Source organism: Camellia sinensis, chromosome 7, assembly GCF_055761805.1.
Source record: "Camellia sinensis isolate YWXY chromosome 7, ASM5576180v1, whole genome shotgun sequence".
In the NCBI taxonomy this organism is placed as follows: domain Eukaryota; kingdom Viridiplantae; phylum Streptophyta; class Magnoliopsida; order Ericales; family Theaceae; genus Camellia; species Camellia sinensis.
The window spans coordinates 154789745-154861833 of record NC_138967.1 but is presented as its reverse complement, the minus strand read 5'-3'; the positions used below and the strand labels follow the sequence as shown (position 1 = coordinate 154861833).

General features: G+C 39.0%; 1 long non-coding RNA gene across 1 annotated transcript; it reads left to right on the top strand.

Annotated features, from left to right (window-relative positions):
- Positions 1 to 56380: 56380 nt before the first annotated feature.
- LOC114322982 (uncharacterized) lies at positions 56381 to 63391 on the top strand. Its single transcript, XR_014336255.1, has 3 exons — positions 56381 to 57249; positions 57452 to 57656; positions 62016 to 63391. It is a non-coding gene; the product is annotated as an uncharacterized LOC114322982 (long non-coding RNA).
- Positions 63392 to 72089: the final 8698 nt, after the last annotated feature.

The window sequence follows — 72089 nt, the reverse complement described above, 5'->3', positions numbered from 1 at the left end:
TTAGTGGTGATAGAATGCCCTTTGTTATGCCTTAGCTTTGGCCCCCCTTTTGGCTTGCATGTTTGTAGTGCATTTTGTCCATCACTTGAGGCACTTTTAGCCACTGTTTTTGGGGGTGTTTGAGGCCCCCCATTTCAGTCTAAGTCCCTTCTTGGACATGGTTGTATGTTTGACTTGTTGCCTCTAATTGCATGCGTGCATTGTACCATATTAGCATTACGTGATGAGTTGCATTGTAGCATTGCATATTAGGAACATTGTATGCTTGCCATGATATGTTACATTACATTTGGCATGCCTTGCTTTTTTTTTGTGATATGTTGCATTTTCGAGCCATGTTTGCATAACATGCATTGCATTGCTTGGTTTGGGGTGTCAAACCAAGTGTGAGGGTTAAGAAGTGTTCATACTACGAGTGATGTAACACGCCTTAACTCTCAGTCACCGAGACCCTTGACCTTGACATGATAGGGTCTTGGTCTTCATTCGTGTGTTGCAAGCATTTTCATTGAATCGCAACCTTGGCTCCTTAGGCCATCACGCATCAAAATGCATAATTGATGGCCCGAGGGTCGAGGGTCATGCTCCCTTGAGTCCCTTGCATGATAGGGAGTGTGCCCGCACATACATTTGCTTGAAATTCCATGCCATACACTGTCTGTCCTTGTTGCTGTCAAAAACCAGTTTCTGCAGGGAGTTCTTGCCGACCAGCACTGTAGAGTGCCGACCGGCCATGGATTGGTGGCCGATAATATGAAACCCCAGCCGATGGATAAGTTCCATGGCCGGTGTGTATTCCCTTCAGCCGATGGTGCCCTACAGGGTTCAAGGAACCTGTCCCAGGATTTTGGCAGTTTTCAGAGAAGCAGGGCAATGTAAACAGAGGCAGCAGTGGTATGGTACGGGCTTTCGGGGCAAGATAAATTCGAGCATGCATCATTCACACATCCCGAGGCGGGAGCTGCGGCCATCTTCTCTTTGCATTTAATTTGTTAATTAGATTAGAAATTTTGTAACAATTAATTTAGTATTATTTATTCGGACTGTAATATTTATTTGGACCCTCCGAGTGAGGGCAATTGTGTAATAAGTGTGGGTGTGTGTGTGCATGTCTTCCAACCCCCATTTCTTTCTCCCTTTTATTTACCCGCTTATGATAGTAGACTAGGACATATTTAAATTAGCATACCTTATGCTATGCATGCGTGCATCCACACATTTGTCTTACATGCATCGGGCTCAGCGCATCACTCTAACTGCATTTGTATTTTAATTTCAAATTGAATACGTATTAGTTGTAGCATTTCACATGTCATTGTAGATTAGCCGAGCCTATCTTAGTTGCATTTTGCATGTGTTGTATTAGTCATCTTAACATGAACTAGGATCATGCATATGATTACTAACTAGTTTCTGTTTTGGCTTGGAGTACTCTGTAAGTTCTTTTGCTTTAGCATCCTTGCATGCGTGTGAGTATTGCCATAATTGCATGATTACCATGAGATTAGCTTTTTATGTGATATAACTGCTTGAATGCCTGTGGATAGAGGTTGAATTACCTAAATTGGAATAATACATTAAAACTGCGAGTTTTAAGCCCACTAGATAGCGGCAAAACCATCTTTTCTAAAGCCCACTTGAGGGTGGCAAAACCTGCATTTTAGCCTACTTGCGGGTAGCAAACCATTTTCAAAACAAACAGGCTATGTTTTGTTCCAATTTAGGCGAGTTGGTCTATACTTGTTTGCTGTGCGCATAACATAGTAATTCTAGGCTAATAACTGGAATAAGAACACATAACGTTTTCAAAATTGGATATCATGGTTAGTAGAGTCCGATCTTCGGATCGGGCGAGAGGGGGTGCTCATAGCTGACCTTCCCCAATCGTACCCGAGTTCCTGAGCCGAGACAACTTTGGTGATGACGGACACGTGGCCTTTGGCACAGAGTCAGGGTTTCCTAAATTCCCCCAAAATAAAATATTTAGGTGGCGACTCTGTATCTGGCAAAGCAGTCCATGTTTGGCACTTCTTTCAAAAATCTGTTTTCTCAAAACGATTTGCCAGATTTGGACTCTTTGGTTCAGATTAAGAACCGTGACACAAATCGAGTCCGAACAGTAGCGGGGTCCCTCGCGGACGTGTTACAGGGTCCACCCAACTTAGGCCTTATTTTCCACTCGTCAGAGAACAACTTCTTAAAGTGTGTAAACACTTCAGATTTTAGCCTTTGAGGATCTACATGCATAATACCATCCACTGAGATAGAGTTAAGGAGATTTCTAGTTTGTTGTAACAACCCTCACTTTACTCTGGTCATGCTTGCATGTATTTACATGATCTTGTCTTGTTAAGTTGCATTTACAAACCTTGATTTGTTTCGCACAAGCGTTGCTTGTATGCCTTGTTCCTTGCTTGGTGTGAGTTTAGCCGAGGTCATCTTAAGCCTAGGTTACACCTTTGAACTTCTTACACCTAGGACCATCTTGGAACCACTTTGGTTGACCTCCACCCCCACCCTGACATGTTGGTCGAGATGTCATTATCTAGACCGAGGTGTTCATCACCAAGGCTGAGATGTGTATTATCTAGGCCGAGATGTTATACCAAAGTGATCTTGTCCCTGGACTGGTACGACCTAGACCGAGGTGTGGCACATCTAGGCCAAGGTGTAGCACAGCTAGGCCAAGTGTTGTCCTTCCTAGCCGAGATCATTGAGACCCTACTTGCCGAAGCTTTGTCCTAGCCGAGATCATTACCCGCCGAAGTGTCCATGTCACCTTACTTGTTGCTTACACTTTGTCATGCTCTTGTCTTATCAATCTATCACCTTTTTTAGGAGATCCAACCAGCCGATGCCACATGGCCCAGCAGAGGGTTAAGTCAGCCGGCAAAGTTAGAATTATATCATTTTGTGTCATATCTCTTGCATGGTAGAGAGAGAAGCTTTAGGAAGAGGAGAGGAAGTTGGAGTCAGAGAGCTAGATCCCAAGCTTGATCCTTAGGGTTTGAGCCGTTTAATCCGTGTTTTGAGGTTAGAATCTTGATTTACCCTTGTTATTCTTTATGTTGATCCGATTGCACTGCATGATCTAGCATGATTCATGAGCCATGCATTGATTTAAAGCTTGCTTTAGAAAGAGAAAATGATGTTCTTATGTTCTTGAGATAAAACCATGTTTTGATCCGAAAGTTTGGAACAAGTTCCATGTTTTTGTGTTTGTTTCCATGAAATCTTCAAGTATGGGTACCCAAGTCAATGTTTTCAAACTCATCTCATGAAAACTCAGATTTTGAATAAAGAATTTATGAATTTAGCATTTCATGCTCTTCATGTTCTTCAAAAGGGAAACCCAGATTTTCCCAGACTTCATTTCCTTGAATGTGGTCGTCGGGAACACACCTCGGCCAAGACGTGTGGGACCTCGGCCTAGACCTGATTAGTACCCAGCATGTTTTCCCTAAATGAAAAGGCAGTGTTGTAACTCCCAGCATGTTTTGCTTTGTTTTGACTTGATTTTATAAGAAATGCCGAGATCCTTTCCTGTTATGTAAAGCTTGTTTTAAGGATGCATTTCATATCCATCTTTGAGCATCTCACCTTGTCTTATTGAAACGCATTCAATGGGATTTATTATGTGCTTGTAGGCTTTGGATCCTTGCTTGTAGTTCCTACACCCGAAGAACTATGTGAGTGGTATTTTTAATAAAGCTATGTTATAATGTTTTGATAAAATTTTTGCTTTGTTTGTTTTGGAAAAGTATTTGATCAAGCATGAATGATTGTCCCTAGTTTTGTATCTAGTATTATCTTTGTTTTGATGACATTCTGGGAAAGTCCTTAGTGCCACCACCTTTGTTTTGCCATTGACGGTCTTCCACGTGGATTTGTTTGTCCGGAATGTCATCCTTTGGTATTATGTAGATGTTATTAACATCCAAGAAGCTTTGAAAGATTTGATAGATGAACTTGGTTCATCCCTTTGATTTGTAAAGTTATGATATGTATTGTTTTTGAAAAGATCTCGGATATCATTCATTCAAACCTTTATTATTTATACCATTCACTGAGTATCCAAACTCACCCTTTCTACATATATGTAGGTGACGAGCAGGAAGGCGGCGACGTCTAGATGATTATTTGCAACTTGTTTTGAATTCGCATTTTTGTAGCATCTTGAAGATTATGCTTCTTGGCTTGTAGTTATCTTTTTTGTATATGTCAGCTTGAGAAGACTTTTGATCAAGATGTAATATGTACTTTATTTTATTTGTATCCAAGTTGTAAAACCATGTTAAGGTGTATGTCATTTCATTTGATCTATGCACTGCTCTTATGGACTACTTAGATTTAAATATATTGCTTCTGCACATGTAGGCCCCATATGTATACTCTGATTGTGTGTGAATCTTTGTAAGTTGGCCTTTGGTAGATCTCGGATTACTGGCCATCACGACACCATTCTACTAGGGGCGAAATGGGGTCGTGACATTTGTCTACTTGGGCCATAAGATGAATAAACTTGGTGTTATGGTCCCCCTTCAATGCCCATGTGAGTCTAGATTTTTGCAACCATAACCACTCATTTCTTCTAGTTAACTTCCATAGCTCATCTCTTACATCCCTTCTTCTTTTAATTTCAAAATCATCCAAAATTCTGGTTTCAGCTGCAAGATCTAACGCATGCAATTCGTCTTTAGCCTTCTTGATGTTCAGAGTTAAGTTTCCATAACTTCAGCATTCCATTTCCTTATGACCTCCTTTAAGATTTTCAATTTTTTCCACAGAACAAAACCAACCCACCCATGCGCGTCTGCTTCTAACCATGTTTTCTTGACAAGTGGAAGGAACAGGGGACGCAAAAGCCATGCATTAATAAACTTAAAAGGACGTGGTCCCCAATCAATTTCATCATCCAATAAAAGCACTAGACAGTGGTCTGAGATGACTCATGGTAACCCCCAAAGTTTGACCTTAAACTTTACCAGCCACTCTGGATTAAACATGAATCTGTCTAGCCTATCCATCTTGCTCCATCCTGGGAATTGCTCCATGTGAATTGCCTACCTAACATGGGTAAATCAGACACTTCCAATTTACTCATAAAATTATTAAAATCTCTCATTCCTTTATCCCTTCTAGAGCACCCTTTACGCTCCTCAACATTCTTGATCTCATTGAAATCCCTACCCAAACACCAAGGTTTAGGAAATTCAGATTTTAAATTACAAAGAGAATCCCAAAAAGTAGCCCTACAAGATACATCATTAGGAGCATAAACGTTAAGAATAACACACTCAAAGTTATGAGAGAGTGAACTTGATAATAGTATAAAACTTTTGTTACTACAACAAGTAGATAGAGAGAAAACAGTAGGGTCCCATATACACAGTATGCCCCCAGCTGAACCAGATGCGTCCACTTCCATGAATTCCACCTAATCTCTATACCATAGTGATCTCACCATATCTAATGAGATTGCTGCTAATTTTGTTTCTTGCAAGAGAACCATATCCACTTCCTTTTCTTTAATGAGACTCTTTATTCTTCTCCACTTCTCACCTCTTCGGAGCCCATAAACATTCCAGGGTAACATCTTCATAGGGAAACTAATTCAAACTCCTGCAAACACCTAAGGGAATCCACTCAAATCTGAGCATCCCCCATTCTCTGGGTAGCTCTCTCGGCAGCACCTATCTCCATAGCCTTGATTTTGCCCACAATTTCCTTATCCTTTTCATCACAAAGTATTCCCAACGCCTTGCCAATCTGCAAAGTTGCATGTGCCTCCTCTGTGATCACTTTTTCCTTACTGAAATTATGATTGCTTGCCGTCGGTAGTGGAAAAGGTGGATGGGGCAAAGGGAGCAATGAAGGTGTTGAAGGTGCTAAAGGTGGATGAAATTCAGTATTATATGGGAAGGGAAGATCGGCACAGCGAATCGTAAATGGTGCAGAGGTGTTTTCATTATTCATGGATAACATACCAATGTCTATGGCTCCATAAGATCTCTACTTTCTCTTTATGAAGTTTGGTGTGGTTAAAGATGTCTACATATTACAAATCTTAAATCTACTTTAAATATTTTAGGCAAATTACATTAAATTTTTTTAAACTATAACTTATTTGCATTTTGTTCTCCCTTATTGCAAAACTCAATGATTTAAAGTATTATCTTGTTACACTCAACACTTTCCATTAAGATTTTGTTAGAAATTTAAACAAAATCATATCATAACTGAAGTACATGTAGGGCTGCAAATGAACCAAGCTATGAACAAGCTCGGCCCGGCTCGTTAAAGGCTCGGCTTGGCTTGGTTTGTTTAATAAACGAGCCGAGCTTGAGCTCGAATATTAGGCTCGTTTAGTAAAAGAGTCGGGCTCGAGCTCGCATAAGTTCGGCTCGTTTATCTTTATTTAAATTATATAATAAATATATTATTTATATATTAAATAATATATAAATATTAAATAATATAGAAATATATATAAATAATAGTATAAATATATTATTTATATATTAAATGAGCCGAGACAAGCCGAGCTCGAGTTCTATTAAGGTTAACGAGCCGAGCTCGAGCTCAGCAAAGCTCGACTTGGCTCGGTTCAGTTTGTTTGCAGCCCTAAATACATGACATACTTATTAATTTCTGCTCTTATTTGGTGACCTCATTTGCACTTCACCTTTTTTATTTTCATGGCAAAGTACAAATGGACTCACCAGATAAGAACATTATTGTTCTTAAAATTTAGTAAGTATTTCATATGGTTTACACATTACTTAATTTTATGTAAATCCCTAACAGAACTCTAACAGAAGAGATTAATTGTCATAAGGTAACATTTCAAGATGATTAACTGTTGAGTTTTGAAATTAAGAGAGCAAAGTGCAAATGAATCACAATTTAAGGAGATTTATTGTAATTTATCCAATATTTTTATTTCTGAGATAACTTTCCATACAAAAATTCGTGATAGATAGCACAGTCCCTCAACAAACTAAGCCTAGTCTAGTTGGTTCAATGATATTATTTGTCCAAAATGACACATAGTTGTTTAAAGCTCTTTTTGTCTGATAGCTCAGTGTCAACCGGGAGACCAATCCCACCGTCTTTTAGTGGGAGGCCTAATTAAAGTTTGGGTAAAATCCCGTATGAATTGCGTCAAGAAATTGTTTTCACTTCAGGGGTTTTGATACTAAGACCTAGAATGGAGCACACCTCCAAGCTCCAAGTCTTGACCACCAGGCCTATCTGTTCAAAGTTTATATTTTTGTCTATCTATTCAAATGTCAACTATAGGTACATGTGTTACATATCTGTTCAAATGTCCAATTATTGTTCAAATGTCACATATCCATACACGTGTCATCTATCTATTCAATGTCATAGTTGTCCACTTTATTACCACCCGCTGTTGTTTTCGGTCACCGTCCACCAGTTGCCAACGATGATAACTTTTTCGGTGACTTTTTAACATGTATTTTTATCACTTAAAAAGATTAAATTGTAAATTAAAAAACACATGACTCCATAAAAATAAATTTTTTACCAATTAATCCTAAATAAAATGTGACTATCTAAAAAAACACCCTAAATAAAATGTATTTAGTGTGTTTGTTACGAATACTTTTCATTCACCTAATTCACCAAATTAGGTGAGTTAGGTGAGCCATCTACTCAGTCATAATAACTGAAATGGATGTAAGTCTCTCCAAATTCACTATATTATTCAACCATCGACAGGCAGATTGGGTAGGAAAATTGGTTAAATGATTTTGGGCAAGTAACAAACAAAACTTTGGAGTTTGACTTTCAATTTTGTTAATTTGTTTGGTATAACTGCTGTGTTATAAATTTAAGTTGTTGAGTAGTGTATGGTAAATAAGTTGTGAAATAGTTTTTTAATGTGTAAATGTCATTTTTATCCCTGTTAGATGTAAATTGAATTAACCTTTGTTAATTGTAAATTGAATTAACTTTTATTTTTTATTATTCACTACTAGTCCACATTTCTCATAGAAAAATTATTCGTAGTCCATTTGGGTATCTTTCTATTTTCCAAAAAAAGAATTTAAGGGTATAATGGTAAATTAACATGTCCACAGCAGAAGTTGATAATCAGTAAGGGGTGGATAGCTTCTGAGAATAAGGTTTTTTGTGTTAAAATAAATTATTAGAATCAGAAACTGTTTGAAATAAATTTAACTAAATAGTTCAAAATAACTTTTTCAATACACAAAATTATAAATTGACCAAAATAATCCACACCAAATACCACCAATATCACGTTAAAATGGTTCAATTCAAAATACAAAGTTTGTCAAATACTATTGGCACTGTGAATATCATGTTTCCTTTTTAGTCTAGAAATGAAGTCCAATGTTATGGTTATGAATATTATCATATTTCTCATTTTTAAGTTGTCCTAACATTGTTTAATATTGTTTGTTGTGATTACTCATTGTTGGAAATTATGGTTTTTATAGGCTTATTTTTGGCCAATTTTGAACCTAAATTTGAGTAGGGCCCACACTTCTTTTGGAGTGGGTCCAAAAAGGTGATGTGTTCCTTGCCATATGGCAAGTCACACGGTACAAATGGTTCGTCAAAACCATTTATGAGTGAATGAGAACTTAACGTCGTTTTCAGATTCGTGAAATGGGAAATTAAATAGTCAAATATGGGTTACCTTAAAATGGTTGTCCCACATTGAAACTTTAAGAGAGTTGTGGACAAACTTGGGTTGGGCCCCAAAGAGCACCCCAAGTTTCTGGAAGGGTAGAGTTATGGACAATGTAGGCTTTGGCTCAAACCACCACACACGCACGTCGCCGTCAATGCGTGGGTTGGGTCCTAACACTAATTTTTTTTGATAAAATTTATTTGAATTTTTTCCAAAATTCTTGCAGGAAAACTTGAATTTTGCACCAAACAGTTTGAATTCAAATTTTTTCTCCCAACCAACTATCTCAACAGATTGCACCGGATAGATTCGTTCCAAATTATTCTACACATGTTTAGTTCAAAATCAAACCTGCTTAGTTCAAATTTGAACCTGTTTAGATCTACCAAATAGTCACCAACTTTCCTATAAATAGAAGACCTTTGCAACAGATTTTCTCATTCAATTCTCTTTCTATTTTTGCTCCATTTTTGCATTATTCTTCATACTAATTTTTAGATAAATTTCTGAGAGTATAGAACACAGGTTCTGGTTCGCTGAAATAAATTATTTTTAGTGCTAATACATTCTATGTAAGATCATTGTATCTTAGGAGATAGATGCCATTATTCTGTAAGCATCAGAGCGGGGCAAATCTGTCTTAAGAACAGAGTGTCACACACTTGACTTAATCATTCTTGTTCTTAGGTTATTTCGGTAATAAATTCTATAAGTAATTTATTTTGTTTATTTGATTTGTTCCATGGTTTTTATACATAGAAGATTGTTCCAACAATCATCAGGTCCCACAATGACTCCAACGATGATGTCTTTGAAACCTGGTTCAAACCTGGTTCAGGCTGGCAACCGATTATCCTGGAACTTGAGCCTATGGATGCAATGATGATACCTCGGAGTATTTTTTTATTTCGTTCAAAAAAAAAAAAAACTACTGTCCAAGGAACAGTTCGAATATTCTTAGGGTGAAGATTATCATGTTTCATCAGATTTGAGTGTAGGAACTATAAATTTCAATTATCATTAGTATAAATATTATCATGTTGTTCCAATTTCATTGTCCAGAAGCAATCTAAATATTATTGTCCAAGTAAATGGATGCGAGATTGTAAGAATATTATCATGTTTTCTAGTTTAGTCCAGAAGCTATCCAAATATTATTGATGAGTTCAAAGGATTAAAAAATTGGTATGCATATTATCATGTATTTAAATTTTAATCAATAAATAATCCAAATATTATTGGAACAAATGAAAATTTGACTGAGCCTGGTGATTGACTACGTGTTGGTGCTTCCAATCAGGTAAATCATAGTTCAAGTATGGTTAAGTTAGAAAGTTTTCTCGACTAGTGTCCTAAGAGAAATGGTATGACTTAGGAATAAACCCTATATCAAAACTGGTAATCTCAAAGTTTAGGAAAACATAAATGTTCAAAATTTTAAAACATATGGCATTATTTACAAAATTATTGTTCATATCAAATGAGAAGAGTAAAATTGGAATAAAATGTATTGTTACAGATAAATGAAAAGTTGTGCAACTAATTTAAGAGTGCATGAAGATTGGATTGATCCGATTTTAAAGTAAATTAAGAATCGAATCATAAGAACTAGTTTCAGAAAAATTAAAACTATAATCGAACCGCTAAACTGTGGAATCAGATCAAAACCAAACTATAAAAATCAATTTGATTTAGTTTGATTTTACGGTTCTAGAAATTTGATATAACAATAAATATAATATATTGTTAGTAAACAAATTAACGAAAATTAATTTGGTTAAATTGGTTAGAATTTATCAATATCACAATGAAGGTTTCAAATCATATAAGAGACTTTTTATATTTTAATTTTTACATATAAAAATATTAAAAAAATAATAAACAAATATATCACGGTCTGATTCGGTTCGGAGCCATAACCAAAGCCTTAGAATTAAGAACTGGACCGATTTGAACGATTCCGTTACTTTCAAAACCATAACCATAACCAAAGCTAATAAAACCCAAACTACTCTGACAGTTTAGACCGAATTAAATCAATTGAGCAGTTCCACCGATTTTTTTTTTTTACACCCCTAAGCTAATCTATTGTTTGCTTATTTTTTATTTTCGTGATCATTTGGTAAACAGCTTGAGATTTTACATTGGGGTCTTCCTCGATAATCTAGACACTAGCTAGCTTCTGAGGGTGTCCAAAATATTTTTGTCAAAATTAACTGTATAAAGTTGCGTAACTAATCTACCGTGTGTTCACTCTGATTGTAAAGCTGATTACATTGTACTTTGATCATGAGTCTACCTCTTGTGCTGAGAGTTGGTGTATTCTTTTCTTACCCTGGTGTTGGATTCCTCTTTCACAGGCCCGATCCTGAGATTTCCGGGGCCCAAAGCTGATAATCAACTAATAAATTTCTGGGGCCCTTCACATTTTTTTTTTCATTGAATGAAAAAAACAAAAATTGAAAGTAAAGAACAAAAGATTGTGTCAAAATCACAAAAAATACTTAGCATTATATTATAATAACTAATAAGTATCGCTTGATCCTCACTCTTCTTGTATTTTTAGAAGCAAATAAATCAATCATACTTGCATAATCTAATTTTTTTGCAAAATCATTTTCAATGAATAACAATGCTAATTATTTTAAATGGGCCTTTCAATTTTATAACGGATCAATTTATTTTGAGTTAATTTGGGCATTCCTTAAATTTTTTTCAACTTAAAATATACTTAATATATTAGACTAAACTATAATAAGAGAGGCCCCTTTTTTGGGTCTATTTTCAATGGATAACAATACTAATTTTTTTGAATGGCCTACTAATTTTTTTGAATGGCCTTTCAATTTTTTAATGGGTCAATTTATTTTAAATTAATTTGGACATTTTTTAATTTTTTTAGACTTAAAACATACCTAATATATTACACTAAATTATAATAGGAGGGGGCCCCTTTTTTGAGTCCATTTTGAGGGGCCTTAGGCCATGGCCTTGTGGCCTATGCCCCAGGGCCGGCCATGCTCTTTCAGTTGGGGTAAGTCTGGTCTACACACCAGCACCTAAGAGTTGCAATAATACCACCAATAAACACACTTTTTCTGGATCAAAAAAATAATAATAATCTATTGCCTGCTCACCAATATATTGTCCACTTTTTTAGCAATAAAAGCATGAGTTTTTATATTAAAAAATTATATTTAAATAAAAACAAATCAAAATAATTAAACTTTCATGAAAATTATGCCTCATGCCACATCTTTCACATATGCCAGACACAAAGTCATTTTAATTTAATAGTGAAAAGCTTTGTAGGCCATGTAGTAGTCTAGAATGTTGAGCTGTATTTCATCCTTTTAAAAGCAGCTACCACCTTATGTATTTAGTTTTTACTTTCTACTGAAGTTCATAACGATATATATATATATATATATATATATATATATATATATATATATATATATATATATATATATATATTATGATCGGCCAAAAAAACCCATTTTTATTGATAAATCTAGAAGAAAAACAGAGCAACATACATTTATAAAGGAAAAAAAAAAGAAGTGGAAGAAGTATCATAGCAAAATTGACTTTATTTCAATTAAGTTGGCACAACACGTCGCATCACATGTAAGTACAATCTATACCGAGAAAACACTTTTGATCAAGCATATAGGCTTTTTGTGTCAATTTGATTCTTATAATTTTAATTATATTAATTATTTTATTTTATTTTTTATATTGCATCAATTTAATTTAATTAATAACCTTCTGTGCGGGGAGGAAATATACGACAACCCCCGCACTCCTTCCGTCCAAGTTCCGTGTCTATCCAATCAACCTGAGAATACAACGGCGGTGAGCTACCCGGCGGTGTGTTGCCGGAAAACCCCTCCGAGGGTCAAGTTAGCACACATTTAGAGAGAAAGAGAGAGAAGCTGAATGAATGTAAGTTTCTCTCACCAAAATCATGTTCCATCCCCAGCATGGGGGGCGTAGTCATGCTTATATACTTTCTACGCTCACCTCTGCATCCATTCGCTTATTGACACGTGGAGCTGCTCTCCTATCTGTCAGCACAAATTCAGCTAAACACCACCTAATCAAACCGTTAGTTGGCATTGGTGGGAATGGGCAACTCGGCGAAATTATCTCGGCTTCCTTTGACCGAGCTACTTAATGAGCCCAACAGCGCCACTCGCTGAGCTCCATCAGAACCGAGCTCCGTAGCATTCCATTATGGCCGAGCTCCAGATAAGTTAGGCCGGTCCAAGGGAGACCTTTCCGCCGAGCTATATGCACGACCAATAAGCCCGAGTTGACAGACGATCATCTCGGCCAAATAGGCCCTATACCTCAACCGAGCAAACCAACTCTGGATTAACCCAAGTTAGCTGGCCCAAAACGAGCTCGGACCTCTTCTTAGCCTGGTCATTACCACGACCCAAAGCCAGATTATGAAATCTTCCTCACAATTGCCCCTTAATTCTGTCCGCATTTGCGTGATCGGAATTACATTACAAGGCCGGGCTAGACTTTTTGCTCAGTGGTTCACTTTGCTCGGTCTAGAAACCTCAAAGTTGGCAAACAAAGTTAGCTCGTCAACTCGATTCTTGGCGAGTAAAATCAACTTGGCAAGGACCTTCAAAGTTAGCGAGGAAAGCCAACTCAGCAACTTGATTCTTGGCGAGCAAGATCAGCCCGGCAACGAACTCCATGGTCGACGACCACGGTCCGCTCGGTGACTTGCTTCTTAGCAAGCAAGATCAGCTCGGTAAGTAACTCCAAGGTTGGTGAGCAAGGTCAGCTCGGCGACTTTGTTCTTGGCAAGCAAGATCAGCTCAGCAACGAACTCTACGGTCGACGAGCACGGTCCGCTCGGCGACTTGCTTCTTGGCGAGCAAGATTAGCTCAGCAAGGAACTCCAAGGTCGGCGAGCAAGGTCAGCTCGGCGACTTGCTACTTAGCGAGCAAGATCAGCTCGGCAAGAAACTCCAAGGTCCGTGAGCAAGGCCCGCTCGGCTACTTTCTCCTTGGCGAGCAAGATCAGCTCGGCAAAGAACTCCAAGGTGGGCGAGCAAGGTCAGCTCAGCGACTTTCTTCTTAGCAAGCAAGATCAGCTCGGCAAGGCACTCAAAGGTTGGCGAGCAAGGTCAGCTCAGCGACTTGCTTCTTGGCGAACAAGATCAGCTCAGCAAGGAACTCCAAGGTCCAAGAGCAAGGTCCGCTCGAAGACTTTCTCCTTGGCGAGCAAGATCAGCTCGGCAACGAACTCCCAGGTCACAAGCAAGGTCCGCTCGGCGAATTTCTTCTTGGCGAGCAAGATCAGCTCGGCAAGGAACTCCAAGGTTGGCGAGCAAGGTCAACTCGACGACTTGCTTCTTGGTGAGCAATATCAGCTCAGCAAGGAACTCCAAGGTCCGTGAGCAAGGTCCGCTGGGCAACTTTCTCCTTGGTGAACAAGATCAGCTCGACAAGAAACTCCAAGGTCACGAGCAAGGTCCGCTCGGTGACTTTCTTCTTGGCGAGCAAGATCAACTCAGCAGGGAACTCCAAGCTCGGCGACTTGCTTCTAGGCGAGCAAGATCAGCTCGGCAAGGAACTCCAAGGTCGGCGAGCAAGGTCAGCTCGGCGACTTGCTTCTTGGCGAGCAAGATCCACTCGGCAAGGAACTCCAAGGTTCGCTCGGCGACTTTCTTCTTGGCGAGCAGGATCAACTCGGCAAGGAACTCCAAGGTCGTGAGCAAGGTCCGCTCGGGGACTTTCTTCTTGGCGAGCAAGATCAGCTAGGCAAGGAACTCCAAGGTCGGCTCGGTGACTCGCTTCTTGGCAAGCAAGATCAGCTTGACAAGGAACTCCATGGTCCCCGAGCAAGGTCCGCTCGGCGACTTACTTCTTGGCGAGCAAGATTAGCTTGGCAGGGAGCTCCATGGTCAACGAGCAAGGTCTGCTCGACGACTTTCTTCTGGGTGAGCAAGATCAGCTCGGCAAGGAACTCCAAGGTCCGCGAGCAAGGTCAGCTCAGCGACTTTCTTCTTGGCGAGCAAGATCAGCTCAGCAAGGAACTCCAAAGTCGCGAGAAAGGTCCGCTCGGCGACTTGTTTCTTGGCGAGCAAGATCAGCTTGACAGGGCACTCAAAGGTCGGCGACCAAGGTCAGCTCGGCGACTTGCTTCTTAGCAAGCAAGATCAACTCGGCAAGGAACTTCAAGGTCGCGACCAAGGTTCGCTCGGGGACTCGCTTCTTGGCGAGCAAGATCAGCTCGGCAAGGAACTCCAAAGTCGGCGAGCAAGGTCGGCTCGGCGACTCGCTTCTTGGCAAGCAAGATCAGCTCGGCAAGGAACTCCATGGTCCCCGAGCAAGGTCCGCTCAGCGACTTTCTTCTTGGCGAGAAGATCAGCTCGGCAAGGAACTCCAAGGTCCGCGAGCAAGGTCCGCTCAGCGACTCTCTTCTTGGAGAGCAAGATCAGCTCGGCAAGGAACTCCAAGCCCGCGGGCAAGGTCCGCTCGGTGACTTTTTCTTGGGGAGCAAGATCAGCTCGGCAAGGAACTCCAAGCTCGCGGGCAAGGTCCGCTCAGCGACTTTCTTCTTGGCGAGCAAGGTCAACTCGGCAAGGAACTCCAAGCTCGCGAGCAAGGTCCCCTTGGCGACTTACTTCTTAGGGAGCAAGATCAGCTCGGCAGGGAGCTCCATGGTCAACGAGCAAGGTCCACTCGGTAACTTTCATCTTGGCGAGCATGATCAGCTCGGCATGGAACTCCAAGGTCGCGAGCAAGGCCCGCTCGGCGACTTACTTCTTGGCGAGAAAGATCAGCTCGGCAAGGAGCACCACGGTCAACGAGCAAGGTCCGCTCGGCAACTTGCTTCTTGGCGAGCAAGATCAGCTCGGCAAGGAACTCCAAGGTCGGTGAGCAAGGTCAGCTCGGCGACTTGCTTCTTGGCGAGCAAAATCCGCTCGGCAAGGAACTCCAAGGTCCACGAGCAAGGTCTGCTCGGCGACTTACTTCTTGGCAAGGAAGATCAGCTCGGCAAGGAACTCCAAGGTCACGAGCAAGGTCCACTCGACAACTTGCTTCTTGGCGAGCAAGATCAGCTCGACAAGGCACTCAAAGGTCGGCAAGCAAGGTCAGCTCGGCAACTTGCTTCTTGGCGAGCAAGATCAGCTCGGCAAGGGACTCCAAGGTCGCGAGCAAGGTCCACTCGGCAACTCTCTTCTTGGCGAGCAAGAACAGCTTGGCAAGGAACTCCAAGGTCCGCGAGGAAGGTCCGCTAGATGACTTTCTTCTTGGTGAGCAAGATCAGCTCGGCAAGGAATTCCAAGGTCCACAAGCAAGGTGCACTCAGTGACTCTCTTCTTGGTGAGCAAGATCAGCTCGGCAAGGAGTCCGCAAGCAAGGTCTGCTCGGCGACTTTCTTCTTGGCGACCAAGATTAGCTCGGCAAGGAACTCTAAGGTCGCGAGCAAGGTCCGCTCAGGGACTATTTTCTTAGCGAGCAAGATCAGATCGGCAAGGAACTCCAAGGTCGTGAGCAAGGTCGGCTCGGCGACTTGCTTCTTGGCGAGCAAGATCAGTAAGGCAAGGAACTCCAAGGTCCACGAGCAAGGTCCGCTCGGCAACTCTCTTGTTGGCGAGCATGATCAACTCGGTAAGGAACTCCGAGGTCGCGAGCAAGGTCTGCTCAGGGACTTTTTTCTTGGCGAGCAAGATTAGCTCGGCAAGGAACTCCAAGGTCGCGAGGAAGTTCGGCTCAGGGACTTGCTTCTTGGTGAGCAAGATTAGCACGGCAAGGAACTCCAAGGTCCGCGAGCAAGGTCCGCTCGGCGACTCTCTTCTTGGCGAGCAAGATCAGCTCATCAAGGAACTCCGAGGTCGCGAGCAAGGTCCGCTCGGTGACTTACTTCTTGGCAAGCAAGATCAGCTTGGCAGGGAGCTCCATGGTCAACGGGCAAGGTCCGCTCGGCAACTTTCTTCTTGGCAAGCAAGATCAGCTCGGCAATGAACTCCAAGGTCACAAGCAAGGCCCGCTCGGCGACTTACTTCTTGGTGAGCAAGATCAGCTCGGTAAGAAGCACCATTGTCAATGAGCAAGGTCCGCTTGGCGACTTGCTTCTTGGCGAGCAAGATCAGCTCGGCAAGGAACTCCAAGGTCGGCGACCAAGGTCAGATCGGCGACTTGCTTCTTGGCGAGCAAGTTCAGCTCAGCAAGGAACTCCAAGGTCTGCGAGCAAGGTCCGCTCGGCGACTTGCTTCTGGGCGAGCAAGATCAGCTCAGAAAGGAATTCCAAGGTCACAAGCAAGGTCCGCTCGGCGACTTACTTCTGGTCGAGCAAGATCAGCTTGGCAAAGAACTCCAAGGACGGCGAGCAAAGTCAGCTCGCGACTTGCTTCTTGGCGAGCAAGATCAGCTCGGCAAGGAACTCCAAGGTCAGCGAACAAGATCCGCTCGGTGACTTTCTTCTTGGTGACCAAGATTAGTTCGGAAAGGAATTCCAAGGTCGCGAGCAAGGCCCGCTCGGCAACTTACTTCTTGGCGAGCAAGATCAGCTCGGCAAGAAGCACCATGGTCAACGAGCAAGGTCCGCTTGGCGACTTGCTTCTTGGCGAGCAAGATCAGCTCGGCAAGGAACTCCAAGGTCAGCGAGCAAGGTCAGATCGGCGACTTGCTTCTTGACGAGCAAGATCAGCTCAGCAAGGAACTCTAAGGTCCCCGAGCAAGGTCCGCTCGGCGACTTGCTTCTTGGCGAGCAAGATCAGCTCGACAAGGAATTCCAAGATCACGAGCAAGGTCCGCTCGGCGACTTACTTCTTAGCGAGCAGGATCAGCTTGGCAAGGAACTCCAAGGTCGGCTCGGCGACTTGCTTCTTGGCGAGCAAGATGAGCTCGGCAAGGAACTCCAAGGTCCGTGGGCAAGGTCCGCTCGGCAGCTTTCTTCTTGGCAAGCAAGATTAGCTTGGCAAGGAACTCTAAGGTCCGCTCGGCGACTCTCTTCTTGGCGAGCAAGATCAGCTCAGCAAGGAACTCCAAGGTCGCAAGCAAGGTCCTCTCGGCGACTTTCTTCTTGGCGAGCAAGATCTGCTCGGCAAGGAACTCCAAGGTCGTGAGCAAGGTCCGCTCGGCAACTTACTTCTTGGCGAACAAAATCAGCTCGGCAGGGAGCTCCATGGTCAGCGAGCAAGGTCCGCTCAGTGACTTTCTTCTTGGCGAGCAAGATCAGCTCGGCAAGGAGCACCCCTGTCAACAAGCAAGGTCCGCTCGGCGACTTGCTTCTTGGTGAACAAGATCAGCTCGGCAAGGAGCACCATGGTCAACGAGCAAGGTCCGCTCGGCCACTTGCTGCTTGACGAGCAAGATCAGCTCGGCAAGGAACTCCAAGGTCAGCGAGCAAGGTCAGCTTGGCGACTTGTTTCTTGGCGAGCAAGATCATCTCGACAAGGAACTCCAAGGTCCTCGAGCAAGGTCCGCTCTGTGACTTTCTTCTTGGTGAGCAAGATCAGCTCGGAAATGAACTCCAAGGTCGCGAGCAAGGCCCGCTCGGTGACTTACTTCTTGGCGAGCAAGATCAGCTCGGCATGGGGCTCCATGGTCAACGAGCAAGGTTGGCTCAGCGAGTTGCTTCTTGGCGAGCAAGATCAACTCGGCAAGGAATTCTACGATCGGCGAGCAAGGTCAGCTCGGTAACTTTCTTCTTAGCGAGCGAGATCTACTCGGCAAGGAACTCCATGGTCGACGAGCAAGGTCCGCTCGGCGACTTGCTTCTTGGCGAGCAAGATCAGCTTAGTAAGGAACTCAACGGTCGGCGAGGAAGGTCAACTTGGCAACTTGCTTCATGGCGAGCGAGATCAGCTCGGGAAGGAACTCTAAAGTCGGGGAGCAAGGTCAGCTCGGCGACTTTCTTCATGGTGAGCAAGATCAGCTCGGCAAGGAACTCTAAGGTCAGCGACCAAGGTCCGCTCGGCGACTTACTTCTTGGCGAGCAAAATCAGCTCGGCAAGGAACTCCATGGTCAACGAGCAAGGTCAGCTCGGTGACTTGCTTCTTGGCGAGCAAGATCAGCTCGTTAAGGAATTCTAAAGATTAAAACCATCAACAGACCTCTTGCCGAGTAAAATTCATTCGACAAGGAATTCCATAGTTGATAAAATCATCAACAAACCTCTTGCCGAGCAAAATCCGTCTGGCAAAGAATTCCAAAGTTGATCAAAACCATCAACAAATCTCTTGCCGAGCAAAATCCACCCTGCAAGGAATTTTGATCTTTCCGTCAAAATGATTGTTAGTTGCCCCTTGGACCACACTAAATCCGCTTGGCAAGGCAAAAGTACAACAAAATGGTCTACTTTTTTTATTGTGCCAATGGCAAAAAGGGTTACAAAAATAGAACTAAGAACAAAACTTTAGATTGGTAGAGTTCGATGTTCTGAAAATGGATCGGCCATTTACATTGCGCAAGTTTTATGCCCTTTTTCCTCGGCCTTCTTATAGACGTATTCCAAAAACCGAACTCCCTACATCTCTCCCATGGTTGTTTGCATGGCCATCATCTTGGCCAACTGCGTGAACCTTTCGCACTACTCTCTTATTCTCTACTACCGGACTTGTCGTCACGGTAGCTGCGGCTGCATCGTCTTCGACTCGGATGCGCTCATTAATGTGTTGCATGAGCAATTCCATGGTTGACGGTTGATTCATTGTGAGCGAGTCTCTCAGTCGATGTTGAACTGGAAGACCGCGCTTATACTGAGTGATTGCAAGGTTGGTCGGGCAATTAAGGATCTCGTTGAAAGTCTCCCAATACTTAGCGTTATACGCCTTCAAAGAGTTACCTGGATCCATCTTTACTCTCAAGAGATGGTCAATTTCCTTGGGCATTTTGGCATTTTTCTTAAATCTGGTGACAAATGCCTCTGCCAACTGTTGTCACCCCTCTATGCTCTCCTCCGGCAGCCTCTCAAACCATTTTAGGCCCAACTCGCCTAAACTCGATGGAAAAACAAGGCACATGAGCGCATCGTTTCGCCTGTACCCAACCATAACCTGCCAAAAGTGGCTTACGTGCATATATGGATCACTCTTTCCGTCATAGAGCGTGAACTTTGGTTGATGAAACCCGGGGGGGAGCGGTGTGTTCTCGATCTCTACAAAAAAAGGGGTGGCGATCAGCCTTGCCAACTCTCTGTCTGGTGGCGCGTGTGCTGCTAAGCGTGGTTGTGGCATGGCAACCTTTTCAATAGCTTGCCCTCAGGCACCTTCTGCGCCTCTTACGCCTCCTACCGGCCAGCGCGCTCCTCCAACACATCTCTTAAGTCTTTCGAACGGTCAGAGCGAGAAAATCTCAACGCCGTCATCGGGCGTGAGCGGTGGTAACTGCTGTCCTAAGTGCGAGATATCATCACCGGCGCGACGTTGTTTCCAGCTCTGAAGCTTCTCGTGACGGAGAGTGAAGGGGTGCAACGTCTATTAAGACTGTTGGAACGACAAGAATGGGCGTGCTCACTGTGGTTTCCCACTCCAGCGATGCCCTTTCCCTTCATCTAGCATCTCATGGCCTCCATCTCCGTCGCCATTTTCTTGATGATGGTATCTCGGTCTCTTAGCTTGTCTTCCAAGTATTAAGTGTGTGAATCTTGCCGTCGGCGACGCTCTTTTGGAATGACAGAGCGCCCAAAACTCCTTGCGCGCTTGTATCGCGCATCCCTGGGAAGTCCTTGTGCGGAGGTCTCCAAATTAGCCATCGTCGGAATGGCGGACAAGCCATCTCTGCGTCGAACGGACTCTGGCGTGATGCCGTCGATAGAGAACAACGAAATGTCATCGTGGTTTGCCATAAAAGACAACTGGAGAAGCTTGGAGGACAAGGTTTTGTTTATCAACTTCCCACAGACGACGCCCATTGTGCGGGGAGGAAATATTCGACAACACCCGCACTCCTTTCGTCCAAGCTCCGTGTCTGTCCGATCAACCTGAGAATACAACGGCGGTGAGCTACCCGACGGTGTGTTGCCAGAAAACCCCTCCGAGGGTCAAGTTAGCACACACTCAGAGAGAAAGAGAGAGAAGCTGAATGAATGTCAGTTTCTCTCACCAAAAATCATGTTCCATCCCCAGCATGGGGGGCGCAGTCATGCTTATATACTTTCTACGCTCACCTCTTCATCCATTCGCTTATTGACATGTGCAGCTGCTCTCCTATCTGTCAGCACAAATTCAGCTAAACACCACCTAATCAAACCGCCAGTTGGCATCGGCGGGAATGGGCAGCCCAGCAGAATTATCTCGGCTTCCTTCGACCGAGCTACTTAATGAGCCCAACAGTGCCACTCGCCGAGCTCTATCAGAACCGAGCTCCGTAGCATTCCAGTATGGCCGAGCTCCAGACAGGTTAGGCCGGTCCAAGGGAGACCTTTCCGCCGAGCTACATGCGCAACCAATAAGCCTGGGTTGACAGACGATCATCTTGGCCGAATGGGCCCTGGACCTCAATCGAGCAAACCAACTCTGGATTAGCCCAAGTTAGCTCGGCCCAAATGCGCGCGGACCTCTTCTTCGCCCGGTCATTACCACGACCTAAAGCCAGATTATGAAATCTCCCTCACACCTTCAATAAAAATTTATATAAATTTTATTTTTCCTTTTAACCTATTTTTATTACCAACTTATAAGTTGTAAGTTGTAGTAAAAAAGTGCCGCCTTAATAAATTTATCATATTGAAAAAATCTAAAAATTCCTTAAATATTGATTTGTGATTATGTATCAATTTCAAGTAGTAAATAACAATCTCAATCAAACAATCAAGACAAATCGACACAACGATTTTAACGTCTCCAATTGTGAAAAAAAAAAAAACCACGGGCCAAAGCCACAAAACATTTTACTAAGAAGACAAAATGAATTACACAAGTGTACTCTTAATTACCTAGCGAATCCATGCCCGAATTGAATCGACCCACATATGCCTCTTCCACCATGGTCTTCACCTCGTAATTGTCTTGCCCAACATTAAATCCACTATGTCAATGTCGAATCCACGATGATGAGCCACTCTAGAATCCACCAAAACTTCAGGTTCAAATTCCACGGAATCCATTGAAGAACAACTTTTTCTTTTGTATTGAATAAATAAAACAAACAAACCTTTTGATATAATCCACTCAATTCATGATTAAACTTTCACAACTATCAAATGAAACAAAAAAAGAAGCCCCAGATGAAAACCCTAATATCCAAAAAGAAGATTTGGAAGCCATATCCTAAAATCGGACTGAAACACATATTTATAGAAAACAGATCTGCGATCTCCGTTCGAGCACAGAAATGGTCTTGTGATAACCCAAAATATCTTTTTGTTTAAATAGTTAGTGCATAAATTAAATGAGTAATATTTGGATTGGAGTGTTATGTAAAGGTATGTATGAAAATCGTTCAATTTTGTAATAATTGTTTTTTAAAAATATAATTTTCGATCTCAGAAATTATGAAAATTTTTATTATGTTGTTCTTATTAGAGTTTAGCATGTTGGATAAAAATTTCAGAATTTAATGGTGAGTATTTATTTTATGAGAATTTGCAAACTGATTGGTGTTCAGTTTACTATATAGCAGAATTTGAAATTTGAGTTTTGGGTGTTTGGACCATGATTTGAGATAAATTGTTAGGTCTATTTTGGTATATAATTAGAGCATGTTTGGCTTATGGGTGGGACCCATGACTTATATTTAATTTAAATTGAGTTTGTTTAATGACTCATGTTTAACTGTTTGGCCCCCTTTCAATTAGGTGATTGGTAGTAACCACCTGGAGAGTTGTTATTATTTATTATATAGGATTATAATAAATAGTTGACAGTTGATTTTGTCACGCACCACATTTTATTACTCGGAGTCCATTACCAAATTCTTTAAGTTTATGCAATTACAGAGATAACATGCGGAAACTCTTTACATCATTTGTAAGAATAAATAAAGATTCTCCCATCCGAAAATGCAACATGTACATAACTAAATAAATCGCCCGCAACATTAGCAATTTACTTTTCTCAAAAACATTCTTTTCATTCAACAACATTAGCAATTTAATTTTCTTTCTTCATGTTACTCGTTATGAGAAATAACTAAAACAATAGCATTTGATATATGGTTGACACTTATAAACCAACTTACAACACCTTTCAATTCAACATCAAGTACATCCATTTTTCATTTCAGTTTCCTTCACTTATACAGTTTCGATTCATAACTATGGCTCAGAACCTGGCCAAACAATTCAATGAAACTATAACACATATTAAAACACTTCCATACTTCACAATTCACATGAGAATATAACTCATATTAAAACACTTCCATACTTCAACACTTCCATATTTCAAGTGATACACAAATTTGCTGTATCAGTGGAGTCCATCCCCTATCTCCTCTCAAACCATGGATACATATACAATGTATTAAAGCATATAATCACACGTATAGAGTACATCCCCTATCTCCTCCCAAACAGAGGTACATATACAATGTATTAAGGCAAATATGCACATATGGAGTACATCTCCTATCTCCTCCCAAAAAATATGCATATACAATGTATTAAAGCATATAATCACACGTATGGAGTACATCCCCTATCTCCTCCCAAACAAAGGTACATATACAATGTATTAAGGCAAATATTCACATATGGAGTACATCCCATATCTCCTCCCAAACAATATACATATACAATGTATTAAAGCATATAATCACATGTATGAAGTACATCCCCTATCTCCTCCCAAACAAAGGTACATATACAATGTATTAAGGCAAATATGCACATATGGAGTACATCTCATGTCTCCTCCCAAACAATATACATATACAATGTATTAAAGCATATAATCACACGTATGGAGTACATCCCCTATCTCCTCCCAAACAAAGGTACATATACAATGTATTAAACTCTTTATCTTGTAATATGATCAATAAAGGTACATATACAATGTGTTCTTCCCACTATCATATTCAATGACATATTCCAAATGATTAGTTTCAATTCACCTAATCATCATGCAGTTTCTACAACAATCATGACTATCCTCCACTGATAGCCAAAACATATATTTCTAAACACATATATATATATATATATAAATTAGGCGATCTAGTCTACACTTATGTGTTGTGCGCATCACATAGTAAATTCTAGCTAATTAACCGGAATAAGAACGCATGTGTTTTCAAAAACTAGATATCATGTTTAGTACAGGCCGATCTTTGATCAGGCGAGCGGGGGTGCTCATTGATGACCTTCCCCAATCGTACCCAAGTTCCTGAGCCGATGCAACTTTGGAGATGACGGACACGTGGCCTTAGGCACGAGTCAGGGTTTCCTAAATTCTCCCAAAATAAAATATTTAGGTGGCAACTCTATATCTGGAAAAACAGTCCATATTTGGCACTTCTTTCTTAAAAATCAGTTTTCCAAAACGATTTGCCGGATTTGGACTCTTTGGGGATTTATCAGTCTCGCATTGCACTTTGCGGGATTAGATTCAAAACCGTAACATTTGAGTCCGAACTGTAGCATGAGGCCCTCGGGGCATGACTACAAAACCCAATTCTCACTAGACTTTCAGTCCAATAGTAAAAATAATATGTGAAGAAATTCCAAAATCCAACCTCGAGTTCATTATCGATTTACAAAGGGTGATGATTTCATTTTCCTTCAGAAGACCACTTTCCGTTATTTTTCTAACCGCACAACCTCAACCATTTTCTAAAAATTCATTCTCATCATTTTATAAAACCAAAACCAAATCCATCACCTTTATTTTACAAAATCAATTCCATAGTACCAAAACCATAACTCAACTCAACATCACGTGATTAGTCTGAAACAATACCAACACCGTGGTTACTTCCCTTTTGTTTTCTTTTGATATGAACATAATTAACCAACCCATATTAGCAAGATATAAAGATTTTTCAACTCCCTCCCCTTTTTAAATCCATTATATCAATAATAACAAACTAGGGCTTTCCTCCCTTTCTTCATAAACATAGTAAATTATTTCCAAAATAACTCAACAACAAACAACTTAACAATACCAATCATGAGTTTCAAACCCTAGATCCCCTTTCATGTTTTTCAAGAAAAACCCATAATGAATATGGTTTTTATGCAATAAAACTACCACATGTCTATCTATAAAAGTAGTATTGAAAAAGACCAAAGAAATCCCTACCTCAAGCTTAGGAGAGAAAACCACCCAAAAATCACTGGCGCCAAAACCACGAACCACTCGAACCAAAAGGAAGCCCTTGACGAGATCTACAATCCATCTCAAAGGACCATGGTGAAAAGATCACTCTAGGTGAGTAGATCTAGAGATCCTTAAGCAAAAAGTGATTTTGGAGAGGGAGAGAGAGTGATACGATTTAGAAGCAGAAAAGAGAAGGAGAAAATAAAGAAAAGGGTCAAGTGAAAGCCTATTTATAACACTAGGTAAAATTAGAAATAAGCCCCAAAGTCAACGCAAAATATCAAGTTAAAACCCCTAAAAAGTAGGGCCAAAAGTCGGACTAAAATCTGAAAAAAAATCTGCAGGGGTCGACCCCTGCAACAGTGGTGTCGACACCAAAGAGGAAAATCTGGGAAAACTAAGCTTAACTGCACTGCTGGTGTCGACCCTACCCCAGACTGGTGTCTACCCTATGTTCCAGCAACCAACACACAAACAGAAGAGGGTCGACCCTCTCCCAGTCTGGTGTCTACCCTATTTTCCAGCAACACCTCCAGAACTTCATCAACAGGTAAGGGTCGACCCTAGGAAGGCTGGTGTTGACCCTATAATGAAATTTCTAAGTCTCTAAGGAACTTTTGACAAGAATAAGTGCGAACAACCAAACCCAACAAGTTTAAATCAATTTGTACTCCTCCAAAACTAAAGTACAACAACACCAAAGGTTCCCAAAATAGAATAAAGGGTCCAAATATATTTACCAAAAGCTTTAAAAGGCACAAGTGCTACAACCTCCCCACCTCAGGAAATTTCGTCCCCGAAATTAAGAACACAACGCAACTCGAGGTGAACCAACCACAACATGGTGACATCATCTACAATGCAACTATGTAAAAAAAAAAAAAAATCACGTTTTCTCATTTTTTTTGAAAATTTCCACAATCAAATACGTTCTTAATTTCAAATGGATTCTTAAAATTTTTGCAAACATCCTTCAACAATAAAATAAAGTGTTACTCCGAACACCGAATCATTCACATTTTCATACTTTGTTAAATTCAGCATTTATTAAATCAAATAAACTACGTATCAAAATCCTTTATTAACACTTGGATCAAATCCAAAACATTACAATTCAACATTGCCCTCCGAGGCTATAACACAAGGAAGGAATTCATCTTCCAAGTTCATTTCTCAACATAAGACAATTGGTGAACTTCCACCGTCACCCAACAACTCCCATCACCCTTAAAGTGATTCCTCAACCAATATAAACATAACATTTCTATAATAACAATTAATAGAAATTACAATTGTGTTATCAACACAATAAGGCACAAACACAAAACAAAGGAATCTAAAATTTTGCAATTCCATTCCGACATATTATCATCATAAATTGTCAGTCATATGAGGCATACAACATGCACAAATGAAGAGTTCACAATACGTTACCCCTACCAGGGGATTTCCACAATTTTAGGATAATCTTTTTATAAGCTTCACAGCCACTTACACGAGACATACAACTCGCCAAACCACTCCAATGCACCCACAGCCTTACAACCTCGCACACCAGCCCATGCTATTCCCAAGGTGACTACGTGTTAACCAAACCCTGATATCAACCAACTGACTAACCAGCTCAGTAAAACTTTGCACTCGGTATCAAACACTGACATGGTACCCAACATCACTTGCCCCAAGATGGAGTTCCACACCCAAATTCTCATATTCTTTGAATCTCACCGGATTCTTCAAGATCTGGCCAAACCACCATCGTTTCTAAGGAAAACCACCAGTCATATGCCTACATGGAAAATACTCCTTCGCCTTTCAAACATAAGACCGATATGGTCAATGACAAACACCCAATTTTGGACACGAAAGAATTTTCACCAATGCCAGACTCGTTACCCGAGCACACAACTTTACTTCCTTCCAGGAATACCTCTAGTGTCTAACCACCAAATTTTCCTCACATTTGTAAGTTCCATCCAATATCTAATAACACCACAAACCCATACCAACTCATTACGACCATAACACAAACATTACCCTTAACAAGATCTATAGGATCACAATAAACTCATTGACCAACAAACTAAAACACTAAACCGCAATCACAAGTACCATCCGCATTGCCCAGGAATCCAAATCTCGCATTCCTCTAGACTCAACACTTTCAAGCCTTATATTTCATTCTCACATAACTTTGCCAATACCACACAACTCTCGAAACCATCACACCAATAACATTCACCCACGGATTCCCCTTTCTCAACAAATAACTTTTAAACTGAACAAGGCTCACAGGCCATCACATCACTATCTCATAATTCGATACCAAACACACAACAACACTAGGATCATCGATCCTATTAACAACTTCTCTATATATATAAAAAAAGGGTTCGAGATTCCATGCATGCCCCCAATACATGAGGATTAGACAAACAACAATATACATAATCATGATGTCTCAGCATCTAACAATGCACCGGTCAACAACGAAATGATTCACATAATACATCACCGGCCATCAATACAAAAGTCCCTCTCCAGGGTAGTACTATAGTGTTAGCTAATAAGTCGCCCCTCGTGAGGCTCTCGAAGCCTGGCCTGCCCGTTTCTGGTACCGATAACGCCTCTGACTGGACGGGTACGACTGAGTCTGACTAGGCTTTGAAACACTCGTAGAATTCACACGTAAAAGGCATAAATGTCTAACATGGCCCAGCTGACCCTAACCAAAACAACCAACAGACCCCCTGCTCTGAGCCTGGCCTGAAACCTGAACCTCTCTGGACCTCCCAATAGAAGAGTCCGAAACCCCTGACGGAGAAAAGGATTTAGCCTAGGACTGAGCTTGCGCTCGCCTCTACCTTTTACTGAGCCTAGAGTGCTTATGAACCGAATGAGTCACCGAGATGGCCTCCTCCCTATCCCGACCAACACTCACAACCATGGCCTCTACGTGGGCCGTTGCCTCGACTAGACTATAACAATCCTTCCAAAGGGATCCAGCTACTTTCTCCCGGATATCATCATGCTACCGCCTCTCAATAAACTCATAACAACGATACCAACTTTGGAGCAAACCTCGACAAACTAGTGAACCGCATCTCAAACTGTGCCAAAGGAGTAGCATCCTGGCGTAACTCAACAAACTGTTCCCTCAACCTTTCCCAAGCAGAATGAGGGAAAATACTTGGCACAAAAGGCCTTCATGAAAGCAACCCACTGTAGATGTCTTATAAAATCCCCAAAACAAAACCAAGCTTAGTACTCAACACAACAACCTTTCCTAAGGCACGCACTCGCCACCTCTAGGCTACAAGACACACTTACTTCCCAAAGCATACAATTTCTATTGCGTATAGACATTTAAACACTTCAACACATAATCGAATCAAGTCCTCAAAGATAGACACTCATCCTGGAACTCTCAAGGAATTCTTATCAGAAACCACGTTGATCAGGTGTGTTTCCAAGAGGACCTCAGAGCAAGTTCACCGACTACAAATACTATCCAGGAAACTTAATCCCACGCTCACATAAATGCAACATACGAGTCCTAACATTCATGTTAACTATATGCAACATCCTCACCACACGTAGCAAACCCACTGTGGTAAAAACCACTTCCCACGAGCCCAAAGTATTCAAACTCAGCTTGCTCTAATACCAAGTTGTCACGCCCCACATTTTATTACTCAAAGTCCATTACCAAATTCTTTAAGTTTATGCAATTACAGAGATAACATGCGGAAACTCTTTACATCATTTGTAAGAATAAATAAAGATTCTCTCATCCGAAAATGCAACATGTACATAACTAAATAAATCGCCCGCAGGCTTACATCTTTAACACTAAAAGAAAGGGTTTAACCCTTTTACATCAATGGCATTCCACCTACAAATAAAAGGCCCCGTGGCCAACACATAAAGGAGATCCTCAATCTTGAAACACCTCTTGACATTCACCTGAAAAAGGATTAGCAACGTGGGATGAACATAAAGCCCAGTAGGGATCTCAACATGATCCTAAACAATAGCAACAAACAGATAGCTATGATCATGAATGCATCAAATAATATCATATACATAATGTGACGGTTTATACAAAAATATACTTACATAGGAACTTTTCTCAAAAACATTCTTTTCATTCAACAACATTAGCAATTTACTTTTCTTTCTTCATGTTACTCATTATGAGAAATAACTAAAACAATAGCATTTGATATATGGTTGACACTTATAAACCAACTTACAACACCTTTCAATTCAACATCAAGTACATCCATTTTTCATTTTAGTTTCCTTCACTTATACAGTTTTGATTCATAACTATGGCTCAGAACCTGGCCAAACAATTCAATGAGACTATAACACATATTAAAACACCTCCATACTTCACAATTCACATGAGAATATAACTCATATTAAAACACTTCCATATTTCAAGTGATACACAGATTTGCTGTATCAGTGGAGTCCATTCCCTATCTCCTCCCAAATAGGTTTGAGAGTCCATCCCCTATCTTCTCTTAAACCATGGATACATATACAATGTATTAAAGCATATAATCACACGTATGGAGTACATCCCCTATCTCCTCCCAAACAAAGGTACATATACAATGTATTAAGGCAAATATGCACATATGGAGTACATCACATATCTCCTCCCAAACAATATACATATGCAATGTATTAAAGCATATAATCACACGTATGGAGTACATCCCCTATCTCCTTCCAAACAAAGGTACATATACAATGTATTAAGGCAAATATGCACATATAGAGTACATCCCCTATCTCCTCCCAAAAAATATACATATACAATGTATTAAAGCATATAATCACACGTATGGAGTATATCCCCTATCTCCTCCCAAACAAAGGTACATATACAATGTATTAAACTCTTTATCTTGTACTATGATCAATAAAGGCACATATTCAATGTGTTCTTCCCACTATCATATTCAATGACATATTCTAAATGATTAGTTTCAATTCACCTAATCATAATGCAGTTTCTACAATAATCATGACTATCCTCCACCGATTGCCCAAAACATATATTTCTAAACATATATATATATATAAATTCCCAAATAGATAAACTATCCATACTTTCATAGGTGAGAGATTTCAAATATCCAACCCCACCATTTAAATTCATATCCATCCATATCTACATTTCACACGAAAGGAAAACAAACCTGTAGACACCCCATTTTTGACCGTCCTTAAGACTTGGACGTCATCGTTTGAACACTCGATGATCATCCATGCTCGTGTTTGTTTTGAGTTCTCGAAGGTCTCGGCTACGCGCCTTGCCTCAGGATCTCTCAACTTGTATGTTTTGTGCTTGGTTATGGACCAAACACTTGTCTTTTTGCTTCTAAGGGAAGAGGGTGGCTTGTTTGCTATCCCTCAATCCACCGGCCAAGGCATGATGCCATCGGCCCCTTGTTCTTGCCATCGGCCAAGAGTGTTGGCCGATCGGCACTATATTTGGTCGGCCGGCACTTGTGTTGGTCGATCGGCCATTTTTGGTGGCCGAACCCTGTTCATCTGCTTTATGCAGATATTTTGTGCCAACTGGTGCAGCTGGCATCCATAATTCATCCATACACGTGTATGGAGGGATTTGCCCTTTGCTTAGCTTCTCTTGAAAGCTTTAGAATTTGAACTTCTATAAAGAGAGAGCCCCTCCTCCCTCCTCAGAGGGTCAGAAAAATTGTTCTTGAGAGGATAGATATAGTATTGTATCTATTCTTCTTTGTTTAGCCTTGTTTTGTGTCCAAAAGTGTAGTATTGTCTTACTATTGTACACAAACACACACTAGAACACCATCCTTGGTTGCTGAGGTGCTAGGAGGTTGATTTCAGTGTTCTTCGGTTGGTTTGAACTCAGAAAACTTGCCGGAACTTTGTTCTTGAAGAGATTCTACAAGGGTAAGTTCCTTGCTTTAGATACCCCTTTATTGCTTAAGCTTTTAGCCCTTCTTGCTTATTGTTTTAAGCTTAACTTATAACTAATAAAAGTTCTGATTTTTCTTGCTTTAGAACTTCGTTTAAGGTCATTTTGAGGTTTGGGGTTGTTTCCCCCCTCTTAGGCCTTGTTAGGCCTTGTTTTAGGCCATCCCTTTTGGCCACTGTTCTTGTCTTTGTATGACTTCTTTACCACTGAAATCCAAAGCATTTTCAGTGATGGAGAGGTGGTTTTGAGGTCCTAAATAGGAGAGGGCCATCCCCTCTCCTTATTGTCTTGAATAATAGGATAAATGGCTTATGTTTGCAGCATGTGTGCTTAGCTTGTTTTAGCTTCATTTCAGCAAGTATTTGGTGTTCTTTTACCATGATTTACCTCTGTCCAAAGTTGGTTTAGTGGTCTCTTGCATGCACCATATACTTGTCTTGTAATCCCTTGATTTGCCTTAACATGCATCATGTTGTAACATGTCATTTTAGCATGATTTTGGCTCAACTCCATAAAGCTTCTAGCCTTGTTTTAACATGCTTGAGCTCTGTTTTTCATTGTTTTGGTCATGCTTGCATTGTTTTGTATAGCTACCAAGTAATCTAGTTTGTTAGCTTTGGGTGTTTGAGTCACTAGCATGCTCTATTCGGATCATTTCATTGGTTTGGCATCACTTGTAATATTATTTTAGTCCATATAGTATGCTCATGTACTTGCATTTGTCACTCCTTTAATGCTTTAAAGGGTTTATATTTTATGCCTCATGAATGTATCATTGTGTATGCCATCATGCTTAGGCATTTGGGATGCCATCTAAGTGGGTTTTTAGGCTCATTTTGACATGCAATAACTCTATTTTTGGTTGCTTAAGTCATGCCATGTTTGGCTTTGATAGGTGTAGTGTAACACCTTTTTTGTGGCCTTGTTAGCTTCATGCTTTTGGTCCTTTGTTCTAGCATGTTTTGGCTTCATTCCTTGCATGTTTTAGGATCATCTTAACGTGATTTAGGACTGTTTTGGGTTATGTTTGCCATATGCTCCTTGTTTTGTGTAGCTTTGGGTTCAAGTCCCTTCACAAGCCTTAGGTTTTGAGCCTTATGCATGCTATGCTTGATTTGTTTATGTGATTTGGCATCACCCCCTAGCATCATTTCAGAGCATGTAATGTTGTCACATTTGCATGCTTTTCACCTCTTTTAAGTGGGCTTAAAAGCTACCCTTTTATGCCTTAGTCTTTAGGCCAATTAGCATGCATGTTTGTATGCGTTTTTGTCCTCATTTCCATAGCATTTTGGCCACTGATTTAGGTGTGTTTCAGAGCTGTCCATTTTGGTTTAAGTCCATCCTTTGCATGTTGTTGCATGCTTGCCTTGCATGTTGTTACATACTTGGCCTATTACATGTTGTTGCATGCATAAGTTGTATTGCATTTGGCATGCCCCTTTTGTTAAGTTGCTTTGCATGTTTGCATGCATTGTCCCTTGCATGTTGTTGCATGCTTGCATCGTATGTTGTTACATGCTTTCCTATCTTTAAATATTGTCACATGCCTTACATGTTTGCATGCTTGTCTAGGTTACATTGCATTTGGCACGCTTGTTACCTTTAGCCTTGTATGGCATGATCATTAACATACTCATGTTGCACTAGTTTTTCTTGCATGTTTACATCCCTTACCTCTTGATAAACCATGATAGTTGGGGTCCTTTATGTGTTTTGTGTGCGTTTCATTTGACATTAAAATGCACATTTGGCTTCTTTGACCATCATGCATTGAAATGCGTGATTGGTGGCCCGAGAGTCTAGAACCATACTCCTTTGAGTTTTAAACATGATAAGGAGGATGGTTGTGTAAACATTTTCTTGAAAATGCATTGCCATGCTCTATCTGTCCTCTGTTGTAGCAAAAATAGCATTCTGCAGAAAGATATGGCCGACCGGCCATCTTCAATGCTGATCGGCTAAACATATTTAGTCGAGATCCTTACAAATGGTCGATGACCATTTCCACATGGCCGGTGTTCCCATACCTTGGCCGGTGACATCCCACAGTGCTTAGGGAGTGATTTAGAAACATCCTTGAGACTTGCACAGTTTTCAGAGATGCAGAGCAGTGTAAACAGAGGCAGCATGAGCATGGCGATAGATTTCCGAGCGGAGCCAAGCATGCATGCATTTGCCCCTCTTTCGGAGGCCTCTTTACCGCTTTAGTAGCTTAATTAATTTGCTTAATTAGTTAAGTGTTGTGTAATAATTAATTAGCTTGTTAGTTAGTTAATTATGTAATTTGTATTATTCTTTCGGTCCCTCCGTTGAGAGGGCGCAATTGTGTAATAAGTGTGCGTGTGTGTGATGCATGTCTTCTAACCTCCACTTCTTTCTCCCTTTTACTTAACCGCTTACGATGGTTAGTTCTAGGGCACGTTTCAATTAGCATCCTTATACTATGAATGTTTGCATCATTCATCTGTATTGCATGCATCGGGCTCGGCGCATCATACTAACTGCATTGTATTTCAATTCCAAGTTGAATACGTGTATCGAATCGTCACATCTCATATGCCATTTTAGATTAGCCGAGCCTATTCCAGTCGCATTTTGCCTGCGATGCATTAGCCATCTTAACATGGACTTGGATCATACATTTGATTACTAACATGTTCTTTGTTTTGGCTCGGAGTACACTGTGAGTGTTTATGCTTTAGCATCTTACATGTATGTGAGTGTTAACATGACAGCATGCTTGCCATAAAGCTAATTGCTTATGTGATATAACTGCCTGAATGCCTATAGATGAAGGCTGGATTACTTGAATTGGGACAATTCGTTGAAATCAGTGTTTTAGCCTACTTGCCAGTAGCAAACTTCAAACCATTTCCAAACAAATGGATATACAATGCTTTGTTCCAAATTAGGCGATCTAGTCTATACTTATGTGTTGTGCACATCGCATAGTAAATTCTAGCTAATTAACCGGAATAAGAACGCATGTGTTTTCAAAAACTAGATATCATGTTTAGTACAGGCCGATCTTTGATTAGGCGAGCGGGGATGCTTATAGATGACGTTCCCCAATTGTACCCAAGTTCCTGAGCTAAGGCAACTTTGGTGATGACGGACACGTGGCCTTAGGCATAAGTCTGGGTTTCCTAAATTCTCCCAAAATAAAATATTTAGGTGGCAACTCTGTATCTGGAAAAGCAGTCCATGTTTGGCACTTTTTTCTTAAAAATCAGTTTTCCAAAACAATTTGCCAGATTTGGACTCTTTGGGGATTTATCAGTCTCGCATTGCACTTTGCGGGATTAAATTCAAAACTGTGACATTTGAGTCCGAACTATAGCATGAGGCCCTTGGGGCGTGACTACAAAACCCAATTCTCACTAGACTTTTAGTCCAATAGTAAAAATAATATGTGAAGAAATTCCAAAATCCAACCTCAAGTTCATTATCGATTTACAAAGGGTGATGATTTCATTTTCCTTCAGAAGACCACTTTCCGTTATTTTTCGAACCACACAACCTCAACCATTTTCTAAAAATTCATTCTCATCATTTTATAAAACCAAAACCAAATCCATCACCTTTATTTTACAAAATCAATTCCATAGTACCAAAACCATAACTCAACTCAACATCACGTGATTAGTCTGAAACAATACCAACACCGTGGTTACTTCCCTTTTGTTTTCTTTTGATATGAATACAATTAACCGACCCACATTAGCAAGATATAAAGATTATTCAACTCCCTCCCCTTTTTAAATCCATTATATCAATAATAACAAACTAGGGCTTTCCTCCCTTTCTTCATAAACATAGTAAATTATTTCCAAAATAACTCAACAACAAACAACTTAACAATACCAATCATGAGTATCAAACCCTAGATCCCCTTTCATGTTTTTCAAGAAAAACCCATAGGGTTTCCTAAATTCCCCCAAAATAAAATATTTAGGTGGCGACTCTGTATCTGGAAAAGCAGTCCATGTTTCGCACTTCTTTCTTAAAAATCAGTTTTCCAAAACGATTTTCCGAATTTGGCCTCTTTGGTGATTTATCAGTCTCGCATTGCACTTTACGGGATTAGATTCAAAACCGTGACATTTGAGTCCGAACTGTAGCATGAGGCCCTCGGGGCGTGACTACAAAACCCAATTCTCACTAGACTTTCAGTCCAATAGTAAAAATAACATGTGAAGAAATTCCAAAATCCAACCTCAAGTTCATTATCGATTTACAAAGGGTGATGATTTCATTTTCCTTCAGAAGACCACTTTCCGTTATTTTTCGAACCACACAACCTCAACCATTTTCTAAAAATTCATTCTCATCATTTTATAAAGCCAAAACCAAATCCATCACCTTTATTTTACAAAATCAATTCCATAGTACCAAAACCATAACTCAACTCAACATCACGTGATTAGTCTGAAACAATACCAACACCGTAGTTACTTCTCTTTTGTTTTCTTTTGATATGAACACAATTAACCAACCCATATTAGCAAGATATAAAGATTATTCAACTCCCTCACCTTTTTAAATCCATTATATCAATAATAACAAACTAGGGTTTTCCTCTCTTTCTTCATAAACATAGTAAATTATTTCCAAAATAACTCAACAACAAACAACTTAACAATACCAATCATGAGTATCAAACCCTAGATCCCCTTTCATGTTTTTCAAGAAAAACCCATAATGAATATGGTTTTTATGCAATAAAACTACCACATGTCTATCTATAAAAGTAGTATTGAAAAAGACCAAAGAAATCCCTACCTCAAGCTTAGGAGAGAAAACCACCCAAAAATCACTAGCGCCGAAACCACGAACCACTCGAACCAAAAGGAAGCCCTTGACGAGATCTACAATCCATCTCAAAGGACCATGGTGAAAAGATCACTCTAGGTGAGTAGATCTAGAGATCCTTAAGCAAAAAGTGATTTTGGAGAGGGAGAGAGAGTGATACGGTTTAGAAGGAGAAAAGAGAAGGAGAAAATAAAGAAAAGGGTCAAGTGAAAGCCTATTTATAGCACTAGGTAAAATTAGAAATAAGCCCCAAAGTCAACCCAAAATATCAAGTCAAACCCCCTAAAAAGTAGGGCCAAAAGTTGGACTAAAATCTGGAAAAAAAAAATCTGCAGGGGTCAACCCCTGTAATAGTGGTGTCGACACCAAAGAGGAAAATCTGGGAAAACTAAGCTTGACTGCACTGCTGGTGTCAACCCTACCCCAGACTGGTGTCTACCCTATGTTCCAGCAACCAACACACGGACAGAAGAGGGTCAACCATCTCCCAGTCTAGTGTCTACCCTATTTTCCAGCAACACCTCCAGAACTTCATCAACAGGTAAGGGTCGACCCTAGGAAGGCTGGTGTCGACCCTAGAATGAAATTTCTAAGTCTCCAATGAACTTTTGACAAGAATAAGTGCGAACAACCAAACCCAACAAGTTTAAATCAATTTGTACTTCTCCAAAACTAAAGTACAACAACACCAAAGGTTCCCAAAATAGAATAAAGGGTCCAAATATATTTACCAAAAGCTTTAAAAGGCACAAGTACTGCAGATTTTATGGTGTGGACCATATGGTGAAAAATTATATATTTTTATAGTGAATAAAATGAGTGTATATTTCATAGTGAGCAAAAGATTATATTTTGTGGTGTGCAAAAATGTTATATTTTGTAGTGAGAAAAATTATGTCATTTTATAATTTATATTATAAAATTCTAAGGTATTATTACAAAAATTAAATATTTTTGGAAAACCAAGTTTTGGGGAAGCCAAACCCACCTGGGATTGTCCCCCACGCCTCTCTCTTCCCTTCCTTCTTTATTTTTGTTTTTCTTTTGTTGAGCAAAGAGCTCGGCTCTCTATCTCTCTCTTAGCATCGCTCTCTCTCTCTCTCTCTCTCTCTCTCTCTCTCTCTCTCTCTCTTTGTGTTTTGTTTTCCATTGTTGCTCAATCTTTGTGCTTCAAATGGGAGCCCTTAGAGTGAGATTTTACAAAAGTTTTGTAAATGAAAGTCGGAAAGCTCGTCGTGATCTTCGCAATTAGTGGTCTCGGATCTATGATTGGGCGATGTTTGCATTTTCGAATTTCTTTATATATATATATATATATATATTTGAAATAGAGACTTTCTTCATATTATTACTTTAAAGTTATGTTAGAATTATTTTTGAGAAAATATGCCATTATAGGAGGTGTTACATATATATTTTTTTTTTCAGATTTTGTTTGGTAATTTTTGGAAGAAAAATTATGTTGAAATGTTAAGAATATTGATATTTTGAGATTGATTTGGGAAAATCACCTTGTGTTGATTTTTTTTTTTTTTTGGCTAAAAATCTGAAAATTTAATTTTAATAGTTATATAGATTGTATCTACATCATATTATGATTAAATGATTTATTTTGAGAAATATGAACTTGAAATAATTCTTCATCTTTGATTTTTGGAATTTATTTTTGAGAAAAATAAATTGATAGTGAGGAATATTGTGTAAATTGTTAAGTTGGTGATTATAGAGTTGTTTTGGGATTAAAAATTGTAAAAGTGTTATATTCATGATACTTTATGGAAAGTAATATGTTGATGATTAAGTTGTGTTCATTTTTGTGAAAATGAAAATATGACTTTTGAACTTACAACCTTGAAAATGTTACTCTTGGACATATTTTATAATTTTTGATGCAAATATCATGTTGATTAGGTAATTTTAGAAAAAGTTGTGAAATTGTTATTTTTAGAGATTTTGGGGAAATTAGTTAGGCATGAAATTGTGGGTGTATTTGAGATATAAGACATGTGAAGTTATGTTTGGTGTTATCAATTTGGAAGAGGATGAATATAATGAACCTACAAATTTAACGAATCAAATCAGTTTGGTTAATATCTTAAATCCTTCGTAATTAAAGGGGAGTTATTGGATTTAAATTACTAACTTTTAATATATGAGATTAAAAGTGATGAAGTGACCATGTATGAGATTTGGAGAAATTAGCGAGATTAAGCTGATGAGGTATGATATTTGGTCCCTAGTTTTACTAGTTGAGTTATGTTATCTTAATATTACCTCAAATTCATATATGAGACATTTGAATGGTTTTGGCGGTCTTTGACAAGAAAAGAAAAGAATGTGATTTTAGCTCGTTTGGAGCAAATGGATGAATTGGATTAAAACAAGAATGAGTTATTAAAACTTTTATTTTATTTATTATTTTCCTTGGTTTAATTTAATGGGGTTGATGTCAATAATTGGAAAGTGAACACTCGTGCTATGTTTTATAATTATAGTCAAAAGAAGATTTTGATATAATTGATTAAGTGTTGGAATATTCACTTATATTTATTGAGTATTATGATTTAATTTGAAGATCCTGAGGTTTTACTTGCATGAGAAAAATGAAATTTTAATTCTATTTAATGTTTGGGATGGGGATGAGTTTTGGAAAGATTGTAATTACATTTCATTGATAAAGTATGTGGGTTAGAAATTGATGAAACCTTAAACCCGCTTTGGTGTTATATGTTATTGCTATTGATGGACCTATTGTTTAAAAGTTTTGGTTTTAGTAAACGGTAGATGATTACCACGTTGGTATTTAAATGAAGAGATTCTTGGAAAGGTGAGAAAATGTTTGATTTTGGAAGTTTGTTTTATATAAAGGATAATGTTGAATGGTCTTGAAAAGACTAAGTTGGAAGTTATTGATTTACATGTGGTAAATACATGAACATTGACATTATTATATTATCTCTTGAGATTGTATCATGGTACTACATCGATAGAGATATGGAAATTAATCACAATGGAGTATTGTGTGGTGGAATTGAAATTGGAACTATTCTAATGCATTGTTATATATTGCATTGCTATTCTATTTCATTGTTATCATGGATTTTGAATTGCAATTGAAAACTATTGTTTTGAGAAATGAATTGTTTTTATGAAACAAGATCATTTGGATTTGTTTTGGGTAAATACATTAGTAAGTCCGAATAAGAGGTGTAGTTTGATATTGGTTTAAGTTGGCCTGAGTGTCCATGGTGAAAGACCGAAAACACGCGCGGAGGATGTACCACGTGCCTTCCAGTGAGAGAATGGTAAAGTGGGGATTTGGTAGTGCTTGATATCCCTACTTGCAGACACCAGCTTAGGGATTACCTGAGTCGTACTTACCACCTTGGAATTATATTGAAATTGTTGGATTAATGCGTTTTCAAATTGGTATTGTGCATAAGATTTTCAAAAGATGAGAAAAATATTTTAAACATGACGTGACATATGCATTCATCTCATAAGACTGAAAAAAATGTATATGATGCTTTGTTAAATGTCATTATGAATTGTTTAACTATTTAATTCAATTGACAAATGGGTAATTGAATGAATTGACAAGGATGTCATGTTGCTATTGAAGCATGTTTATTTGTTTAAGTTAATTAGTTGTGGTTAATTAAAATAAATTAGATTTAAGAGGTTATGTAATAAAATCATATGGTTTTGACATGATAAGATTTCATATATATGTATGAGTATTTTGGTATCTGCATATCTTCTAACGTTATAATATGAGATTGTTTGGTGACCTAGTGGTTGCTCAGTCTCTACCTGTACATGTGTACAGGAAATGTTTTCGGATTTGAGGATCAAACACTTGGCATGGTTATAAAGTGGTGATGAGTTGTAGTGCTTTTTGATTATTTCTTTGCTTGAGCTTTATAATTTGTAATGGACAACGCTCTCTTATTTATTGCAAGTCTTAAGGCATTTCTTTTGTTTGTATGTAAAAATGTCATTGTCATATCACGAGAAGGAACATATATATTTAATTATTCATCATTTCATCAAAGAATGAATTAACATTTGTAAATAGACTTAATTAATGAATATTGGTAATGTTATCCAAGTAATAAAATATAGGGCGTGACAAGCCGTTCGAGCGGAAAAAAATAACTCCCAATACTTTTGCAGGCAAGTGAAACTTCTGAAAGGTCGTGATCTCCGCTCGAGCACAGGAATAGCTGCTCAAGTAGAAAAACAACTTCGACTACAATTTAGCTTTTTGCTTTGGGGGCGCTGCCCCTCGATCTTGCCTGGGCACTGCCCCAAACCCACCAAGGTACGCTACCCCTTGGACCCCCGCAAGCTGATCAGGTAGCTCGATCCCTGAGATAGTTAGCAAAGTGGCAAACATAATAGAATAGACATTACAAACTTCTCTACAATACACAATTCGGGTTGGATTCGCACCTAAAATTCATAGCCTCACTGAAATAAAAAAAATGAATTAAATTACAACTGAATGGAATTTTGTCAAATGAAATTGCCAAGAATAAAAACTTAACAATAATTATAGTATGATAATCTTTGTTTACTGCATGTTTAACACGACACTATATTGATTTAATAGATTCTATTATTTATCTTTGCTATATAACACACATAAAATGATAAATAAAGTACAATAAAAATTTAGTAGTATAGGCAGCCCTATACTCTTATTTTCTTTATTAATTCAACTTTTTTTTTTTATTTCTATCAATTAAAAAATGGTTAAAATGATGTCCAATATAAATAACTCGTTCCGTACATAGAAATAAACTATTTCACCTATTATGAAATTTTAAAGACAAAGTAATCGTTGAAAAATGAACTCAGATGATAATTAAAATATAGTAAAATTTGAATTGTTTAAACGTTGACGCTTGTACTCTTATTTTTCTTTATTAAGTAATTATTTCACTTTTATCAATAAAAATTAAAAAATAAAAGTGGACCATAATGTCAACAAAAATAAATAGCACGTTCGGCGTAAAGCAAAAGAAAAAACAAAAATATGTAGATAGGGTACATATAACTATTGTGATTAGTTTTGATAATAGGATTCACTATATTTATATTGAGTGTTTGGAGAATAATAAAAGATATATACATTTGTAATTAGTGAAAAGTAATACTATGTGGTACCTTATTACCATACAAAAATTTCTCGTCAAATTGTCTCTAATGTAAATAACTCGTTCGGCACATAGAAGTAAATGAGTTCACGGATTTTGAAATTTTTTTAACGGTGAATTTATTTCAAATTTAAAGCTGAATTTAATTGTTATGTTTGGTTCATGAAATCCATCACGAATTTTATTTTAATGATTCAAATTATTTATTTTGTAAAGTCATTTGTGTTTATCATTTATAAAAAAAATAATAATTAAATTCGATTAATATGAGACTTCTAACATTTTCATTTTATTAATTTTGTCTCAAAAAAATAAAAAGTCTATATTCAAAACTACATTTGTCATCTATTTTTTTTAAAGACAAATACTATAAAGTGAAAAAGATTATAATTACCATATCGCCTTATTATAGTTCATATCATCGAAATTGTCTGAACATAACAATCAAATGCAAATTCAAACTTTGAGACAAACTCAGCCTTTTTAAAAACATAATATCAAAAGTAGTTGTTGGAATATGAGATTGACATGAGCCCTATATTTTTACCTTTCATTTCTTTTTTTAAAAAAAATTTAAAGCAAAAAAACAAAAAAGTGGTCCCAAATTGTCTATGATATAAAAATAGGATAAATTATCTATATATCATAATTGTTGGATTTAATTTCCCTTAAGTCCTATTGATAAAATCGTCGCTAAAAATAACTTTTTGTGATAATTTTTTGCACATGTCGTTAAAAATTGACAATTAATGATCTTTTTTTTAGTCACGATTTTTATAAATTGTCGTTAAAACTTACAATTAGTGACATTTTTCGTAATGAATTTTTTAAACTGTCGTTGAAAGTTGAAAATTAGTGACGATTTTTTTAAATTGTTGCTAAAACTTATAATTAATGACATTTTTTGTTACAAAATTTTTAAATTGTCGTTGAAAATTAATAATTAGTGACTTTTTTAACAGTATTTGATAAAAAATGCTATTAATTCTTATAAAAATTATTGAATAATAAGTTTACTTATTAGACTTTAAGTTTCCCTATAAATAGGGCCTTGGGCATATAGAAATAACAAGTACATAAACTACGAAATTTTGAAGACATGTCAAAAGTTGTTGCTACAACTCTACAAAATGGTTTAGAGCCAAGCAAAGTGCAACCACTCCGAACCAGAGTCTTGGAATCAATTCGCATAGCTTCCTTCACAATTGTCACAATTTTTATCATCCTTCCTTGTGAATACATAGACGGGAACCCAATACCAACGCTTATATTCAAGGGGCGTCCTTCTCCGTCCATGCATTCGTAGTGTCTCTTGTGTTTTCCTTCTCTAGTTCGTTGAACGCATTGTTAATCCATAACAAGCCATTAATCCTCGCCAAGTTCTGTCAATGCATTTCAATTGCTTTGATGATATCGGCTCTCTCTTTGTTGCTTTGGGCAATGATAAATTTAACATTTTTTGAGTCCATCCATGTAACTTAACATGGTTTTGATTTTTTAATCTTCACTATGTATGTTTGTCTTGTGTGTGCAACTATGCTATTGTAATGCAAAGATATACATAATCATAATTCAATGCAGACATCTATGTAGAAATCGATAGACTCCGAAGAGAGGGAGAGACAATCTCAGCCAAGATTGGCCAAACACTTGCTGGTGGCAAAGGGGTTAATCAGGCTGTATGTAGTGGAAAACTTTCATACCCAACTTTTTTTGTGGGTCAGATTGGTGAAGATGCTTATGGGAAGTTGATTTATGATGCTCTTGAGGGTTGTGGGTGCAAATTTAATGTATAGAGAAAGAGAAAGAGAATAAATTGTGTATATATGTTGTGTAGTACAAATGTTTAGTTGGCTCCTTTATAGAGGAGAGGAGTCAAAAGTGGGAGCCTAAAGTGTCCGAAAGTAGCTCTAATAAAGTAAAGTAAAAGTAAAGTAAATATACACTACTAACAGCTATACACTAACATCACCCCTCAAACTCAAAAAGGATAGGTGCAAACCAACTTGAGTTTGGAAAGAGTAACAAAATGTGAAAATAAACTAAAAATAAAATAAAATACGAGACACTGTATGGTCATATCAGATCGTTGTAGAAGACACTATATGGTTGTGGCAGACTAGTGTAGAAGACACTGTATAGTCGTGTCAGACTGTTGTAGAAGACACTGGATAGTCATGTCGAATCGCTATAGAAGACACTGTGTGGTCGTGTCGAACCGCTGTAGAAGACACGGTGTAGTCGTGTTGGACCGCTATAGAAGACACTGTGTGGTCGTGTCGGACCACTGTAGAAGACATCATGTGGTCGTCTCGGACCACTGTAGAAAACATTGTGTGGTCGTGTTGGACTGCTCTAGAAGACATTGTGTGGTCGTGTCGGACCGTTGGAAAAGACACTGTATGGTCGTGTCGAATCGTTGTAGAAGACACTCTGTGGTGTTGTCAGACCGTTGGAGAAGACATTATATGGTTGTGTATATAGGCTGCCCAAAGATATATATATATATATGTCTTGCCTTCGAAAGTTGTGCCGGACACGTGGCTTCAAGCGTCGTGTCTGGCGCGCGATTCACGTGACCAACAGAGACTCTCTCGGGTTTGCAACGATTGCCTCGGCTTTTGCTCCCTCTTTGTCATCTTCGTCTCTATGTTTTCTCTTTAAACCGAGGCTAGTGAGAGAGGTAGAGCAAAAAAAAAAAAAAAAAAAACTACGAACCACTCTACAACCCCTTCGTTTGCATCCTTTGATATGGCTTCTTCCCATAGTTTTCTCATCATCTTTCCAGATCTTAATGAACCTATAAGTGCCCCTGGACAAAATGCCCCTGCCCATGCTCCGTTAAACTTTCCGATATTGTCAGTTGAGCAAATAATGGTAACTCAATCTGACATTGAAGCCAACCACTATATGCTGAAGTCCCGCATGGAGACAGTGACTGCGGTTTCGAAGTTGTCGCACCGGCTACAGAATAGAATAAGTGAGGTACACTAGTTAAACGCCCAACTCTCTCTGTTCCAGCGCATGTATAAGGATGCGCGAGCAGAGATTAGCGCACTAAAGGCGGAAAATAAAGAGCTGAAACGGAAGGCCACCGTCATGGTCCGCTTCAGAGTTTTGTCGTACTTTGCTTTTAATTAGAAGCGGGGAGTCAACTTGCTCGGCGGTCTTAGAAGCACGGAGGCAGGGCCGTCAAGGGTCTCCCGTGACGAAATCAAGAGGAAGAGATCGATGGCAGAGTCGAGTAAGTGAGGTCGGCATGTGGCCGTCATTGGAAAAGAAAACAAATCTCTTGTTTGTGGGTGTTTTGTGTTTTGTGTTTTTTTTTTTTTTTTTGGTGTAGAATTTTGATTGGGGTTGATCCCCTATATGAATAAAACAAGTTTGTTGTGCAAATTCAGATGACAGGAATAGTATAAAACTGAACAGAAAAATCAATTGGCATTTAATGTTGTTTTTTTTTTTAATGGAATGGAAAAGAGTAAGATAAGAAAGAGAATATGGGTGGTGTTCATGGTGAAAAGAAATGTTTGAAATAGAAAAAAGTGGGATTTGAAAGAGATTAAGCCTCCGTTTAGGAAGTGGGTTGGTTTTTTGATTTTTTAGCTATTTTAATTTGGGGCTAAAAAGTCTGGTTTGGAAAGGGCTTTTTGACTTTTTTTTTGGCTTTTTTGACTTTTTTTATGAGAGAGGAGTGTAATGATTATGGATTGGATTTGATATTTTATTTTTTGTGACTAAAATAATTTATTTTATTTTTTATGATTATTTTAATCTTTAACCCATCAAAATTAACTTTCCAAAAGTTTGGATAAAACAAATAATAATAATTTATTTTGAAATCAAACAATGAAAGGGGGAAAACAAATCCGTGTGAGTGAAAAAGACAAAGAAAGTGGTTTGTTTGAATTAGTGGGATTTTAACAAAAAGTCCAAAACGCGTATAGGAAAACAAGAGAACATGGGATGGAAGAGGCACAGAGAAAACTCAAAGACCAATTTCTTGCCTACTTTAGATAAAGTTTGTATATATATATATATATATATAGATATAGACAGAGAGACAGCTTTTATTAGGAGAGAGGGTGCCTAGAAAGGGGTGATAATGGAGTAAAAGCAATTGGTTGGTTGGCTGATAGGCATAGAAATTTGTGGAGGTGAGTTTTTATTAGGAGTGTAATTTGGACGGATTTAATTTGAGTAATTTGAATTTAGGTCAAGTTTGAGAAGATTAAATAAGTGTATTTTTTGATTTTTTATGAAATATGGGTTGGATTTGAAGTGATGTGTTAGAGAGGTGATGTGACTTAAATAAGATGATGTGATTTAAATAGGATAGTGACTTTTTGACTTTTTAAATTTTTTAAGAGTTGCCAAACTTGGCCTTAATTTAAATTTTTTTAAGATTAGAATAAGGTATTTTTAATTTTGGTATAAATTTAAACAAAAATTTAAAAGTTCAAATTAAATTTTAGATAGATTTAGGTAAAGACATCAAACAATATGAACAACTTGAAACTCGAATTATATATATATATATATAGATATATAAAAATATTAAATATATATATAAATTATTAGTCATTATATGATATTAAAATAATTTAAATTATTAAATCATATTGAATATATGTTATTGTACGGGGAGGAAATAATTCTCCTCGTATAATCCTGTTGACCAAGTCCACGCTCCTCCGTACGACGTCGCTTTGTCACCTGAAAACACAAACGTGAGCTAGCCGGCGGGTGTGTGCCGGAAACCTCTCCGATGCCTAAGTCAGAAAACTTGACAAATAGACAAAGCTCTAAGTTCTCAGAAAGATTGTGTTCAATTACCTCCTCCAAGGTGTTGCTTGTGAGCTTTTATAAGTTTCATATGGCACAATCCTAGTAGGACTCGTATTTCTCCATGCAGAGTCCTCCTAGGATTCAATCTCCTAAGGATAATGCTTATCCTTTTACACCCTCCCCCACTGCTTAAACCAAGTGGGATGGTTTCCTCCACGGCCGAACTTCCATGTAACCGAAGTAAATTGGCTATACCGAGCCACAGAGGGCCGAACCGTCCATAGCTCGGTCTTCTCCTCTAATTCCTTACTTCGGCTGTCCCTGTTCAACCTTGGCGAGCTCAAACTTCCAAGTAGCAAGGTCTGACCGACCTAACCATAGTACGTCACGACCGGACTAATTCCAAAATCCGGCCTTCCCAGAACACACTGCGGCCGGACTAACTCTGAGACCGGCCTAATTCCGAGTTGCCTACGGACCGGAGTAGCTTTACTTCTCCTTGGACCAAAGCATCTATCTCTTCATGAGCCGGAGTAACCTCACCTCCTTGGGCCGAAGTAACTTTGTCTCCTCAAGACCGGAGTAACCTTGCCCCCTAGGCCGAAGTATCCATTACGGCCTTTTTACTTAATCCTCCGTGTTTTGGGCCTTAAAGCCCAACTCGAAGCTCGGCCCAATTTTTTCCAAAAATTACCCTCTCAATTGCCCCTTAATTCCATCTGCGCAACATGATCGGGATTACCAGTCTACTGGCCGAGCTAGAGTTTATTAAGCTTTTTCAGCCGAGCTAAAAACCCTTTAGCCTCTCCAGCCGAGCTAACTTTACCTCGGGCTTCTCTTCGTCCGGTCAAAAACGTCTCTTCAATCACGACTGTAACGCTTCCCTTTCCATAGACACGTGGCAGGATCTGATAAGCCGTGGCCAACTGTTACGCCGCCCTGCAGAAATTTCGTACTGTTCCCGCCTCTTTTTGCCGCCTTTTTCTCTCCCTTCTTTCACAAAACAACCCTTCATCTCGTATCATTCACTCACACCTTGCTGTTCATCTTCTCTCTGTGTTCTTGAACCTTCGAGTTTTCAAAATTTTGAGCTTGCTGCGTCCGTGTCACTATTTGCTGCTACTGCCTCCATCTTTAGCTCCTCTTTCAATGTATTCGTCCAGGTGGCCTGCTGCCACCAATTCTTCTAAATGCTGTCTTAGGGGCGTGCAATTCTCAGTTCGGTGCCCCTTTTCTTTGTGGAAGGTGCACCGTGATCTGTCGTCGTAATTCTTCTGAGCTTCCCCAAGCTTGGCTGGCCACTTGACAAAAGGCTCATCTTTGATTTCGCTTAGAATCCGATATATTGGTTTTTTGAACACCGTTGTTATGGCAGTGCGGATTCTCAACCATCTTTTGTCTGGGTCTTCTCCGTTATCTCGTCTGCCACGTCCGTTTTTGTTACTTCGGTCCACCGTATTAACCTTTGCTGAGGTTTTCTTTTCTGGTACCGTGGCCGCACTTGTTTTGGCTTTGGAACGTGCGCCATCTTCTTCTACCCTGATGTGCTGATGCACTCTCTCCATCAGGGCTTCCATGGTGAGGGGTGGCGTCATTGTAATTGAATCCCTTAGTCTATTCCCTACTGGTAGACCTCTTTTATACTGCGCAATGGCTAGATTGGTTGGGCAGTCTCCAATTTGGTTGAATGTCTCCCAATAGCGACTGTTGTAAGATCTGAGGGTCTCTTTTTCACCCATGTCGATGGAGAGTAACTGGTCTATCTCCACCGGTGTTTTAGTATTTGTCCGAAACCTTGTTACGAATGCTTCTGCCAATTGGGCCCAGGAGGCTATGCTGCCCTCTGGGAGTTTTTCGAACCAAGTCAAGCCTAAGTCGCCTAGACTTGATGGGAAGAGTATGCACATTAGGGCCTCGTTTCGCCTGTACACAGCCATGACTTGGCGAAAGTGGCTCAGGTGAGAATACGGATCCGTCTTCCCTTCATACGTATTGAACTTCGGCTGAAGGAAGCCTAATGGTAGGGGTGCGTTTTCGATCGCTGGGACAAACGGCGAAGTCTGTAGTCTTGCCAATGCTTTGTCCGCTGGTTCGTAGGCCGGTCGCGGTATTGGCATTCCAACCTCGACGCTTCCATGCGTTCGAGGAGCCAACCGTTGTAGGGCCAAAATTCGGTGTGGATCCTTCGCCCTGGCATCCTCCTTGCATCGTGCTTTTTCTTCTAGCACGGTTCGTAAGTCGGATGACCTGGGTAGCTCGGTTTGTCTGGATCTGGTTTGGTGTGAATGTGAAGGCCAATACGTGCTTCCTTCAGTGTATGATCTTTCGGATCTCGTCCTTTCAGACCTGGAGTGACGAGTTCTTGAAGATAAGGAGTGAGTGTCGCCTGTCCTGAGGCTTCTGCTCTCTCTTTGGGAAGGTGTAGTATTCCTACTACGACTCTCTGAGTGGCGAGGGGGCGTCTTGTGCCTGCGCCCCTCTCCTGTCGCCACATCTTTGGTCTTCATCTGGCGTTTTAAAGTCTCCATGTCCGCCGCCATTCTTCGAATTAGTTCATCCTGTTCCTTTACGCGATCTTCCAGGGCTTGAGGATCAATCTTCCTCCTTTGCCTGTCGGGACTTTGAGAGTGACGAGGGCTGCCATTCCGCCTTCCCCTGCCGCTCCTCCTGGAATTATGTTGTTGGGGCTCCAAGTCCGCCATGGGAGGGACAGCAGGTAATCCCTCACGCCTTGCGCCCCCTTCTGGAGTTAGTCCGTCGACGGCGGACTGCGGCAAGTCTTCAATGTGTGCCATTGAATGAGAAAAGGAGAAGCTTAGTCAAGAGGTTTTTGTTCTTGTCTGTTCTTCCCACAGACGGCGCCAATTGTACGGGGAGGAAATAATTCTCCTCGTATAATCCTGTTGACCAAGTCCACGCTCCTCCGTACGACGTCGCTTTGTCACCTGAAAACACAAACGTGAGCTAGCCGGCGGGTGTGTGCCGGAAACCTCTCCGATGCCTAAGTCAGAAAACTTGACAAATAGACAAAGCTCTAAGTTCTCAGAAAGATTGTGTTCAATTACCTCCTCCAAGGTGATGCTTGTGAGCTTTTATAAGTTTCCCGTGGCACAATCCTAGTAGGACTTGTACTTCTCCATGCAGAGTCCTCCTAGGATTCATTCTCCTAAGGATAATGCTTATCCTTTTACACCCTACCCACTGCTTAAACCAAGTGGGATGGTTTTCTTCATGGCCGAACTAACACATGGCCGAAATAACACGGGCTATGCTGAGCCACAGAGAAGGCCGAACTATCCTTAGCTCGGTCTTCTCCTTTAACTCATTACTTCGGCTGTCCCTGTTCAGCCTTGGTGTGCTTAGATCAGACTTCCAAGTAACAAGTTTTGACCGACCTAACCAGATTGTGCCATGACCGGACTAACTCTAAGACCGGACCTACTCCGAGTTGTCTCTGGATCGGAGTAGCCTTACTCTTCCTCTGCTTTTTTGGCTGCTCGAGTTCTTGAGTTTTAAGCTTACTGTGTTCGTGCTTCCGTTGCTGCCACTGCTTCGTCTTCAACTTCTTCTTCTCCAAACTGGTAAGTTCTGAGAAAACTTGTTGTTGTTGTCAAACGACACACCACAGAATGCCAAACGACACACCACCACAAGGCATTATCAATGTAATTCATGGAGTTTTTGAACCTGAGCGCGTATGCGAGCTTAGAGGTTCAATCAAGAAGGCTGAACACTTTAGGGAAGTATTAAGTTCCCAACCCGCCATCAAGAAGGGGAGGACAGAGGCAACAAACGTCATGTCCTTTTCGGATAAGGACTTGGAGCGAATTTACTGCCCCCATAATGATGCCCTGGTTGTCACTCTCCGAGTCAAGGATTTTGACGTCAAGCGGATTCTGATTGACCAGGGTAGTTCATGTGAGATCATGTATTACGACACATTCAAGCAACTAAAGCTGCAGGACAAAGACTTGGCTCCCGCAGTTTCTCCCCTGATTGGATTCAACTCCATGCCAGAGTGGCCTGTCGGCAAAATAATCCTTCCAGTCAGAGCAGGAAGTGTATCAAAACAGGTGGAGTTCTGGGTATTGAAGGTCCCCTCCACCTACAACATCATCCTGGGCAGAACATGGCTGCATGCCATGCGTTCGGTAGCGTCATCCTACCACCAAGTAATGCGGTTCCCCAACAACACCGGCATAATTGAAGAAGTCTATGGAGATCAGATCATGTCAAAGCAATGCTTTGTCACGGCGAATGGCAGCCGCGCTGCCAAAGGATATGTTCATTCGGTGGAAGAACCGGAGAGTAATGAGCTATTCGCAGATGTCGGAAAAGCGGCGGATCGGAAAGCAGTGGAGGACCAGGAGATGGCAAGTTAAGGCCAAACTGGGACGGTCCTTACAAAGTGGTTTGGTTAATAGACAAAGGGGCATACCACCAAGACAAGGACGGCAAAGCAATCCCTAGGCCATGGAACACGGCCAATCTCAAGTTATTTTATTTTTTCTTTTTCAAAGGCGTGTAATTTTTTCTTTCTTCAATAAAACAAGCGATTCTTTTCAGCATGAGTTGTTCTCTGTAAAAGTTAGCTTTAGTGAAGATTAGGTACATAGCAAGCATTTTATTCTAAGTTAGCTGGAAAAACTAACTTAGAGGTTGGCTGGAATAAACCAACACCCCTCCTAAGCCCAGGATAAGGATCCAGGCTGCAGGACGCTTGGTCGGAATAACCAAACTTTATTCTAAGTTAGCTGGAAAAACTAACTTAGAGGTTGGCTGGAATAAACCAACACCCCTCCTAAGCCCAGGATAAGGATCCAGGCTGCAGGACGTTTGGTCGGAATAACCAAACTTTATTCTAAGTTAGCTGGAAAAACTAACTTAGAGGTTGGCTGGAATAAACCAACACCCCTCCTAAGCCCAGGATAAGGATCCAGGCTGCAGGACGCTTGGTCGGAATAACCAAACTTTATTCTAAGTTAGCTGGAAAAACTAACTTAGAGGTTGGCTGGAATAAACCAACACCCCTCCTAAGCCCAGGATAAGGATCCAGGCTGCAGGACGTTTGGTCGGAATAACCAAACTTTATTCTAAGTTAGCTGGAAAAACTAACTTAGAGGTTGGCTGGAATAAACCAACACCCCTCCTAAGCCCAGGATAAGGATCCAGGCTGCAGGACGTTTGGTCGGAATAACCAAACTTTATTCTAAGTTAGCTGGAAAAACTAACTTAGAGGTTGGCTGGAATAAACCAACTCTTTGTACTCTTCAGCCGAAGTAAGTGTAAGGCTGAAGAGTGGTTGGCTGGAATAAACCAACTCTTTGTACTCTTCAGCCGAAGCAAGTGTAAGGCTGAAGAGTGGTTGGCTGGAATAAACCAACTCTTTGTACTCTTCAGCCGAAGCAAGTGTAAGGCTTAAGAGTGGTTGGCTGGAATAAACCAACTCTTTGTACTCTTCAGCCGAAGTAAGTGTAAGGCTGAAGAGTGGTTGGCTGGAATAAACCAACTCTCTGTACTCTTCAGCCGAAGTAAGTGCAAGGCTGAAGAGTGGTTGGCTGGAATAAACCAACTCTTGTTACTCTTCAGCCGAAGTAAGTGTATGGCTGAAGAGTGGTTGGCTGGAATAAACCAACACTTGTTACTCTTCAGCCGAAGTAAGTGTATGGCTGAAGAGTGGTTGGCTGGAATAAACCAACACTTGTTACTCTTCAGCCGAAGTAAGTGTATGGTTGAAGAGTGGTTGGCTGGAATAAACCAACTCTTGATACTCTTCAGCCGAAGTAAGTACAAGGCTGAAGAGTGGTTGGCTGGAATAAACCAACTCTTGTTACTCTTCAGCCGAAGTAAGTGTATGGCTGAAGAGTGGTTGGCTGGAATAAACCAACACTTGTTACTCTTCAGCCGAAGTAAGTACAAGGCTGAAGAGTGGTTGGCTGGAATAAACCAACTCTTGTTACTCTTCAGCCGAAGTAAGTGTATGGCTGAAGGGTGGTTGGCTGGAATAAACCAACTCTTGTTACTCTTCAGCCGAAGTAAGTGTATGGCTGAAGGGTGGTTGGCTGGAATAAACCAACTCTTGTTACTCTTCAGCCGAAGTAAGTGTATGGCTGAAGAGTGGTTGGCTGGAATAAACCAACACTTGTTACTCTTCAGCCGAAGTAAGTACAGGGCTGAAGAGTGGTTGGCTGGAATAAACCAACTCTTGTTACTCTTCAGCCGAAGTAATTATGTCGGCTAAAGAGTGGTTGGCTGGTAAGTATAGTTTAACCAACCAAAAACCGAAATAACACTTGGCGTAATAGAAGAGATTACAAACGCAAGCACACACACAATAACCGGAATAAGAGACGTAAAATTTTTCATTCAAAGAGAAGTCATTACAAGGGAGCTTAATTCGGTTACAAAGGAGAAAAAGTAAAAAATCAAGAGAAAAGTTCATCAATTTCAGCATCGAGAACCGCATCAGTGTCAACCGGAAGACCGGTCTCTGGCGGCAGGACTCCTTCAGTCACAACAGTAGTATCGACCGGAGCCGCAGTTTCACTTGGCTGTTCGATAGTCAGATCTTCCACTCTGGACTCGGGCCGATCTATCTGATCCACATTCACAACCGGAGTATCTCCATGGGCAGAGTCTTCATCAGAATCTTCATCATCTGAGCCCTCAAGGAACTGCTGTTGCATGGCCGTGGCATATTCCATCAGGGAGTTCGGTATGAAGTAGGCTGGAGGGTTGAAAACCTCGGTCTGAGGATCATGACCGAGCTTCTCAACGGCTCCCCTCCAGCCGCACTTAAAGAAGAGATCCTTGGCAGCATTGCATTGTAGGGCGTAAGCATCCTCTGCCCTCTTGAAACCCTGCTTGTCAGCCTCTTTCACCTTCTCCTTTATTTCGGCATCCTTCTTTCGCTCAAGTTTCAGCAACTCGCGCAAGTACTTGTCCTTCAGAATTATGACAGTCTTTTGTTTTTCAGCTTCGGCCGAACTAACCATTCCGGTCAGTCGGCCGACCTCACCCCGGAGTTCGGCCAGTTCCTTGCGAGCTTCTTCTAGTTCGGCCGATTTCGCCTCTGCCTCGGCCGCTGCTTGCCTAGTCACTTTCCTCAACTCCAGTACTTTCCTGTGGGTGATTTGGTTTTTCTGGATGGCCTGACAAAGCAACAACCTCAATTTAGCCGAAGAAAAAGTTGAGTAGAAAAACAGAAATGCGACCGAAGTTACTCACCAGAATCATTGATTTAGTGGCTGACCGGATGGACTTCAGCTCGGTGGTTAACTGTTTCTGGTGGTGTTCCATGTCTTTGGGCAGACACACGCTCTTGGCCAGGTTGATGGCCAACAGGTGGTCTTTCTCAGCAACGACCGAGTCTGTGTCTAGAATGACTCGGTCGTTGAAGGTTAGTTTCGGTGCCCAGCAACCGATAGTTCGGTCGGAGGACTCCGGTTGGGGGCTCGGTGGTAAGCTCGGCTGAATAGGAGTTTCTTCATCAATCAGAACTCGTTCGGGTTCGGAAGTTCGGGCACGTTTGGTTCGGCGGGAAGAGGATGGCTGTTGGGAAGGAAGGGCGACAACAGCAGGTTGCGGTTGGCTGGGAGGCGCCACTTCGGGCCTAGCTGTTTCGGTTAGAAGGGCCCTGACCCTACTCCTTTTCGCCATCTCTTCTTCTGCGGATAAAGGGACAAGTCTTATCTCGGGCAGAGTTGGGTCCGGTTCCGGTGCCTCTTCAAGAAGGAAGTCAGTCACCTTTGCTTTTCGTCGACCGCTGTAACGGTAGGTCGGTTCGAAATTTAGAAGCTTGGCCCAATCCCTTTCTTTAACCCGAAAAGCGGCTCGCAAGACTCCAAGGTTAGGATAGCTATACAGGGAATGGAGATGGGCAAAATCTGCAAAAAAGAGAGAAGTGTTAGTTCGGCTAACAGACTAAACAACCGAGATAACTTACAAAGCAGAAGACCGAAGTAAAATTACCAGGCTCTCCCATTTTCCAATTTATAGGTCGGCCAGGAATTTGAGCTTGAAAATCCTCAAAGTTCCCAGAGACCCAAAAGAAATCGTCATCGTTAAGATCTTTGTCCGGAGTGTGCTTGATTATCTTCTCTCGGCGGCGGCGAATTCTAAGGTAGTAGACCCACCCAGCATTCTTTGAGCCGATAGAGTATTGATGAAAGATCTCGGCTAGACCAAGATTCAGTCCGGTTTGGTGGTTTAATGCGGCTATCCCCATGATAATACGGTACGTATTGGTGGATAGTTGGGTGGGGCATAACCTAGTCTGTCTAAGAAATTCGCAGATTAGCGGTTGGACAGGAAACCGTAGTCCGGTCTCTATTATGGATTGAAGGGTAAAAGGCACAAAGCCTTCATTGTTCCAGGGGGTAGCATCTTTTTTGGCCAGCGCCAGATGGACATCATCAGGAATCTGGTAATCTTGCCTAAATTCGGCCAGGCCACCAGGGGTTTCGACTAAATATCTATACTTACCCATTGTCGTATAATTTATGAATAAATTATTTCGGTACAAAAACTAGGCTCAGTAGCTCGGTTGAGCACACGCAGGAGTGCCTGGGCAACCTAAGTCTGCAAAGTAGAAAACAAAGGGGTTAAGCACAGATCGTTGGACCGCGCTACAAATTATAAGCAAGATATACAAATCCTACTTCGGTTTAGCGGACTGGTTCTACCTCGGCTCATCAGAAGGTTTCTTAGCTCGGTTTCGAGCAGTTTAGACCGGTTTAACGTCTAGGGGCAGCTTTCTGAGTTCGGTCCAAAAATCTAAGAAAGCTGGTTTAGTCCCAAGGCCTAAATCGGTTGTGATGTGAGGAAAGTTACTCCGGCTGAGCCCTAGGGGCGGCTTTCTGAGTTCGGTTTCAGAACTAAGAAAGCCGGCTTGGCCCCAAGGTCTTAGCTCGGTTGGGGACCGAAGTACCTAGTTCGGTATATGCAAGCTTGTTCGGTAATCTTATCTTGGCTAGAGTGGTTCAGAGGAAACTACTGACATTCCTACAAGTTCTAGTTCTGCTATTAACTACAGAAGTCTACGTATTTAGGGGCAAACAGAATCATAGTTCGGTCGCAATGTGATTTTGGATCTGAGGCTTGTTTTTCTACATAACAGTTCATACACATACAAGTTCTATTCATTTTTTCATGAAAGTACAGAAGCAAAAACAAGGAATACACGAGCATGCTTCACCTAGATAGAAAAAACAGAAATGAAGAAAACAACAACAACAAGTTTTCTCAGAACTTACCAGTTTGGAGAAGAAGAAGTTGAAGACGAAGCAGTGGCAGCAACGGAAGCACGAACACAGTAAGCTTAAAACTCAAGAACTCGAGCAGCCAAAAAAGCAGAGGAAGAGTAAGGCTACTCCGATCCAGAGACAACTCGGAGTAGGTCCGGTCTTAGAGTTAGTCCGGTCATGGCACAATCTGGTTAGGTCGGTCAAAACTTGTTACTTGGAAGTCTGATCTAAGCACACCAAGGCTGAACAGGGACAGCCGAAGTAATGAGTTAAAGGAGAAGACCGAGCTAAGGATAGTTCGGCCTTCTCTGTGGCTCAGCATAGCCCGTGTTATTTCGGCCATGTGTTAGTTCGGCCATGAAGAAAACCATCCCACTTGGTTTAAGCAGTGGGTAGGGTGTAAAAGGATAAGCATTATCCTTAGGAGAATGAATCCTAGGAGGACTCTGCATGGAGAAGTACAAGTCCTACTAGGATTGTGCCACGGGAAACTTATAAAAGCTCACAAGCATCACCTTGGAGGAGGTAATTGAACACAATCTTTCTGAGAACTTAGAGCTTTGTCTATTTGTCAAGTTTTCTGACTTAGGCATCGGAGAGGTTTCCGGCACACACCCGCCGGCTAGCTCACGTTTGTGTTTTCAGGTGACAAAGCGACGTCGTACGGAGGAGCGTGGACTTGGTCAACAGGATTATACGAGGAGAATTATTTCCTCCCCGTACAGTTATATACACAAATAACATAAAATTTTATTTCTTTTTTTTTATTTATATTTTCACTCATAAATTGTAAAGACTACTATACCTATATCTGTTTTATATTATATAAATTATTTGTTTTGATGGTATTAATGATTTTCTATATATATATATAAAATATAAATATAGTCAAATTTTAATAATTTAATAATGTAACTGTAAAAAAATAAAATAAAATAAAATACAATTCGTGTAATTCGAGTTTAACTCTGGTCGGGCTTGAGTAGGCAATCTCGGGTTAGAATTCGAGCTTGGGCGGGCCTGGGCAGATCTTAGCACAACTTGAGCTGAGCTTGGACAACCTCCCAACCCGACCGAACCCGTCTGAATTGCACCTCTAATTTTTATTAGTGATATCGAGTTTTTTAATAAAAAAGTTAAAAAGTTATTAAAAACATTAAAAAGGTAACAACTTATATTAAAAAGTCAAATAGTTTCCTTTTTCTCTACTTTTTACATATCTTTTCATAAAAAATTAAAAAATCATTATAAGGGTTTGTTTGGGGTGTCCTAAATAAGTACACTTTTTGACTTTTTATGAAATATGGGTTGGGTATGAGTTTGGTTTGAAATGATGTGATAGAAAGGTGATGTGACTTAAATAAGATGATGTGACTTAAATATGATAGTGACTTAAATGTGATAGTGACTTTTTGACTTTTTGAATTTTTTTGAGGATGCTAAACTTTGCCTAAATATACTAATTTTTTTATATATTATATATTAATTAAAAATTTAAAAAATTACTTAAAAAAAAAAAAAAAAAAAAAAAACAGCCTGTTCCAAACCAGCCCTGAGAGCTTCTATCTATTTGTAGTATGAACTTTGCTTCCCAGTGGGAAGCACCCCAGTGACCCCTAAGTATCAACCTCTTCATTCTTCAATTCAATGCTGCCTGGGTTTTGGGGATTATTGCTGAGTGAGGAGTTGGAAGACAGTGTAGTTGAGAAAGACAAGCCTCTAATATCGCTTGATTAGCAGTGAAGTGAGCGAATTCCAAGTAAGGACAAGCTTCATAGAAGTGATGCCTCTAACACGCCGTCGAGGTAACTGAGATCGGCGTACTCTGGTAGATCTCGGGTAGATCGGCGGAGGCGGGTACGACCACGGGTTGGTTGAACTCCGAGAGAAGCGAATCATCCCAGGACCCGAGGTCCGATGGGTTGTAGTGAACGACGTCGTTTGCGAGCTGCGAGACCTCTGCTGGTGCGTTGACCATGACATTCTCGAGGCGTTCGAGTCGTTGGGCCACGTGTCGGAGATCCGATGACCGGACCCTGTACCCGGATCCGGCAAGCAGTCCGTCAACCTGATCCGGTGCTTTGCCGGCGGATGATGATGATGAGTTACGACCACTGCTGCTCATGGATGCATCGTAGGGACCCATGATTGATGTATTCTGTGCCGTCTGATCAGATACGGAGCTTCGTTTCTTGCTGGGTTCCGGCGATCATTCCTGATTTGAGAAAGAGAAAAGAGGAGTGAAGGTATGTGTAGAAAAACTCTAGCCGGCAGCGAAGGCAAGGTTGCCGGTCGACTGTCAGCCGGTGCGAAAAAAATACACCATACCAGGTAAATACCATGTAAATTTAATGTATAGAAAAAGAGAGAATAAATTGTGTATATATGTTGTGTATTACAAATGTTCGGTTGGCTCATTTACAGAGGAAAGGAGTCTAAAGTGGCCGAAAGTAGCACCAATAAAGTAAAATAAAAGTAAAGTAAATATACACTACTAACAGCTTTACACTAACAGTGCGGTTGTTCTTGATAGGTTGAGGAATGTGTCTGGTGCACCCACTGGTCCTGCTGTGGTGATGCTTCAATCTGATGGGCAAAACTCTATTATTATTGTTGGTGGTGCTAATGTCTTGTTGGCCTGATGCTATGTGTGATGAGGACTTGGAGGTTGTGAGGAATGCTGGGATTGTCTTGCTTCAGAGGGAAATCCCTGATTTGTCAACATTCAAGTTGCAAAGGTTAGGCTTTTTATATTTATTTTTTCTTATGTGCATATGAAGTCAGTGGTGGGCTTGATTGAAAAAGAGGGGATATTGGTTTGATGACTTTTTTGTTGCCTTATGTGGATTACAATTACGCACTTTGTGAAAGTTTTAGTGTATATGAAACACTTAAATGGACAAACTTTTAGATTTGAGTAAAAGTTTCAGTAATGGCAACTTGAAAGCTAGAAAATAGTCTTGAAAATTTTGAGTGAAAAATTGAGTCTCCCTTGATTTGGGTAGAACACAATTTGATATAAGTTTGAGACAAGGAGTGGATAGGTTTTTGAGTGATTTTTACCCAAATTTAAATTTGATACATGTTTGAATCAAGGGTTGGAGATGCACTAATATGAGGTCTTATGGGTTTGTGTTGAAATAAAATTTGTTATTTCTTTTGAAATATATTTGGTAAATCCATTATTAATGAGATGAGCAGAGTCCGGGGTTGTTAATCTTAATTTGAATGATTATTTCTAGGGAAAGAGACGTAGAAGTAGCAAATATGTGAGACGGGCTAGATATATGAATTTTCCAATTGGGTCTTTGTGCTGTCATTATATTGGGTATGTTAAAAGGCCACAATTTATCTTTAGTCTTTTGTATGAGTGGTGAGTTTTGTGGGTGGGTTTTGTGATTCAACTCTGTCGTCATGATTCTTGAAGATAAATTTGGAATGTTGAAAGATGAGATGATCTTATTATTTGAAGAGGATTTAGTGTTAAGTTTTGTGCAAGAGAAAGGTTTGGGAGATCAGCTGGGGAATGAGGTCCTTGCTAACTGCAGTATCCTCTTTCCAGCATGTGAATTGATTACTTTTTTTTTTTTTTTTGACAATACTGTTTTCTTTGAGCTTGTGGTTTGATAACTTTTTGTAGACGTTTATATAATCTACTAACAAGAACGTTACACTACTTTCATAAATAATGGAGTTCAAATTCATGTCAAGGGTATATTGATTGTTCCCCAATGCCTTGCGTTAAACCCTAAACCCTATGGCCTCAAGTTTACCCACCGTTGTGTTGTAATTCTGTGGAATGAGTCATATACAAAACCCTTCAAGCTTGAACATAAATTGCTCTACATTGTGGATTTGGAGAGAAGAGCTAAAAAATTCATGTCTGTCTAGTAAAAAGTTTTATGATTGTTGCTTCTCAAGTTAAGTTGACAAATAAAATAAGTTTATGGGAAGTTGTGAAGGTCAACATGAATGGGCAGGTCTAAACAAATGCAAAGTGAATTACTGGAGTTATAATCAAAGGTGAAATTGAGGAACTAGTGTTATTGAAGGAGACAAGCTGATGATTGAAACTTGATGGAGCAGGTACATTTTAGTTTGCTTGAAATGCAGTAAACTTTACCTCATTGTTGAGACATGGTTAGAGAGTCATGAAGCTCATAGGTCTTGTATGAGGTTCAAGGGAATAGAAAACCTAGGCTCTATTTATGTTTTTTTGTTTTTTTGGGTACGTCTCTAGGCTTGATGGTACATTGCTTTATGGAAAATAAATTTTGGAGCTGGATGAAATTCTAGGGAACTGCAGAAGCAGCACCCATTTCATTGAAGTCCAACTAGTTGTGAGCTTTGGATATTTCATAATCTTATAGCCTACAAAGCAATTAGTACAAAATTCTAGCAGGTTGAGGCAATTGTTGGATACTTGGATTCAATTATTTAACCGCTGAATTTGCATAAATTTCTAGAAATTTTTTAACAAGGGTTGCATTTATTTTGTACCTTCGAAGGCACAGAGGTAGATTGGGATTCCCCAGTTGAGAGGATAGCCTGGTAAACATCATTGTATTTGAATTTTGAGAACATTCTTCCAGCCTTAGGTAGCCTTAGGACTTTTTTGATGTTTCTGTTTCCTTTTATTTATTTATTTTTATATTTTTTTATGATTATGCATAAAAATGTCCACTGTGACTCCTTATGGATTAGGACCTGACTTTTCCAAGTGGGTTGAAGTTGTCCCACTCAAAGAAGTGAAGAAGGAAACTATTGTCGACTTCAGTAAGTCGAATACAATCTATCGATATGGTGTGCCTAGCTATATCAGTATTGATAATGGGAAACCCTTCTATAACAACTTAATGCACAAGTTTTGTGAAAGGTTTGGATCAAGCAATGGAATTCCCCAATCTACAATGCACTAGCCAATGGATTCGTAGAGACGTTCAACAAAATCTTGGGCAACCTATTGAAGAAGGTAGTCTATAAGTCCAAGAGAGACTAGCATGAAAGGATTAGAGAGCTCTTTGGGATAGCACACTACTTGTCATACCTCAACACAAGTCACTCCATGCTCCCTCATCTATGTTGTTAGTTATCTGTCCTCTGGAGCAACAAATCCTTTCACTAAGGATAATCATACAAGGTCTCACTAATGACGAGAATGTGAAGTTACATTTTGTTGAATTGGAAGCATTGGATAGAAAAGACCTTAAGCTCAACAAGGAGTTGAGTGTTATGAAGCTTGACTCTCAGCAACTTTTAATAAAAAGGGTAGACCTTTATCTTTTAAGGTTGGGGAATTGGTGTTTGTTGTTCAAAGACCCATCATCATTACCCACTGAATTGGCAACAAGTTCCTCTCAAAATGGGATGACCCATATGTGGTGACGGAAATCTACACTAATGGAGCTTACAAGATCGTTGATAAAGAAGATTTAAAGATTGGTCCAATCAATGGGAAGTTCTTGAAGTGCTATTACACATAAGAGGCCATTGCTCCTAATAGCATGAGTCTAAACTATATGACGGTCTTGGCCCACATGAGTTAAAACTTATTTCAAACCAAGGAGCCTCACAGATCCCAAAGTGGGCTTCTTCCATTGCTTTCTCAGTCAGTGAAGAATGAATCCTTCAAATGATCAATATAATAGAATTTCCTTGTAGTAAATGAGCCGAGGAGTATTTCAATCCTGTGATGAGGATAGTTAGGCAGCTTCCCGTGTTCAATATAGTTTATAATTGGCAATTTGACATCCTCCAATCATTAGCTTCGATGGCTAGGTCTAAAATTGTATTTGTTTCTACAAGGCGGCATTTCAACAATTGCGGCAATACTCATCGTTGACATATAGGGACATCAACTATTTGACCTTTTTAACAACACCAATGTTCTTACTAGATTGGCAATTGCATCTGCTATACAATTCTCTATTCATAATACATGTTCAAACACAACTCCTGCCATTTTTTCAATTAGACAAGTTGCATATTGAAAGTTTGCAACCAGGTTGTCTTTCTTGACATCAAGGTCAGTGTTTTTCACTTCAGTAGCTATTCAATGATCAAGGCTTGGTACTCAGTGACATTGTTAGAACATATCTCTTTAAAATAGATGTGTAGGCAAAATGTGCCTTTGTGGGGAGACAAAAAAGACACCTGCTCCTATTCTTGATTGATGCTTCAAATTATTACACTGATGAAACAGTGGAGAGGAAATTCCGAACCACACACAAGGGTGGGGGAGAAACGAAGTAAGTGGGAGGCCCACGCTACATCACAATCAGCGATCCTTTTCTTACCATTAACCATTTCTTCATGGAAACAACAAAAGCCCGTTTCTCTTCTTTGTTTGATTTTAGTTTGATCTTGTGGTGTCAGCTGTATGGTCAGTGATTCTGGAACTACGATAATTCTACTATGTCATTATAAGATTTTGATGCACTGTTTTTTCAAACTGATGTAAACCCACATGTTTAGTGGCTATTTGAGATCATGAGACAATGACATAATTTTAGTACAAATGCATTCTTCGGGATTGTCGTACTGCTTACTAAAATATAGGAACCGGAACTTGTCTCATGGTTTTTAATTATTTGTTTTCCCCCAAAATACAAGGCATTAAACCCCAAGGGGTTAGCCGAGTGACAGGTTGAGCCTTGATAAGAGCCTCAGGAAGTGTAGGTTAGGAGTTCGAATCCCATGAGGCCCTTGATCCCGATTCCATTGGGGCCGTACCCTGGGCTTGTGCCTGATAGTTTCCTGATATATATGGGATAGGGGGATTGCATGTACCCAGGGGACTAGTTTGACCAAAATTGTCTTCTTTAAAAAAATATATATATATTTAAAAATAAATAAAAAACAAAAAACGAGGCATTAAAGTAGCTTTACCAAAGTATCCAAGTAATTGTTGAAGGATAAACTTCTTTTAAAATCCCTTGCTTTTTATCTGTGCCTAATTGCAAAGGGAAATTTTTTAAAAATGAGTATTTTGGTCTCTCTTTCACACACAAGACATACTTCACATTCACTGCATTTTTTTATTCTTTTTCCTTTTTATTTCAACAAAAAATGATTTGAATTGTCATTTTGTTTTGCAGGAGTGGTTATGAGGGCCTTCAAAATGTTGCTCTTTCAAATTTTCTTTTATTTTCATTGCTCACTAGCTTTTTCACTTGGGATCTTTGTGTGATCCACCTTTTGTCAATTTAACAAACCATTTTATGTTTTTTTCTTTTTTTTATATATATTTTTTTGTAAAAGAGGAAAGTGCTAGACATGAAGGTTATTTAAATTTCTTAGGTTGACTCCCCGCTGACCATCAAACGCAGAGTACGACGGAACTCCGAATCGAACCATGGAAGTGGTCTGCCGTTTCAGTTCTTTATTCTCTGCTTTCAGTGCGCTAATCTCTGCTCGCGCATCCTTGTACATGCGTTGGAGCAGAGAAAGTTGGGCGTGTAATTGGTGTACCTCACTTGTCCTGTTCTGCAGTCGATAAGACAAATTGGAAATCGCAGCCACTGTTTCCATACAAGACTTCAACGTGTAGTGGTTGGCTTCAATGTCAGATTGAGTTGCCATTATTTGCTCGACTGACAGCGTAGGAAAGTTGAGAGGAGGAGCAAGGATACTCTGTCCAGGAGAGCTTATGGGATCATTAAGGTCTGGAAAAAGAGTAAGGAGACGGACGGAACCATGTGTTAGAGGATAGAGGTATAAAAGAAAGGATTCGCAAATTACATGATATACACACAAAATCAAAATACATGCATATTAAACGAATCCTTTCTTTTACACCTCTCTCCTCTAACACATGCTTTGTCTCATTCCCTTACCCACTTTCCAGACCTTAATGATCCTAAAAGCTCTCCTGGACAAAGTGCCCTTGCTCCTACTCCTCTAAACTTTTCTACGCTGTCAATTGAGCAAATAACGACAGCTCAATCTGACATTGAAGCCAACTACTACACGTTGAAGTCTTGTATGGAGATAGTGACTGTAGTTTCCGATTTGTCTCACCGACTGCAAAACAGGACAAGTGAGGTACACCGATTAAACGCCCAACTTTCTCTACTCCAACGCATGTACAAGGATGCGCGAGCAGAGATTAGCGCACTAAAGGCGAAGAATAAAGAGCTGAAACGACAGGCCACCAGCATGGCCCAATTCGGAGTTCCGTCATATTCTGCGTTTGATGGTTAGCGGGGAGTCAACTCTCTCGGCAGTTTTGTAAGCATTGAGGCAGGGTCTTCAATTGTCTCCCAAAATGAAATCAAGATGAAGAGATCGGCGGGAGAGTCGAGTAAGTGATGTCGGCGTGTGACTTTCATCGGAAAATAAAACAAACCCCTTTATCTTTTTTTTGTTGTATATATACTTGGGAGTGGGCACCTTTAGCTTCAACTCTCGTTTGTACAAATTTGATCGGGGCTTGATCCCTGAAGCTTTAAAAAAAAAAGTTTTTTTTTGTAAATCCAGATGGCATGAATGGCACAATACTGAGCATAAAAATAATTTTGTTTTGAATTTTGAACTTGAAAATCGCTACATTGTAAGGAATTTTGAACTGAATATTGAGCCTATCACTGATGAAAACACAACTCAATAAAATGAAAATGAAGCAAAAATCATCCCAAATGCACCTTTTTACGTTTGCCAGAATAAAATGGACACAAAACAGAGCAAAACTGGTTGACCGTCAGACGGAAAAGCATCGCCGGTGACAATGAGCAAAAACCATCCCAAACGCACCTTTTTATGTTTGTTGGAATAAAATGGACACAAAACAAAACATCGTCGGCCGACTGTTAACAGAAAAGCATCATCGGCGACAACTAGTGTGCATTTTTCAACGATTGCTTGATTAAGGTGACGAGAATTCGAAGTGCAGGTAAATGATAGAAAACCTAACTCGACTATGCCCTTAGTTCATCGCTTTGCCCTTTTCTTTTGGTTTTTTGACTAAAAAGATTTTGATCAACATAAGAGTTTGATTAGCATGCTTGTTCTACTTCTCCGTTTTGAAATCATGTGAGTCAGGCTGTGAACACTGAAAATTTTTCTTTTTTGGTCCAAAGAATGGTCAGAGTTTTGCAAAAATGGAATAATTTTTTAAAAAATCAGTCAACTTCATTAAAAGTCGTCAAAATCTATTTTTGCATATAACCATTACCCGATCAACATGAAATCAACCTTTGAGATGTATAACTAAATTTATCTTGCAACTGAACCCGTCATGAAGGAGAAATAGGACACTTGAATCAAATGGGGACGAGCCAATCAAATATAGATAGCTGAGTCGAATAAAGATATACTAATTAAACATGGGCAAGATGAGTGAGTTGAAAAATGATTAGGGCCGAACTTTAAGATGAAGTTGCCTACGTATCCCAAAGATAGGAATCAGGCCATACGTAGTTTTGGCGAAGGTTCACTCGGGTATTGACACTTTCTTTTTGTGCTCTTTTGTCAAAATCGCCCTTTCGGGTTTTCAACCTTGCGAGTTTTTCATTTATTTATTTATTTTTGTACTCTAATTTTTGCCTAGGTCACCCTTCCAGGTTTTCGGCCCAGCAAGCTTCTCAAGGATAGTACTTCTTTAGCTTGTCCATGTTGATTGGTTGTGAAAGTTCTAAACTATCCAAATCCATGAGAATGATCGTTACTCTTGACTAGATAAATCTAATGACGTAGGGATCCCTCCAATTGGGTCTAAATTTGCTTCTAGTGTCGTGGATAAGAGCTCGATTATCCTTCAATAATAAAACTCATTCTCTCTGATTTCGGGATTTGCTTTCTTTTTCGGTCTTCATTAGCTTGAGAAACGATCCAGTTTGAATCTTTGTCACATTCGATCTTATTGCCCCTAATTCAAGGGTTGCTTCCAATCTGAATCACATCTGACCTTATTGCCCCTAGTTCAAGGGCTGCCTTCATTTCGGCTATGTAAGCCTTATACTTTGGTTGATTACTGAACATTTTGAATCAAGGTTTGAAAATTAAGGAGGTCGGACCTCAAATCAAGTGGGATCCTATGCTGTACAATCTCAAGATCAATTCCAGACATGTCTTCATAGGACCACGCAAAAATATTTTTTGAATTCTTTTAGCAAAGTGACTAATCGCTCGTGTTCTTACAATGACAATATAAAACTAATATGGACTAAGTTCGGATCCTTCTCAGTACCCACATTAACAGAAATGATCTCATTCATCAAGGGTATAGTACACATCTCTTCCTATCAGTCGATCAAAATTTACAAATCCTGAGGAATTTCTTCCTCTTCATTTTTATCAGAGTTTTGAAAAAAGTTTTGTAATTTTTGGTCAATGCAATGAATTAAAGGCACAGAGAAATAGGCAGAATCTATGACACTTTTATTGAAAAGAAACTACGATTGAGCGATGACAATAGACTCAAAAGAAAATGACAAAGAAGACCTAGACAGGATAGAAATGTCTAGGTTAGCACTTCCGAAATCAAAAGACTCTGACTCACTAGAATGACTCGAGCCTGATCCCAACTCTACAAACTTGGTGGAATCAAACTTAGACTCAATACTCAATTCAGAACTCAAAATAAAACCTTTCTCAAATTGCTAGTCAAAGTGTGGGCCATCCACAACATTCAAAATAAAGCACGTGCAATCAACAGGTGGTTACTCCCCAATTAAAAAAATGGTCAGATATCCCACAAGTTCTATTTATTTACATTGGTAGACTTTGTGGGATATTGGACTTTTCTGAAGCAATGGTGCTACAACAACTTAGCAAAAACGAAACGGAACTTCCAATCAGAACTACGGCAACACTTTGGCCCAATTTGCACAACTGATCATTGTATGCCCCCCACTGAAAAAAAAACCTAAACCCTACAAATTGATATGCCTAAACCACTGTTTAAAATTTGAGAATCCCAGATCCCATACATTGCACATAGCAGGAAAAAGAACAAACACCCCTATGGAGGCTAGGGTTATCATGTCCTAACTTTGAAATGATCTTAGGTTTCACCATTCAAACAAGCTGTATCATACATCCTAGAAATGGGAGAGCATCCTATCCTAATTTTGAAAGGTACTGTAACTCACTATATGTACAAGGTTGGCTCTACTTTAGGAGTTGAAATCAAGGTGACACTACAGCTTGTTTGAATGAAGAGTCCTTTGGGTCATAACTAATGAAGATCCCAGGAAATCAGAAATGTCAATACAGCCTCTCTTCGAAGTCTGAGAACCTTAGATAGCAGAGTTACCTTTTTGACAGATCTCAAAAATGTTATAACACAAGGCCTCCAAAGTAACGTAGAGATAGGTGTAATGTCATAAAAAGTGTATCTGTGCTCCCACAAGTATCTAGGCAACACAGGGACTTTAAATGCACTAATGCATGCAATGTAATAAACATATAATTTGAAAATAAAAGCCATATCATGGAGTTCGAGTCAAAGTTTCATAAAATCCCCAGCGGAATTGCCAAAAACTGTAACATGCAAGGGGGGTATCTGTGCACGTTAAACAGTTCGAACCCTCAATTTTTTTGATCTAGTTTCACGAGTGCAATGTGAAATATAGATAAGAGTCCAGATTTGACAACTTTATAGAAAATCCATTTTATTACGAAATTATTGTCACAAATGCACTGCGTCATCAGATCTTAGAGTTGTCACCTAATAATTATTTTGAAAAAATTAGGAAACTCGTGACTCGTGCAAAGGCCACTGTTCATCGTAACCAAGGATGCTTGGCTCGGAACCTTAGATATGAAGGGAGAAGGTCATTACTTGAGCACCCTTGCTCACCCGATCAAAAAATCGGCCTTTACAAAACCATGATATGAATTTTATTTTCTTTATATGTTCATGCTCTGATTATTTAATAAATCCTAAAATTTACTATGTGAAACATACAAATATAGACTATGTCATTCATTTTGAAATAATTTGATTTCATGTATTTTGAAAAAGTTTTGAAAATATACAACCCAAATCAATTGAGTTTACAAACATGAAAAATCAACATCATTTCAAATTAAGTGACACAACTTTCATCCACTGGCATTCATACGGTTATATCAAGTAAGCAAGTAGCCACATGATAGGATACTTAAACATAATAAGAAAAATACACACAAGCGGGATGTTAAAGCATAAAAACTTATATATTTACCGACGTCCCACGAACAGCTACAAAACAAAGTTAGTAAAACATGCACGATCTTATATACAAAATCCTAATGCAATTCACTCATGAGATACAACTAAAGATTCGACTTCTAAGATATGACACGTGAATCATCTCAAAAACATGAGGTAGCACACATAATTATATATGAATTAATTAAATCCACAAATGCAAACTTAGCCGAATGAAGATGCATGAAAAATGAATGTAAAGCATGGATGTATAAAAAAAAAAATATGATGCGTATTCACAAAAAAAGAAAGCAAGTAAAAGAACGGGATAGAAAGAAGCGGGGCGAGAAATTATTACAACATTTTAAATATGGCAAATTACAGAAATGGTCCCTATAGTTTACTCGTGCCTTCATTTTGGTCCCTGCACTTTTAAATGTATCAATTTTGCCCCTGCAGTTTGGTTTTTGGCTCGAAATAGTCCAATAGTTAACAGTCATTGGACTTTTTGGACAGAAACCCCACGCGTGCCTTGTACTCATGGAACTTGTAAGGGAAGAAATTAGCCATTCATAGTTGGTTGGCCATCTTCGCATGGCTCATCATGCAATAACTAGGGTCATCACCAAACAAACAACCAATGGATGAGAAGATGATGGCGTGTACTTTTTATATATGAAATAAAAAATAAAAAACAAAAATTATAAATTTAATTTAATTAAAAATAATAAATTAAAAATTATGGCTTTATAAATTAAATTTTTTTAGTGTTGTTAAAAAATTAAATTTATATATTAATAAAATTATTTTTTTAGTGTTGTTAATCTAAAATTATATATTAAATAAAAAATATAAATTATAAATTATAAATTATAAATTTAATTTAATTATAAAAATAATAAATTAAAAATTATGGCCTTATAAATTAAATTTTTTTAGTATTGTTAAATTATAAATTATAAATTATAGATTATAAATTTAAAATTATATATTAAATAAAAAATATAAATTATAAATTACAAGGGTAAAATAGTCTTTTGCTCATTTATCCGATCCAGTCCGTCCAACTAAATATTTAATTCACTAAAAATAGTCTTTTCCAGACATCAAATTCCATGAGAAAATAAACACGGGATACACATCCAATCCAACCAAATAGTTCAGGAGATTCACAGTCTCAGGATTCAAGTCCGATGGATTCTAATCCCCTCTTATCCAGTCCGTTAGAATCCATCGAACTTGAATTTTGGGACTGTGAATCCCTTGGATTATTTGGTTGGACTGGATGTATGTACCGTGCTTGTTTTCTCATGGGATTTGATATCTAGAAAGAACTATTTTTAGTCAATCCAATGTTTAGTTGGACGGACTTGATAAGATAAATAAGCATAAGACTATTTTATCATTTTTCAATTGTTTACTAAGTAATAGTAATATTAAATGTATCTTTAATATTTTAATTATTTCTAGCTAGATTAAATAAAAATATATTTTATTTTATTTTTTACACAATTAAATAAATTTATTTTTTAAAAATTAAATTAATAAAATATCAATAAAAATATATGCTATTTTTTTAATTAAAATTTTAAATAAATTTATTTTAAAAAAAAATAATAATTAAATAAAATTAAATAAAACATCTATTAAAATTTAAATAATGAAATTAAATAAAATATAAACAAAATTTTAAAATAAAACATCAATAAAATATCTACAAAAAATTATTTTAAAAAATTAAATAAATAAAACATCAATAAAAAGTTAAATAAATTATTTTATTTTTAAATTGAAACATTTGAATTTTATTGAATTTTACTAAATATGATATATAATTAAATAGTAGAGGGTCAAATGACCATTTACTGTTAAAATAGAAGAGGGTCAAATGACCATAATTAAAATGGTCCCGGGGGAGGGGGGGTTGTGGGATTATTTACTGTTGGGATTATGTAGTGAAATGAACATTTTGACCCTCTACTATTTAATTATGTATTATATTTAGTAAAATCTAATAAAATTTAAACGTCTAATTTAAAAATAAAATAATTTTATTTAACTTTTTGTTGATGTTTTATTTATTTAATTTTTTAAAATAATTTTTATAGATATTTTATTGATGTTTTATTTTAAAATTTTGTTTATATTTTATTTAATTTCATAATTTAAATTGTAATATATGTTTTATTTCATTATTATTATTTTTAAAAATAAATTTATTTAAAATTTTAATTAAAAACATAAAATGCATTTTTATTGATATTTTATTTATTTAATTTTTAAAAAATAAATTTATTTAATTATGTAAAAAATAAAATAAGATAAATTTATATTTAATCTAGTTAAAAATAATTAAAATATTAAAGATATGTTTATTATTGCTATTACTTAGTAAACAATTGAAAAATAGTAAAATAGTCTTTTGCTCATTTATCCTATCCAGTCCATTCAACCAAATATTGAATTCACCAAAATTATCCAGTCCGTTAGAATCCATTGGACTTGAATGCTGGGACTGTGAATCCTCTGGACTATTTGGTTTGATTGAATGTGTATTCCGTATTTGTTTTTTGATGGGATTTGATGTTTGAAAAAGACTATTTTTAGTGAATCCAATGTTTGATTAGACGGAGTAGATAGGATAAATGAACAAAAGACTATTTTATCCTTGTAATTTATAATTTATATTTTTTATTTAATATATAATTTTAAATTTGTAATCTATAATTTATAATTTAACAAGACTAAAAAAATTTAATTTATAAGGCCATAATTTTTAATTTATTATTTTTAATTAAATTAAATTTATAATTTATATTTTTTATTTAATATATAATTTTAAATTAAAAACACTAAAAAAATAATTTTATTTAATATATAAATTTAATTTTTTAACACAAAAAAAAATTATTTTATAAGGCTATAATTTTTAATTTATTATTTTTAATTAAATTTAATTTATAATTTATATTTTTTATTTCATATATAGAAAGTATACGTCATCATCTTCTTATCCATTGGTTGTTTGTTTGGTGGTGACCCTAGTTATTGCATGATGAGCCATGTAAAAATGGCCAACCAAATATGAATGGCTGATTTCTTCCCTTGCAAGTCCCATGCGTGTGTGAAGATGGCCAACCAACTATGAATGGCTGATTTCTTCCCTTGCAAGTCTTATGCGTGCAAGGCACGCATGGGGTTTCCGTCCAAAACTTCGACAACTGTTAACTATTGGACTGTTAACTAAGGCGCCCATGACCTACTGGCTCGGCCATGTTGGCCAAACCAACTCCCTCCTGTGCAATTTCATCCGGTATAGGCATCTTCTGCCTCCTAGGCCTACCACACCTACCACCACGTCCTCGTCCTGACATCCTAATAAAGATAACAAAAGGATTAGTACATTCACAAATGTGCCGAAGCTATTTCACTCGCGTCCTAATACATTGGACAACTGTAAGTTACTCCACATAAGCACATAATCACATAAGTACTTACGAATTTCATTTCCGGATCATGATTGTCCTGTGGCATTGCTAGAGTTCCAATTAGAAACGGCAGTGATCAAGTGCCTTTCCAACGGGATTCCCAGAAACCCATAGACCCGATCAACATCCTAGAAACTAAATTTCATACCCATATAGTCACATAAATATGTTATCACATAAGCACATAACATCATACATGAGTCTCTAACAAACGAGGCAAACCCATTGTGGTACTAACCACTTCCCACGTACCCAAAGTATTCAAATCCGGTACGCTCTGATACCAAGTTGTAACGCCCTCAAAATAATACACAATCCCATCATTTAACAGATCCATATTCATGATAGATAATCACATTTCCATACATACATCAGAGTTAATATTACAAAAGGGAATTTCATATAAATCCAAATGTTTACAAAAAAAAATAATAGAATGCCTTGTGGCTTACATCTTTCCAAGTGTTACTTGGTTATACAAAAGAGGAGTTCTAACTCTTTTACAAGTAAAGCCCTCGGCTTAGATTTACATTTAAGTACAAATATAGGCAAAACAACAAAATGAAGCCTTCAGCTCCAAAACCTCCCAAGCTATACCCTTGGAGGTGGCATATCGCCTGTACTTGAAAAATGGTGACCCAAATAGGGTGAGCCAAAGCCCAGTAGAGATATGCTAAACCAAATATGAGAAATAACTAAAACATTAGCATCTGATAAATGTTCAACACATGTACATCGCTTTACACCATTTCTATAACCCATCAACATTGATATTCATCTTTCAACCCGGTTTCATTTCTATTTCCAATTCACTTTATTGACATGGTTCATTTATCCAAGTAATTTGAATGAGACTACGACTCATAAAGACAACACTTCAATTCATCAACAATTCAAAATGAAGCTAAAACTCATATTATCAATACTTCAATTCATCAACAATTCAAAATGAGACTACAATTCATATTATCAACACTTCAATCATCAACATCATTCAGATGTATATAAGGTTTCGGGACTTTCATCCTGGACACTCAAGCCAACTTAATTATCAATGGAGTTCATCCCCTATCTCCTCCCAAACAGTGGAGTACATCCCCTATCTCCTCCCAAACAAAGATACATATGCAATATATTTAAACACTTTATCATATACAATGATTTATTAGTGCATATATTCCATGTGTTATTCCAACTGTCATATTCAATGACATATTCCAATTGATTAGTTTCAGTTTACCTAATCATCATGCAACTCTAACACAATCATAACTATCCTCCACCGATAGCCCAAAACAGTTATTTCTAAATAGATAATTAAATTTATCAAATAGATAAATTAATACATTTTCCACAAATAAGCGATTTTCAATCCAACTATACCAATTAATTACATTTTCCTCCAATTTCATCATTTCCAACTCAATTGTGTATTCCCATAATTAATTTCATTATTTTGACAAATAATTCATTTAATTCCAATTAGGGCATTTTTCCTTCTTTCTCAAATAACACTTCTAAGGCTCAATTTCATCAATTGTACACCCATA